The sequence below is a fragment of the Rosa chinensis genome, chromosome 1 (assembly GCF_002994745.2).
Source record: "Rosa chinensis cultivar Old Blush chromosome 1, RchiOBHm-V2, whole genome shotgun sequence".
Taxonomy (NCBI): domain Eukaryota; kingdom Viridiplantae; phylum Streptophyta; class Magnoliopsida; order Rosales; family Rosaceae; genus Rosa; species Rosa chinensis.
Window position 1 is genome coordinate 49,407,572 of NC_037088.1, and position 71,565 is coordinate 49,479,136.

Below are 71,565 nucleotides of genomic sequence, written 5' to 3' on the forward strand. Positions count from 1 at the left end.
ATACTGGCCATAAAAGCAAGGAAAGAGGATAGGGAAATAGGCTGGTAAGAAGCAGCTCAACCTATTTAAGAAAAACTCTCGAGGACGAATACACTCGGAGTGGACTTGGTAAGGTGGAATCGAGTTCTAGTCAAGAAAGGGCTGAGAGAGAGGCTGCCCAACCTATTTGAGAAATTTCTCGAGGTGGATCTGGGTAAGGTGGAATCACTTAGCTCGACTGAATCCATAGCAAGTGGGAAGCCCTTCCCCACATCCTCTTACGAGTGGAGTTATGGACTCACTAATGCGTGACTGCAGTAAGTTGCACACCACTATGTGCACTAATCAGGATATCCGCTCAGACTCACCTATAAAGATGATAAGATGAACAATCTAGGTAAGTAATAAATCTCTACTCTACTTTTTACAACTTAAACACTTACTGACTCAGGCATCATAGAACCTTTTGTAGGTAACAACCCCCTCCTCTCCTTCCTATTCTAATTTGACTTGCCAACACTGATCTAAATCCCGAGGGCATAGGATCCAACCTCTTCAGCAAGAAGCCCTTACTCTTACCCCAATCAGCAAAATAAGTGAGGAGATCTACAAATTTTTTCCCCACGAACACACTGACACACACAGTTTGATTAGTTAAAAAAGCTAATTCACTTTGTGTTACTGTGGATTAAGTTGTTGACCTAATTTTATTGCTTGTTTTATGCGGTGAGATTTCAAATGATGACATTTATTGATTGATGGTCGATGTTGCTCTTATATTTTGTTTTTGAGTCAAATAGTGAATTATGTGCAAGAGAACTCTATCAGTCCACTTATAGACTAGACATGGTAGGCTGAATATTCAGTTCTAATATTAATTAGTTTAAAGAAATAACTTGAGTTCACTTTTTACACTAGACATGATACCTAGTTATATTGTCTCCACTAAACCACCTTGATATCAAGAATTGAGATTTTATCTCAAAAGACTTCAATACTATTATGAATAATCTAATCACTTATATTACTCATGTTGGTGTGTCTCATTTTTAATGTAAAATTTTTTTTATCTACATCCTAATTTGTATCGAACCACACAACCACCAACTTTACACCGTAATAACTACAGTGGAGCTGAATCTACAGGATAAGGTCTCCAAATAACATATATATGATATACCAACAGCCCTTAGCTCAATGCAATTAATACCTAAGAAGAGTCGAGAGGAGTATCTCTCAAGCTTGAAATCAAATATAAAAGCAATTATGCGTCCAAACTAGTAACATTCCTGATTCCCAACTTTCCATGTTTATAACTAAGTGGTGTCTTTAAACGATAATATTTAATTAATTAATGCGTATGAAAATTGTTTACGTACAGCAAGCTTAGCTAGGCTGCTAGGATACATGAAACAAGCATGAAAACCAAAACAAAAAGAAACATAAAAGAAATGGCTACTCCTAAGATGATACAGTATATATTACATGCTGAACAGCTTGAACTAGCTCACAAAGAGAGAAAGAGGACGTAATATGCAGTAGTTAGAAGCACTGCAATGTGTGGGAAGCCATGTGAGGGTCAGTAAACTCAGTACATTACAGTACAGTCCGACACTTCGGCCGGTCCATTCCGGCCTGTCTGGGTCTCCAAAAAAAGAAACCGATGATGAAATATATTCCACAGCTAGCTAACTAGCGAGCTGCCACGTACAGTTTCATACCTGTCTAAGTCTTGTAGGCTTGTAGCGAATTAGTCACAAATTGAAAAACAGTCCTGCTGTGATAGTCCCGCATTCAGCTGTCTATATATATAAGCAGGCTTGTCCCTTAGTCCTTACCTATTATGATGCATGAATCGAATTGAACTCCCCGCAAAGAATCCTAGATTCACAGAGTGAACTCAAAAGATTTCTCGACCAGTCAGAGCAGCCAAATGTTTCTTATGTACAAGTATAACCCTAAAGTCATGATCTGTAAATGTAATTCTCATCGAATTTGAGTTCCACTTCTTATCCGCTATATACTTTGGTTGTAATTACGGACATTACAGTATTGATATATGCAGTTTGAATTGGTCTAGCTCTTTAAATTAAGGTTTAGGGTTACCTAAACTCAAATCATGTCCTCTACATCTGTACTACTGCACTTATCAGTTTAGTGTTGGAGAGGAAAGATCCCACATTGGAAAAGTGACAAATAAAATATAACTTATAAGTGGGTGGATCTCACTCAATTGTACCGAGGCTTTTTGTGATTAAAACCCAACACCTAATGGGTGGTTAAGTTGGGATAGTATCGGTACAATGGTGGGCCACGGGCCATGCTTGTCGCTGTTCAACATGGTATCAAAGCGGGTTCTTCTCCAATTGCGTCTCCACGTAGGCACGTATCATGAGCCCAAATTGGGGTTCCCTGTATTGCCATCGAAATTACCAAGTGTCCAATGTGGGCCTTGGATTGTATTGACCAAGTCTCTGATATGAGGCTTGTGTCCCAATTTCCAATGTGAAATTGTGTCCAATGTGGGCCTTGGATTGTATTGACCAAGTCTCTGATATGAGGCTTGTGTCCCAATTTCCAATGTGAAATTGGATTAATTAATTTCACGTACAGACCTAGAATTAGGTTGCACGTGAGGGGGCGTGTTGGAGAGGAAAAATCCCACATTGGAAAAGTGACAAATAAAATATAACTTATAAGTGGGTGGATCTCACTCAATTGTACCGAGGCCTTTTATGATTAAAACCCAACACCTAACGGGTGGTTAAGTTGGGATAGTATCGGTACAATGGTGGGCCACTGGCCATGCTTGTCGCTGTTTAACATTTAGAAACCACGAGAACAAGATATGTTAGAAAGGTTTTGATAATCTCACTGCGTCTAATTTTTTTTTAATTAGAATCTTTTTTGTGGCAGAAATAGCTAATGAACAGGAAGGTGCTTGGATAGAATTTACTAATTGGAAGATGGGCTAAATCCCCCAAAATCCTTGAAGTAAATTAGATTACTCGATATTTTTTTTTTTCTCAAATATATAATTAAGGTGAAGATGGACTGCTGCGGGTACTCCTAAACAGGATTTGGATATCTGGCTAATTACCAATCTCAATTAGCAAAAGAAAATTATTTCTACATATATCTGTATCTACTTTACTGTTGATGAAATCTCTTACAGACTTGGATCAAACTAATTGCATACATCACTAATGTATGTAAACTTCACTTCATCTAATTTTTACGAGCAATGCGATCAACAATGCATATGTTATAAGAAAATGAGATATAAATTATTCATGGATCACCATCTTCATTTTATTTTCTTTACCTTCTGTGATTATTGCGATACCAGTGCCCTTACAGCATATCTCCAAAACATGATTAGTTTTGTTTTGATTCTATCGGGAGTTCCAAACAAATTAGTACGTCTTTGATGCTTTTGTGACTTTGTCCCGAGTCAGATTTATGAATAGCGATATCTATCTTATCTACTAACTTTACCCAACAACATTTCCGCCCCACCCATAATTACCGCACTGTAAAAAGGAAAATGCTAGTATCAGATGCTACGCCACCTCATCATTTGGCCATATCGCAGCCGTATTTGCTGACTCAAATCTCAGACCCCACTAGGTCGTACACTCATCAAAACACTTTTCGGTTACTGTGGGGCCAAAAGTGTGTTTTCCACTTGCTCTAACGGCGTGCGTTTTACCCTAGTCAATTTGACGCACCACCTCTTCTTCATCTTAGCTCAACGACGTGGTGATTTTTAACCGTAAGTAAATGGCCATTGTCAAATTATCATATTACTATTACATAACCTAGCTTATGCTCGTTAACATTGTCCAAGGAGAAAACACTCATTCTTAAAGAATTCTCTACCCTCCCTACACTCCTATACAATAATTTTGCAAGTTTTAACCCTAAGATATCAACATGAGAGTATAGAAATTATACCTACCAATTTATAACACGGTTAGAAAAAAAAGTGCATTTCTAACTAAGTATGACCCACTAGATTTTATGATATAAACTTGATGTGTTATTTCTTTAACTGTATCAACTTTATGTATTATTATTTTCTTATTTTACCTTTCATGTCGGTAGGAAAAAAAACACATTTTATTTGTGCATCTTAAATTTTCACACATTTTTAACAACTATTTATTTATCAAAAATAGCAATTACAATCAAACAAGGCTAATTAGCCGCTTCTACAAATTATCTTAATAGCAATTAAACACGTTAACGCAAACCACGAACGATGCTCAGCTCGTTACTAACGACGACAATGAAATATTGAAAATTTCGTATTTGACATTTTTTTTTTTCGTGATTGTTCTAAAATACCTGAAATGACTGAACTAGCCTGAAACTTTTCTGTACTGTACTTTCCCACTTTGTTTTTAATCTTGGGGCGTGCGCGCATTAAATACTATTATTCCGGTTTGGACAACTATCATTTGAGGCAGCTAATCAGCTATCTCTCCGGGACACCAAACCCCACGTGAATAAACCAAACTCGCGAGGCCAAAATCGTCCAAAAAATCACAAAATCGAAAATATATACGAAGGGCCGAGAAAGCAACAGAAAAGTAAATAAATTTAAAAAATAAAAAAAACACCTTGATTATATATCTATCGAGTTCTGCGAGATCTGCAAACCCAACCTCCCCTCCCACCCTCTCCTTTGCCAGACAGCAAAAACCCACGACCAAGCTCCGCCAGAAAACCCCCATAAAACCCAGAATCCCATCGCACCATTTATAGGTCTTTCACTTCCAAACCCAATCGAATCTGTCTGCCCGCAGAGATTGTATTTATCGTTCGAAGACATGGTCAGGATCCGCAAGAACTTGAAGGTGTCGCCGCTCCAGTTCTTCCCCAACGTAGCTCCTGAGGACCTGCAGCCCCACATCTGCAAGCTGAACCAGTCTCCTTGGGATTCGAGCCCCTGCCCTTTCGACCTCCTCCTCGACTCGTCGCCGCTCCAGGTCAGTCTTCTCCCACCTCCCTCTTCTTCTTCTTCTCTCTCTGCAAAATTTCTAATTTCTCCGCAGATCTGCGGGGACCCAGCTCGCCGCTGCTCTCTATTCTTGAATTTTTATTGCTCCATCTGCATTTCCGCCACTAGGGTTTTTCTCTATTTCTTCATTTCTCGACACATTAGGGTTCGTAGTAAACCCTAAAATTTGAGGGCTTCAATCGAGTGTTCAGCTCCCGGTGGTGAATTAGGTTAATGGGTCTGCCTCATTTCTGATGCTGCTTGCTGGGTTTCTGTTTTATGGTTCATTGTAGTTCGAAGCTGGGGAGGGTTTTATCGGAAATGGGAGCTTGGGGGATTCTATTGCAGCTGTCGAGAGGTAACCCAGCTTCTCTATTCTTCGATTCAAATTTCTTTCTCCAATTTCACTGCTGTATTTCAAGTACTAGGGTTTTCAGTTTCTGTCGTTGTTTTTTTTTTTCTTTTCTTTATCGTCTATAATATTATTCGAAATTATCGCGGTCGACTGTGGGCTATCGCTTGAAACGTTGTGGACTTGTGGTTAATATAAAACGCAGCGTTGCGTCGCCGATGGATATCGACAAGGCAGAAATGGCGACCGGCGATGTGTTGGATAACGTCGACAGAGCAATTGTGAGGTGTCAGAAGAACGACGGCAGGAGCTGGCAATGCAAGAAGGAAGCGAAAGAAGGCTTCTTATTTTGTGACCATCATATCCGAAGGTCGTCCTATGGTAACAACAACGTTACTAGCAATGGCAATATTCTTCCCTCCAACTTTGTGGCTTCGAAGAAGGACACGGCGGCGGCCCCGGCCAAGACTCTAGCCGGAACCCGTCGTGCCAGACCCAAGGCAGTGAAGAAGGGGGCGTCGTCGGCGAACCCGTATGAGTTCTACTACTATTCGGGGTTCGGCCCAAAATGGGGCCGAAAGAGAGGCAAGAAAGGCGAGGTGGTGGTGGAGGAGGAGGAGGCCAATAATATTGAGTCAGCAGCTGGAAATGTTGCAACTTCTTGTAGTACTAGTAGTGCCAACACCGATCCCCAACCTTCTTCACCTCACAACGTTGGTAATGGGGATCAATTGGACTACATGGAAGACGACTTCGACGACGAGGATGGGAGCGACGAAGAAGGCGGCCCGAGGAGGATGAGGAGGCCGGTGAAGGCTCGATCCTTGATGTCCATAATTAATGTAAAAGCTCAAGAATAACAATGTGTCAAGATTGCTATTGTTCTTTTATCTGTTGGGTGTTAGGGTTAACATCTCGGGTGAAATTTTGTTGTACACATAGTCGTGTTTTGTGGAGGGTGAGGATAGTGGCTCCCCTCCTGAAGGACGACAGAGTTAGAGAGCTTTGTTAGCGTGTGAGTGTGAGTCGGATAGTGTTTGTGTGGGTTCAAGTTTAATTAATGCAAGGGCAATGTTGTAATTTCGAGCTTTAGATAGGTTCGGGTTCGGCGATGTGGTTGAATGAGATTTTTGTTTAGGAATATAAAGCTTTTTTTAAAATCCGGACTTTATTTTTTCCTTTTCGAAACTATCTCCATGCAAAGAGAATTTATTGGGCCCACACGTGTGCGCCACGTGGCGTTAGATAAAGAGCGGTCCATGTTCTGCGTCATGTTTTTCACATTTCGAAGAAAAATAATTTCTTTTACTAATTTGTAGGGATTTAAAATGAGGATAATGTTCGTTTCAAAAGAAAAGAAAAATAAGGATAATTTTTGTTTCAGAGTGAAACACACACTTTTCATTTTATAATCTACACTATATCTTTCATATTTTCGTACCTTAACATACATCACATGTTTACAATCAATACTACAAAAAGACAAAATTTAAGGTATTAAAGAAAAAAATATGGAGTATGGATTGTAAAATGGGAAGTGCGGATATCACTCCTCTTTTTGTTATTGGTTATGTTAGGCGGACAAGCTTCGAAGCAAAATCCTAGTTTCTAACATAAATTCACCAAAACAAACGTCTTATTTTCAATTTCAAAACATGGTAACTGTCAGATTGTTCGGCAAAACTTTAATTCATTCTCGATTCATAAGAAAGACGTTGATTAAGTGTATTATTTTTATTTTATTTTTTTCTTAGAAGAGAAACTTCATTCATGATGAATTCAGGATGAAATATTACAATGGGTAGGGTGTAAAAGTTATTCTGTCAAGAGTCAACATAAATGTGATAGAACAAAACTTTGCCCACACTATTTCAAACTGAAAGTCCATAGTCCATACTAACACAGTGTTGGAACCAAGAAGGCCCGAGTCTAAGCAACGTAAAGATTGACTAACAAATCTTCTTTTACAAGACGATGGGAAATTTTATTACCCTCCCGTCTTACAAATCGCAAATTACAAACTTGAAAAGTTTAACTAACAATTTTACTTCAACTAAACATAATAAGAAGCCAACACAGTTGTGGTAAATTCAACTAAACATAATTTCAATTTATAACCCATGCGCAGAAACAGCGGAACCATTACATCTCAACCCGTGTCCAGCTAAGAAGACTAACGAATCATACAACCTCACTTGTGCCAATACTAACTTGCCATCGCCGAGGGTCCACCCGACTAGTCCTTTGGTAGACCTAGTCCTCTAGTCCACCTGACTAGTCCTTTGATCGACCTAGTGAACACTCCAAGCAAGAATCACTCTACCCATCACTAACTTCAAGGGAATTTTGACTACGACCTCACTTCTATGTGGGTCCAACCCAACCGAATTGGATTGCTGGACACTTAGACTTGGGACTACAGTAAAACCAGCACTGCAACCACCCTACTATCGATACCATGCCATCACATTCGTCTCTTCACCGTCATCTCCTTAGCCGTCACTTCCCCTCGCTTGTACCATCTCAGGTATACTAAAACAAGATTTGGAATTATCAGATATAAACCCTCTCCATTCGCTGCCACAGTAACACACTCGCACAAATCCCTACCATCCACCTACTTGCAGATTGGATCGATCCTATCCCTGACGATACCAACCCATCCCTAAGATGCTTGCGAGAAGAAGATAACCTCAAGCACCAACCATTGCTCCTTTTCGTCATTGCTTCTGACCCAAAATCAGACTGAATCGACCATCCTGAAGGGCAGTTCGATGATTGCCTCTGCCTTAAACTCGATGTGCACCATAACCAACCGCTTACACCTCACAACAAACCCAGACAACCAGACAAAGAAAATTACAACTAGTCCAACGACAACGCCTGTAGCGCAAGCCGCCGGATGGAGAGGGGAAGAAAAAAGTGACGGCGCTCAAAGGTTTTTTCTTTAAAAATATGGCTCTAGATGAAAAAAGCAAGTATTAATATGAATTTCAGAATATTAATTTGTAGTTGGAATTCCGGTTTTGGTTCACGTGATTATAACAAATACATGTAACATACATGGCAGAAAAATATTTTCTTGTACGGTGATTTAATTTTTTTGTGTGTTTTTTTTTTTTTTTTGAAATATCTTTTTGTGTGCTTTTTGATAGTTAAAGAAAGTACCAAAAAAACGTTATTACTATCATGCCGTTAACCAAAGTGTACCGCATCCAGTTTTCTTTAACAAATGGTCTTGTATGGTAAAAGTATATATGAGTATATGACACCAGTAACGTCGCAATAAGTATACAGTTTAAATGGTATATGTTTAGGGATGTTCAAACCATTACACTTCAGTAAATATAGATTTCATCTTACGCAAATGTGTGTACGTGTGTATACACATCAATGTAATCCTATCTAAGAGTTTCATTCAACATATTGATATTTCGATCTAATTGACATAGTATTAGATTAAATGGTTGGTTTTCAATAAAAGAATAAAGTTTTGAACATCAAACTATATTTTCACAAAAAAGAAAATTGAGATCAAAGGTGAGACAAACAATGTATTATTTATACTATTATTAGGAAAGTTCTGCCATGACGTAAGGTATCAGTACCTTAAAATTGTTACTGCATCTGGGCCCTCTATTTTACACGGCTAAAATTGCTGCATGTAATCGCATGGTAACCTGCTATAGCAGGTTTCAACAATGCGATTTCAAAATTTTAAAATCAAACCTTGAAACCTTTCCAAGCTGAGAAGCTGCAAATGATTTACAGGCCAATAGTGGATAACGAATAAATGCAATCTCTTGATCTAAGGGCTTCATGTGGACTCAGGATTCAATCTTGGTTCCTTGGCAGCAGATGGAGGCAGATCGTAGAGACCGAGGGGCTGAAAGAGCCCCAGGAGTAACGCACAGAGTAGCCCATCGGAAAAATTTGAGGAAGAAATGGAAGTTATAGAACTTTCTAGCTCAGAAGCACCGGCCTAAACCCTATACCAAGCCTTTCAACAGCAGGTCGTATTGGATGTATACTCCTTGGAATACCAGGTCGTTGTTTTAAGAATTGTCTGGTACTAGTCGAAGCAACAACATGAGATATTATATTGTGGAGTCAAAGCTAGATCAGCATGGGGCAGATGTTAATTTGAGTGTTAATCATGACTTGCGACCTCCGGAGCAGATATTATATTGTGATTGTAATAATTTTTTTGGTGCTATGTGATGATCGTTTGTTGAGATTGTTGTTCGTGAATTGATTGAATGACTTATGTTGTTGGAGACACTAGAAGAGAGGGGATGGACTAGTGCTCTCGATCAGTGGCACCAGAAGAGAGGGGATTGTGTGCTTGTACGTGGATGATCTTATAATAACCGGCAGCAACTCAAACGAGGTAGCTAAATTCAGGGAGGCCTTGATTTCTCAATTTATTTCTCAACTCTCACTCTTCTTCGATCAAGAAAGAACAAAGTTGGTTCTAGGCTCTGTCTTCCCGTTGGGCCATTGTGGGCTTTGCAACCTTAAACCTTCCCAATGGCATGTTTATGTCCTAGAAACCAGTAATGTATTGTGTCATCTGATTTTAGCTTCTTAGGATTTGCGTGAAAATGGCACGTCAAACTGCCGCAACTAGAATTACGTAATGTATGGGGGTAAGTACATCTGTTAAATTCGAATGACTAAGAGCCTAGATTTTAAGAAGCAATAGAATTAATCCCTTCCATTTTGCTCTCTGTACATATCAATCACCTCTCAGCATTGCGATTGTAAGGTCTTGTATGTAGACGACACAGAATATGGGAGATGTATCAGTACTTTAAAATTGTTACTGCATCTAGGCCCTCTATTTTATACTGCTAAAATGGGCCCTCTACAAAAGCATGATTGGCAACCTACTCTATCTCACTGCCAGTAGGCCCGATATCTCCTACAGTGTGGGAGTTTGTGCTCGGTTTCAAGCAAATCCTAAGGAATCTCACATAGAAGCTGTCAAAAGGATCATCCAATATGTTGCTGGTACAGTTAACTGTGGTATTTTCTATACCTTTGACACTAATGTGGAAATTGCAGGATACTCTGATGCTGACTGGGGAGGGAACTTGAAGGACAGAAAAAGCACCTCTGTGAATTGTCCGATTTCAAGAAAACCTTCTGAATTGCTACTATGGCTTTGGGAACGATCAATGAATTACTGTATATTTTTCCACATGGATGAAAAGAGTTTGAATTAGCAATTGGTTGGTGCATATCTAACGATCCGACATGATGCAGTAGTAGTAGTACGAAGGGTTTTGGAGTTTGGCTTTTAGGGTTTGGGGTTTGGGGTTTGGGGTTTGGGGGTTAGGGATTAACATTCTCTTGACGAAAATGGAGGAGGTGGACCATTTTCGGTTGGGGTTGACGTCCTTGGAATTTATGTAGACATCGTACCGTATATTTTTCCACATGGATGAAAAGAAATACATGAGATCTACGGCTTGTCTAACCTGGACTACCACTGTGGATGATGTCTATGTAATGTCATTGGAGTACTTGCAATTGCAGCATAGAAAAACGTATTGCACATCCTCTTTTGGCTTTGCACTGTATATAATGAGAGATCTGAGTCTTAACCTTGGTCTGGGCCTACAATTTCATCTGGGCTTTTAGTTTCATCGGCCCACTCTGCTCTCATCACTGGAGACATTGTTTTGATACTTGGTCACTTTTCTTACCCCTTAAGAATGCTTAACAAATCTACCAACAAATCTACTTGGTCCTCAAGTAGTCCCCATTTTTGTTCTGAAGATACAATGGCAAATCAAAAGGTATTGGATATAGTCCCTGATTACTCAGTCCCTTGTACAATACCTTTCCCAGCACCTTGTCCTGTATGACACTCATAAACTCATCAAACCGATCGAACAGAACAATTGTTCTGTTTGCATAATTGATATATAGAAAGTAAATGTGCATCAAGTTCAGGAATAAAAAGCACATTGTTCAGTTTCAACCTTCCAAGACACGAGTTACCAATATGTGTGATATTTAAAAATTTACCACAGTATTGTGTTTATAAGGATTAAAGTTCCTCAAACCATATACACTTCTTGATAATGGAATCCGTGGACAACCAATGCCTTTCTGGTAACAAACAGAGATAGAATCAGACCGATTCCCAAAATGCCTTTCTTGATATTCCTCAACCTTCCAAGACTCGAGTTACCAATATGTGTGATATTTAAAAATTTACCACAGTATTGACAGCCAGTGATGCTTGAATTGCCTTGTTGAGAATTCTGAAAATTTGGTAAAGTCCTGCAAGTTTTGGCACCTTCAGGAAATATTGGAAATTTTCGCAAAACTCCTAATATTCTCCCAAAATTTCCAAGATTATCTTCACATCTCGCGATATGTGGCTCGTGAAAACTAGTCCCAATCCGACTAAACTGAATAACATCTAAAGAGGAAAATTTGAGGCATTCTGAAAATTTGGTAAAGTCCTGCAAGTTTTGGCACCTTCGTGGTTCGCTATTCATGCCATTGTTAAAATTGTTGTTCCCCCTATAGCCACCAGAATTGTTGTTGAATTTTGCATTGTTGTTGCCAAGCTGACCATTTTGCCTGCCAGGATAGAAACCACCCATAGATGGACTTGAATCGGTCACAGTAAATGGGTTGAACTGAGAAATGCCATCATCAAATCCACACTACTGAAACCCACAATCAAATCCGACTATTTCTCATCAGAGAACGTAAATTTACAACTGAACCATCGCCAAAAACCCAGCTTAGAACGATTTCAAGGTTTGATTTCAAAATTTTGAAATCGCATTGTTGAAACTTGATATAGCAGGTCACCATGCGATTACATGCGGTGGATGCGCATCTGCACCCGCAAATGCTCGTCCGTCCATTTTAGCAGCGTAAAATAGACGGCCCAGATGCAATTACAGATTTTTAAGGTACTGATACCTTAAGGCACTCAAGGGGAACCCCTATTATTAAGAGAAAAGACTTTGTTAGCCAAAATCTAAAATTTTGACATAATTGACCCTAGAAGATTAATAAACTTTGAGAATTAATTAAATCACAAGGATAATTAAGCTCCTATATTGGAAACCCTGGGTATCTCAAATTTATCTCATTTTAGCAATCTTCAGGTGACAGATTTTATTTCACATCATTCATGGCAACTTCCTCCTTTCTTTTGTCACACTTTTCCGAGATTGGCTAGACAGATTTCAGATATTGTTCTCCCTCTTACTGATATTTGGGAGCCTTCTTCCTCTGGTGAGCTATCTTTCTCAGCCGGTTATGAATTTTTGAGGCATCATCTTTGGAGAATCCTATTTGATCAGTTACCTACTAATGATCGAGTGAAAATAGGTGGGATTCCTATTGTGTCTATTTGTCAGTTATGTTATTCTTCTACGGAATCATCATTACATCTATTTTTACACTGCCCTTTTGCCCAACGGGTTTGGAGATGGTTGGCTGCTCAATTCGGTACTTCTTTTTCTTCTGTTGACTCTCTATTGGACTTTTGGGTGAGCTATTGTTGAAAGCCTTTCTCTTCTCAGCCCTTTAATTTGTGGCTAGCAGCTGGCATGTTTACTTTTATGGCAATATGGAAGGCTCAGAATAGGCTCAGGTTTGATAATCGTCCCCCTATCTTTTCTACTATGTGTTGTTCAATTTTGGCATGGATTCGTCAAATTAGTCTGTTTGCTCATGGTCACTGTAAGGGTGTTTTGGATGCCCAATTATTGTCTTCTCTTGGAATTGCTCCTAAACGTGGTAAGGCTCCCAAAGTTCACCATGTTTTTTGGAAATGGTCAATTTTTCCTTGGGTCATAGTAAACACTGATGGTTTGGCAAAAGGAAATCCAGGCCCTGAAGGTTGTGGGGGTGTGTTTTGAGATACCTCAGGTGGTTTTTTAGGGAGTTTTTGTCAGTCGCTTGGCTGTAATTCTTCCTTCTATTTTGAACTTTACGCTGTTATCTTAGCTATCAAAATTGCCTATGCTAGAGGGTGGTTCTATTTATGGTCGGAAAGTGATTCTATTAGTGTGGTAGCTTGCTTCTCTCCTAGATCATTTTCTCCTCCATGGAATTTAAGAGTTCGTTGGCGCAATTGTCTATCTAAAGTACATCAAATGAATTTTCGATGTAGTCATATTTTTAGAGAAGATAATGCTGCAACTGACAAGATGGCAAATCTAGGAATCACAAATGCAACGTTTACTTGGTATGATAATCCTCCTAGTGAGCTCTACAAGTTTCTACCATCAGATTATTTGGATTTGCCAAATTATCGTTTTTTATAGTGGAAGGGTTGCCTTATTTTTATGGGTGGAAAAAGCATGAAAGATAAGGAGTGCCTCTTTTTCTTGTCTATTAGTACTATGTTTGTTTTGGAAGCGGTCTTGACCTAGTCCCCAGCTTCTCAAAGGATCTTAGTTATCTTCTGTACTTTGCATTTTTGTATTTTCTCTTATTGGCAAGGTTTGGTTTAGCCCCCCTTGCTATGTATCTTGTTTTTCTTGATTTTTAATAAATTTGGATAAGGGTGCTGAGTTAGCTCTTATACCGCTTCCTTAAAAAAAAATAAAAAAATAATTAAGACAATTACAAAATGTATTTTTATTAAAAAAGACCCACAACCTACTTTTCTCTCTCCCATTTTCTTTTCTCTGCAATAACCAACTCTTTTCTTTTTTATTTTCTGAAAAAAAATAATAATAATAACTTGCATATGCAGAGCATGTGTGAAGAAATGTTAGTTTTATAAATTATAATGTAAGCTAGAAGTGGTGCTTCGACCAAAGGGGCTATATTATCATATACAATTTCAAATACTTTTCTCAGAAATACATCAGTTATTTTTTTTTTTAATGAATCAATTAGATTACACGTATGGGTGCACCTCAACAAGGTGGTAAGAAAGAGTTACTACCTCGGAAAATCCACAATCTTTTACCATTGAGTTTGGTTCACAAATCCCATGAAATCATGGTCTTAAGCTGCAACATGCATCTTCCTTCTATAATGGGAGAAATCTCAAGCTTTTCATCCATCGCAACATAGAATAATATAAATATAACAAAATACAATCAAGATTAAAGGAAAGCACAAAGCCCAAGCTCAACAACAGAAAACCACAAGGCTTTGTCAGCCTCAGACAATCTACCGCCGCCACTTCCAGGGTTTTATATGTGCTAGAATTTCAACTACTTGTGAGCCCTTTAATACACATATACACCCGCAGACTTAGAGCATCAACAATGGAGACTTACTTTTTTGACTCAAATTTGAGTTCAAATTGGTTGGAATAGAGATTTGAGTCTATCTCAATAATGTACAAAAAAACTACTTTGCTTTGCTTAACAGGTCTAAAGCCCAACTCCAAGAGTCAAAGTTCAACTCCAAGTCTCTAAGAGGGCAAAACCTAGACATTGAACTGATCGAAGTCCCTTGGACTATTCAACTCTACATGACCATAGCCTTCTTTCTCTCAGAACTCTCTATTCCTTCACTAACTCCAATGAACCATACTCCTCCGCCGCTGCCGCCACCTTCTATTCCCAATTAGAATCGCAGTCTCTGGTCACCACATATGTTCAATGGTATACAAATCCTCGTGGCAGTCAAGGACTTAACAGAATTCCTTGGGGTGGAGAATATTGATGTCGACGTAGATGTGAGCTTTGGACATGGTTGCAAGATTGGGAGGTGAGATCTGAGTGGGTTGGGGTTGTGGCTCTATAAGGGGAGGAGTGTGCAGGTTAGAGAGGTGCACAACATGCATATTCGATTTCTTAATTTCTTAATTTGCCTTTTCGAGTTAACTGGATGCATCCCTCAACTCTTCCTTTAGTAAGTTGTTTTCTTCTTTGTCTCGTCTTACTGCATGGTTAATTTATTAATTTCTTCATTTGCCTTTTGCAAGTGTATACGCAATTCTCAAATTGTATTAGATGCATTTTGCAACTTTTCCTTCAAGTGGTTTGTGTTTGAATAGGTTTCGGGTTTGTGTTTGAATAGGTCTCGTGGGTTTGTGTTTGAAATTGAATCAAAGGTTGAATTTTTGGTCTCTTTGTGGTTGGGTTGAAAGAAAGAGAAGGAAGAAGAAGACTTGGAAAATTTTCTTTTCCAGTGTTTATTACTTTATTTGAGTTAAACAAAGTAAGACCTGACCTGGCCCTATTTGGAAGGGCTGGTCCAGCCTGACCCTTTTAACCCTTGCATAATGGGTCTTAAGCGCGGGTAAGGGGTTTCATATTGAAACCTCGACCCTACTCGGTCAGGCTTTAAGTTTTGTTGACTTTGATCAGGCCCGGCCCTATCCTAAGTCCTAAAATTTAAGGTAGGGCTGGGCTAGATGATCCCTACATGCAAGAACATAGTTTTTGCCACATGGTAGGGCCCAAGAAATTTGGGTCATTCATTAGACCCAATTTGATCCAACAAATAGGTCTCAGGTAGATTTGAGTGCATTTTTTTCCGCCCACTACAATCTATGTCCTTTGTGTTTGGACCCAAATTTGGGTCCCCACTGTTGATGTTAATATGAAACAAACTAAATAGAATGAATTTGTCCTTATAGAACTCTCATGAGAAATATTCATTTGATCTAATAATGTAGGTTAGAGATCAAAACCCAAATTGCCAAGGTCACCAAAACATTTTAACACTTGTTGATTTAGTCAGGTTGATTCAAATTTGAAACGTTCCTAATCTATCATGCTAGGATTTTGTTTTAGGAGGATTTCAAATATTGTTCTTTAAAAAAGTACATCTAATTCGATCAAAAATGCAAATTATTCTAGTATCCAAGTTATTGATCGACAGTTTTTTGGCATTTCTACCATTGTCTACTAATCTAGTGTAAGACATGCTCACCTAAGGAATAGTTTTTAAGAGACTATAAGGGACAAGTGAATCTGACGGCTAAAAACAAATGCATAGTTTTAAATTGTTATAATTTCAACTTTTAAATTTAATACATGTGGTTGTGATACATTTAAGCCTCATTTGTTTCGCGGATTTGAGGGCTTGGGAAAGCAAAGTTAGTTCTTTCCTTTGTTTGGTAACCATAAAGCCCGGAAATGCTTTCCTGACATAGGGGAAAGTTGGGGGTAAACTCATTCCACTCAAACTCTATGAGATTGATTTTCCCATCCCATTTCCCAGCATTAATTACAAAAATTTTAGACAATAATACCCCTGTCCAAATCGCTATTGCCAAATTTACCTATTGGAATGTCTTCGACTTCTGAGCTTCTTTCACGCTCACGCATTCACGCCTCTATTTTGCGCCTCTTTCATCACTTACACACTCACGCATTCCAAAAAGTTCTTTATCAGAGGAGACGAACTGAATTATCTTCACTCTCTCATCAGTCTCGCACAACAACTTGCATTCAGGTATGTATGATATATAAATCCATTACCTATGTTTTTTTGTGATTGGGTATATGATTTGTTTCTTCGTCTTCTTCAGCTTTCATTAAGCTCACTCTTCCTCTGCAATCAGCTTTCTCTCTCCCAAGTAATCAAAGGTCAGGCCCCAATTCTCTAATCTTATTCATAATACGATTGGGTTCTCTTAGTTTACTTTGGTGTGTTTCTATTTGTGTATGAACTAAGAATTGTTTGGTTGATGAGGACTAGAAAAGGGTATTTTTGATTCTGTTGTTCGTGTGTTGTGGTGGGATTTGTTAAGTAATGGAGAAGGTAAAGTGAACCCAAATCAGAGGATTGGTTTTCTGGAATACCCAATTGATGGAAATAGAATAGAATAGAATAGATTCTTTTCTCTTTTTGATATCGTGCAAACCATGAAAAAGAGGATAGAGAGAAAGCTGAGAAGGCGAAGAACACTATTGCTGCTGCATCTGCATCTGCATCTGCCCCAAGTGGCAAAACAACTAAGAGTTCTGAGGCTTCGGCTTCTGCCCCTACAACCAAGAAGAAAAGGCAGAAAAAATGATGCAATTCATCAACAATCAAAGATGCATAAAGGTCTGCACATTTTTGCTTCATTTGAAGTTCAAATTTTTTTTTAAATTATCCTAATATCATTGATTGCAAATTTGTTATTTTGTATGCAGATTTGGTATTGAATCTATTGATGGAAGGCTGGAAGCCTTGTTGCATTGATGAAGAGGAAGCCATGTTGGAAATATGTTTGATTGTTTGCAATTGTGCACTTTGATGAAATATTGAATCATTGATGAACTATTTCAATTTTAGTTTGTGTGTTTCAGTTTGAGACTTTGAATTTCTCAGTTTCAGACTTTTAGTAATTTAGTTTGTGGCAAATTGATGCAGTTTCAATATTTGGTGTGTTTGATGGTTTAATGCTTTCATCAGTTTCATGCTTTGAGAGTTTGGGAGTTTGCTGGAAATTTCTAATTTGTTATGTTGATGTTGATTGTTGAATATGTAGATTATAGATAATGTTGAGTTTTATGAGTGAATATGTAGACTGTTGATGTTGATTGTTGAATATGGAGTTTGCTGGAACATTTTTGCTTCATTTGAATGTATGTATGGAAATTAGGAAAATTGGAAGCTAGAGACTAGAAAAGGCTGAAAAACAGTTTTTCTATATGGAAAAACCGAGGAACCGTTACTGGAACCGAACTAATCTTGAAATCGAAAACCGAAAAACCTTTATTGGAACAGAACTGATTTTGGAACCGAGAAACCGACCCGAATATGGTTGGTTCAGTTCTATATCGGTTCTTGAAATAAAAAACATCATACCCGAACCGATTATCTCTTCTCGGTTTCGGTTCCGGGTTCTGGACTTGAAACTGTAGAACCGACTCCAGGCTAGCCCTAGTTTATTTTGTCTGTACTTGATTTTGGTAATGTATGATGGATGTTGTAAGTTGGAATTATGAATTTTGGGTTATTTCAACTGTTCTGCTCCATTGTAATTTTCCCCTAATTTGTTCTTAATTTTCCCCAAATGGTATTTCCTGGATGCTTTCCCTACTTTACCAAACACAGGAAATGAAACCTAATAGGAACTTTAGTTTCTCTTCCCCACGGGAAAGAAAAGGGAATTGATTTCCCTTCCGTGAACCAAACAAGGCCTTATTTCTCACAATCCCTTAAAATTGTTCCTTAGTGAGTAAAACCTTATCTAGTGCAATGTAGATAGTTATAGTTTTATTTAAAGATGAAGAGAAGGAATTAGTGGCTTTTCTTTTTTGAATAAGTGAAACCTTCTTTGTAAGAGCCTAAACGCCATGTGAGAAGAAATCTCCATAAGGAAGGGAGATTTTTAATCTATAAATAAGTCGTCAATTCAATATATATGCTAGGACGAAGATTTGGAAAGTTCAGAATGATTAGTTTAAGTTACAAAAGATTAATAGAATACCTGTAAAAACACTTTTACTTTTAAGTTCTAACACATAAGGTATACCACATTCATCCGGTCATTCTCTTTTTCACACCAACTATATTCTCTAAAGTCTTAACACATATTTGTGAACAATTGATGTAAGGTAAAAACTATTTTTCTTCTTAAAAAAGACAAGTAAAAGTGAAAAACTATGATAGCTATTTTGCCTTTCAAAATTGCAAATAGCTAGCTAGAAAGGCTTTTTGCGAGTATGTACTTTACCACACTTTGACCACTTCATCTTCATGGCATACTCCTACTTCAATGACCAAGGTGCCTTTCTTCTTGCTATCTGGTCGGAATACCCTGCAACAATTTCTCCTCGGGGCCTGTCAAATTACAAGTGAATACTCTGTTAGTAATAGGTGCGTGCGTCATCCTGAATGATACACACCCACACCAATGAACGATTGTGAATAACTCATGTAAAAGTCAATAATTTGTGCTAGTATTTCTCTTTTACATTAGTACCTTGTCCCATAAATGCGCGTCGGAGGATTTATGGACTTGCACTTTGTGAATCCGGGAGGGATTTGCCATCTTCCAATTGCATTCTGGCATCCGTGTTTGATGTTGAACATACTCGGTGGTTGTTTGATTTGTAGTTCTATTGTAGAAAGCATTAGATAAGTAATATACAAACGGTACTTGACATGCGTGCCTATTGACCGAGGCCGTATTGAATGTGTAGGCAGTATGATCAGCTCTCTTGTACCAATTGAGGAAGGTCCTGAGTGGCAGTTCCATTTCTCGAGCCGAGGAAATACCCTGAAATATTTGAACTGCGTAGCCCCAGGAAACAGATATGGTCCAGGACCGATTGATATCGTAGCAAATGGATTGTTGCGCAAGCCCCGCTGAGTCGAGCTTCGTTGGAGCCTCGAGCCGTTGTAAGGCATGGATCCGATCCATATCCGGGAATATGGGTTCAACCACATCTAGGTGGTGTAGTGACACTAGGGGTGCGATTGGATGAGCTGCTAGGAGGCCGAACAAGCTCCCATATACATCAAACTGATTAAGTCCACAATTGAAAAGAAAAAAATGTCATGGACATGAGAAAATTAAACCATGTACCTAACTTTTATCAAACTTTTGTATAAGCATAAGCACTAAGCAAGACTACAAGTGTCCCAATATTAGTAGGGAGTGAGTGTCACCCACCACATTGACAATGACTCCATTGCACTATGGTCAATTCTTGTGATTCCTTATACTACACATTGGTGATGGATTTCACGAGAAACTTGACTAGAAGATGAAATGAAATTCAAGGATATTGGAAATAAAGTGTAGAATGACCATAGTGTTTCAACTTTTAAAGGCTTAGGTTAAGGAGTCAATGTGTTGGTTGAAATCATTTAAAGACAACACAAAAGATATTGAAGATTGTCAATCATACATAGATTGACGGAGGTAATCAGGCTACTAGGTCACCAACACCACCATAAAATCTAACTAATTCTATTAGAAAAAATTGCATAGTGGTGTAGAGTCATTTCACTTATTATTTTAATAAGATACTTACAATGTTCTAGATTATCTCCTAAATGTTAATAAGATGCCACTAATAAACAACCCACAAATGATCTCTTTCTTAGATTAAATGCAACTTCTTAATTAGCACGAAAAGAAGTACACTAGTTGGTTGAAGTTTATTGACATAATCGATTAATTAGGATTAGACAGACTCTAGGATAATATGGAAAGTGTATTAGGAAGATAATCTAAAGAGAAATTAACAACGAATTCAAATAATATCCGGAATTATATTTGTTCTACGAGTTTGTTTTGTTTTTAATTTTATTATATAAAAAGAATTAATTAGCCTCCCAAATGGAAGGGAAAAAAAAAAAAAAACGGGAAACTTTATTTTTCATGTGAGTCTGTAAAATCTGTACTAAGAAAAGTGCTATTGAATAAAGCAGATGAACATGGCGGCACATGGAGACGAACCTGATGAAACCCTTTTTCTCTGGTCAGAGGGACACCAATCTCAGCCATACAAGCCTGAAGCCGATCATCGGAGCCGTACAAATCAGGATACCTCTGAATACAACTGTCCTGCATTTTCTCAAGGGCTTTTGCTAAAGAGTAACTTATAGCAATCCCACCTCCACCATAAGCCATATTATACGAAAACTTTATGTTCTGCAAGTGACTCTCCGACGATCCTCCGATATAGTAAAACTGGTTATGATCATACTTCTGCAAAACCCTGACCAGATTCTCGGTCACGAAAACGGTGTCGTCGTCCCCCAGCACAAACCACCTCACATTCTTCATCCCCAGCCTGAAACTCTCGGAAACAATCCGGGAGATTCTTATAGCCGAGTGGTGGCCTTTTGGGTTTGTATAGTTGAAGCCGGAAGTGTCGCCTGAGATTTTGAACGGCGGTAAAAGGGTGTGATTGGATTTGGGGTCTGTTTTTACTGGTTGGTCTAGCCAAACATGGCCTCTCATTTGGTCTGGTCTCCACCACAGCTTGATGTAGTTCTTTCTGTGATGCCAGAGATCGGCTGAAGCTGCAATGCCAAAAACGATGTGGGAGATGTTTGTTTTGTGTTCTTGGGACGTTGGTGGGTTTGGATCAGCTGATTGGGGTGTGGAAAAATGGGATTGGAAATTAAGTGATTGAGATTGTTGGGTACATAAATATGGGTGGAGAAATTTCATAGAGTAAGAGATGTAGCTGAAAGAGATCAAGAGGAGGAAGCATATTGTTACCTTTGGGAAGGTCCATGTTGAGTAGAGGTTTTCTGGGTCTTTTGGGTTGTCTTTCATGGAGCTTTGTTTGGTTGCCAAGATAGTGTGTAGAGAAATGAGAGAGAGAGAGAGAGAGAGAGAGAGAGAGTTTGAGACCCCAAAAACCCAAAGAGGCTTTGCTGAGAAAGTTGGACGGTCTTGCTCTAGAGAGGAAGTATATATCCTTGAAGAAATCACAGAGCGAGACTCGTTAATGATTTGGCCACTTAGCCTGCGGAGCTTTTTATATATACTTTAATAAATTACTAATTTATAAAGGTTTAATCAGTGTCATGGTTTTCTAGTTGGCTTCTCTGTTTCTATGAAAAGGTAATAAAATTTATGGATTTATGGCCATCTTGTAACGGAAAAATAAGAATATATATTATTAATTAGTTGTGACGCTTATATTACTTTATTAATTTTTATATATTCATAATATTAAAATATTATAGATAAAATTTGAATAAGTTTTGGCAATTTGAATCAACTCAAATGTGAATAAAGGGGGTCAAATATCATTTGATCTAGTGGCATATTCTGCCATTCGTAAGTTGGAAGTTGTGAGTTCGATTCACGAAAAATTAGTTGTAGCATTTGAGTTATATACCTGTTAAAAAAAATGTGAATAAAGGGAGAGAGAGGGGAAGGGTGAGGAGTTGAGAATTATGAAAACCAATATATATTCCGTTGAATCATAAAATTCAGTGAGTAGTCACTTACTCTGGCATTCAATGAGAACCAATTGAACTTTAATATTAATTTCACTGGCTTTCGAACAACGAATATCAAACAATTTCGTAACTTAATAGTAGCTTCCAACTAAATGGTCGATTCGCCAGAGTTGGCCGGATCGCATCCCCGGAGCCGACGAGTGACGTGTCAAGAAGTGGGATAAGGTCATACTAAAGAGGTCCACATAGACCCTCTCCCTTCTAGCCCCCACCTACCCACCGTCCGATGATAATACTAAAATAGCAAGTCCTGATCATCATGGACCTATCAAGACTTGGTCTCCCAATTGCGTCCCTCTCATACCAAACCCAGGTGGAGAAGTCAGAATCCCCAAAGACTCTGAGCTCTGTCTTCTTCCCCAAGCAAAGTAATCAAGCTCGCTCTTCTACTTCTGGGTCTCTCTGAATCTTCATGTAGACCCCCTCGACCAACCATCGCAGGTCAGTCACACTCTCAATTCGCTCTACTTTGATCACCCAGAAAAATCAACTAAAAGAACCAGACCCAGAAACTAAATCACGAATTTTCATGGCTAATTCTAGCTTGTATATGCTTTATTCCGGTGCCAAGTTTGAATCTTGGAGACGAATTTGAAAGAAAACTTATGATTTTGCTTAGCTAATTTGTTCAGTATCCTAACAGGGTTTAGGGTTTATGTAGTGTTTGCATTGTTATAGCTGATTTGTGTTATTGATCCTGTACATATTGGGTTGTGGTATTTTGTATTCATAATGATTTTTCTTTCGCAAATTTGCAGAATAAGATAGCATGAACAAGTTTTTGGTTTCACCCAGGTCCTGTTAAGCTTGTAGGAACACTATCTTTATCTAATGGCTGGACGTAGGCTTTCCATGTTGAAGTCACTTTGCAAGTCTACCAATTGCTCTCCCAACCCAATGTCGTTTCAGTTGTCTAGTTCTTATGGGAAATTTGTGAGCTATGCTGATTCAGTTCTTGTAAGACCATCGTATGCTTTTGTGAATCGCGGTTACCATACAAAGGAAACAGAATCCCATAAAACTTTTGTAAATACTCAGATTAAAGCACTGGGTTCTGGATCACTTGTTAATACACGATGTTACGGAACCAAACCTAGTACAGCATTTTCACCCACATTGTCAAGTTCACTTAGTAGGTGTGCTTTTCCTCCTGTTTCGATAAGCCCAATTCTGGGTTGCCGTTCATACTCATCATTTTTCGGTAGCAATGCTGATAAAGACGGGCAACCTGGAGTTCCGGCTGCTTCCAGTGGCAGGGAAGTGGATGTTGGTAATAGTGGCGTTGGTGGAAGTGATTTGGTTGATAAGGTTAAGGAATTCGTGCAGGGTGCTGCGGATGCGGTAACTCATACTGGGCAGAAGGCTAAAGAAGCATCTAGTGAAATTTCCCCTTATGTTCAGCAATTGTTGGATGCATATCCACATCTTAGAAATGTGGTTACTCCAGTTGGTTGTACTTTGGCAGGTACTATATTTGCTTGGCTAGTGATGCCTAGGCTTTTCAGGAGGTTTCACAAGTACGCAAGTCTAGGCCGCACTGCTTTACTATCTGGAAGCCTTGAGGAGCAAGTTCCATATGAGAAAAGTTTTTGGGGTGCTTTGGAGGATCCAGTGCGATACCTATTTACTTTTATGGCATTTTCACAGATGTTAGTGGTTTTAAGTTTTCAATGCTCCTTAATCATATTTTTGTTAACTTATATGCTTCGTTTTGTTTTTCACTGCATTAAGACAACTAGGAACTTTGATTTGCAGTGGCACAATGGTTGCACCAACCGCTATAGCTGCTCAATATCTTGCACCAGCTTGGAGAGGTGCAGCTATCATTTCATTTGTTTGGTTTCTATATCGGTGGAAGACAAATGTGTATACTCGTGCATTAGCAACTAAAAGTTTGCCCAGCAGTCTTGATCGGGAGAAGTTGTTAGCTCTAGACAAAATTTCATCTGTTGGTCTTTTTATGATTGGGATAATGGCTCTAGCTGAGGCATGTGGGGTGGCTGTGCAATCTATTATGACTGTTGGTGGCATAGGAGGTAAGGATTGGCTAAATATTCATTTTTTTACCTTTTTCATTCATAATGTTTAGAGTGTTTGCAAATTAACTTTTGAATTTTTTGCTGTGCTATTACATATTGTTGGTTTATTTAGATTACACCTGAATGTTCTATATCTTGATTAAGTTACACCTAAAATTTCTTTGTTCGGTTGATTTTCTTGGTATTCATCCTTTAGCCAATCAATACCTTCAAATGATATCCAGAACCTGATCTTATTAAGATCTGACATTTCCTGCTCTGCATGTTTTATGCAGGAGTTGCTACTGCTTTTGCTGCTAGAGATGTCCTTGGCAATGTGCTGAGTGGTTTATCTATGCAATTTACAAAGCCCTTTTCGCTAGGTGATACAATAAAGGTATGTTGCTATGCATTCATACAGTGTGTTTGTTGGTGCATTTTAGTTAATCCCATTCATTCTATCAGATTGGCAAAATGTTTCTTAAGAATAGGTTTCTTGTGATTCTAGTTAGAGAATATGCCGTGAGTGATATTTTTTTATTGCAGTACCACAGTGAGATAAGAGAAACATTCAAGGTTTGTACTGTATCTTGATGTCTGCTTAAGTCACATCCATCCCCAAATACCCAAAGTAGAATTCCACAGTTCAATTTTCTTTATTTGTTGACTGTTTTTCAATTATCTTAATAGATCAATCCAAGTATTGTGCATCTGTCAGGCAGCCCTATTTAGTGACGTTGTGCAATGATCTCAACCTAAGATTGAATAGATTTACACTTGTTTCTTAATGATCAGCCATTCAAGAAATGAAGTTCTCATATATATGTCAATTTGATATTCAACCAAATAGTGTTACCGTTAATGTTTATAACTTCCTATGAAGATGTGAAATTATTATTCAAGCATGATCGTGTCTTATTTATAATAAGATCTGTCATTTATTGGGCATAAGTTATTCTTTGTGTATTTGTTCAAAATCTACTTACTGGTTATTGTACATATTTTCTTCAAGATGTTAAAAGTCATTGCTTATTGTGCAGGCTGGATCCATAGAAGGTCAAGTGGTGGATATGGGACTTACAACCACTTCATTACTGAATGCCGAGAAGTTCCCAGTGATAGTTCCCAATTCACTCTTTTCTAGTCAGGTGAGTACTTTCCTCTTTTTCACTTCTTTCTTTTGTTCCTTCTGGCTTCTGATACTCATCATGTGCTTTAGTAGGCAACACTTGCAAATGGCACTCAAAAACCAACAATCATGCTTAAATCGCCAAAGATATTCTACACGTAGGACCTGGGCATGGCTTAATTAAGACAGTGGCTTGATTGTTTTAGCTACTTTATACTTTGGAATGTTTACTGCAATATATCTGAGAATATTTTCTGTAAAATTTGTAGGTGATTGTGAACAAGTCACGTGCTCAATGGCGTGGCATCGTCACCAGAATTCCGCTGCAAATCAATGATGATTTGGATAAGGTTCCCCAGATATCAGATGATATAAAAAGCATGCTTAGATCGCACCCGAAGGTTTTCTTGGGAAAGGAGGTGCCTTATTGTTTCCTTTCTCGTCTAGAGAGCTCATTTGGAGAATTGACTCTTGGATGTAACCTCAAACAGATGGTAATCCCTGCGTCCCTGCTACTTCCAGTATTCTTGTTATAGCTACTACTTTAGCATCTGCTTTAATGTTCATTTTGTAATTACAGAGCAAGGATGAGTTATTCTCTACAGAAGAAGATATCCTTTTGCGGTCGGTCAAGATAATTAAGGGGCATGGCGCCAAGTTGGGCAGCACCTATGGTGATATGATCACTACATAGTCACGCAACTTACAAGTTGGAACTCTGCATTTTGGTGTCTCTTTGAAGATATATTTTCCTGACTGCTAACCATACAGAGAAGAGTTTTTGGTGAATGTGAGTTGCTGCATACTTGACCAGTTTGTCATGGTTTTGTTTGTCTTAGCAAATAGCAAGGGAGCTAAATAGGATCATGGGTGGAAAGTGATGCTGGCTCTTTTTGTTACAGAAAACTTAGGTGGCATTTATTTTTGCTATGTGGTAACTGGTAATATGTTTAAAAATTTGCAATTTTTCCTGAAGAATTCCATTTTGTTCCCACACTGCAAAACCAATATGTGCAGACAATTAATTGTCCAGGGCTAACAATTTTACCTTACCTTTTCACCCAATTATTCAGATATCCCACCTAATTTACAATTAATCTTTCATAAGAGAACGTAGAATATCGCTGATATCATTTCTTTTTTAGTCATTGGTTTGAATCCAATATTGATATTGAACAATATCGAACAGACTGATGTGTTCTGTCGAAGAACCAATTAGTTACCCAACCTACAGGATTGTCTACTCGATTATTTTCCGGCACTTACTATTTGCCAACATTACTTTCATACTTTCATGTCCTCTATCATTGATGTCATCATACCTGTGTTTCTTTGAACGCATATTTGACCAGGTAAACAGACCAGGTAGTGAGGAAAAGTACTTCCTAAGTCGTAAAGAGAGTGAACCTTTAGAACGTGCCCTACGCGTGGAGAGAAAAAGGAAATTTAGACTGAACCTCTCCCGGCCGAGTGCCGCCGGCACTCCTGCTGCTGCGTTCCGGTCCGGGAGAGGATGGTGGTTCAGGCTAGCAACATGGTCCATTGGCAGAGTTACGGTCCAGGAATAGGGAAAGGGTGTTCGAGCTTGGGGAGGGCAGGTCGTTCTAGATATGTTCCTGTTTCGGGGACGAAAACAGGCAAGGAGAAGCGCTGGGGTGCAGGCCGGCGGTGGGCTCAGGCGTCGCCTCTGCTGTCGGGTTCTGGGCATGGGTTGGAGCTGGGTTCTCATGGTGGAGACGAGCCCAGAGGGGTTATGCTTCGCTCGGGGATCGATCTCGGACTTTGGAGCAGGCTTCGACATGGCGCCACGATGCGGCGGCTTAGGGATGCGGCGCCGCGGTTCTGGGCGGAGGAGTGGTGATGCCGGAGAGCGCTGGCGGCGAGGCTGGCTGACGGCGGTGGATCCTTGGATGCAGTGGTGGTTGGGCCGGGCTTTAGCTTTTAGGCCCTGTTGGTGGTTGTTGGTAGCTGTTTATTGCTTTTTTGTTTGTCTTTTTTCTGTTGTTGCTTTGTCGGTAATAACCTCCAACCGTGTTCCGGTAGGAGGTAGTGGCCTGTGTGCCAGTCTATGCACCTTGTGTGCCTGTTTTGCTCTAGGTAGGCGGCGAGTTCCTTGCACTTGCAAATGGTTGCAACCTTCTAGTAGCAGTAAATGGTCTGCTCTAGGTAGGCGGCGATTTCCGTGCTTGGTCAAATGGTCGCTGCCTTCTAGTAGCAGAGTGAAACTAAGTGTCACTGGATGTTGTTTCCAGTGGCATCACGATGGGAAAGTTGTGCGTATGATAGTTATGCTTTGCTGTAATCGAGTTGCAGACCAAGTTATCTTTCCGTTGTGTCACCGCTGCGTTAATGCAGTTAAAGCAAATAGAGTCGCCAGTAGAGCGCTCTTTGCTAGTTGGTGCTTTGTTGAGTACAAGCTGTTAGTAGAGACTCAGGATAGTATTTCAGGATGTTTTCTAGTTACTTATTGTAATCAGGAGTTTAGGCTCAATGTCCCCTTCTTGTATTCGATAGTTTCTTTAATCAAGGCTATCAAGGCTTGAGGGCTGCCGCACCGCCCTTTTTCTAAAAAAAAAAAAAAAAAACAGACCAGGTAAACGCTATTCTACAGTGACTTCAAGATTTTTATTTACAATTCGATGCTCCGTTGGGTGCCCGGCAGCATAATTGACCAAATTAAGAGCATGTTGTCATCAATCAACTTCACAAGAGGCTGACTTCCACTTGATGGTATCGGCAAGAAGGATCAACTTATATAGAGTCCTTATATATCGTCACATTGCCTAAACAAACTGTTATTGCATGTCTAATTCCAGCACAAACGTTTTGGAAGGTTTTGCTGATGTTGGGTATCTCTCTGACCCACACAAAAGTCTTCCCAAACTGGTTAAGTGTTCATCATGAGAAAAGACCGTGATATCTTGGAGGTCTACAGAATAGACCCTAGTTGCTATATCTTCGGACAATGCAGAGATTATTGCTCTTCACGAAGTGATTCATGAATGTATATGGATTGGATCCATAATTACGCATGTTCGAACAATTGTGGTTTGAAGTCTACCACAGATGAGCCTACGAGCGTATAGGAAAATGCTGCTTGTTTTGAACAAATGAAGCAAGGCTACATCAAAAGCGACAACACCAAGGATAATCAACAACAACAGACTCTCCTCAAGATCAAAGTGAACTAGGTTCGATATGAGGACAGTGTGGTAGACTTGCTCACTAAGTCATTGCCTAAATTCCACTTTCGAGAAACGTGTTGGTAGCATCGTTTGCGGACGTTATCCGAACTCCCATGACCGTTGTCATCAGGGGGAGATGCAGACATTAGGGGGTGGTGTCTACATGTATGGTCTCGAAACGTGAAGGGTGTGTTGTGCTCTTTTTCCCCTTTGACCGAGGTTATTTTTGTCCCACTGGGTTTTTGTTACTCGGCAAGGTTTTTAACGAGGCAACGAGAGAAGCACCACATTTGGGCGACACAAGGGGGAGTGTTTAAGTAAATCCGAATTGTGTCTAGCCCAAACTCTAGGTTACTTCACCTAGTGGTAATAGGGTTTGAATTAGAGATAATCTCGGAGAATATCTTAGAGATATCCATTCATTGTATGATTACCTTTCCTTGTACGATTCAGATTCTATGCATTGTAATCCTCTATATAAAGAGGCCCCTATGATCAATGAGACAAGCAGCAATTCTCTCTCAACGTTTCCCTAAAACATACATATGTTTTGTAAAATAATTGTTGTTTTCGGTGTTGTTGAAAAATAGGATCCATCCTTTCTTTCAATGACTTCACTAAACTCAATCCATTGTGAACTTGCCCTTTCCTATAGCCCTCGGAAAATGGCTACCTCTTCTTCTTCCCCCAGCCACTGGCTTGCTCCCAGATGCACCGTAAATGGCGGATCGAACTGCGGAAAACGTGGCGGCGCCAACCCAGTTCTACCTTTGTTTTTCGATGGCGGCTGGACCTGAAATTGGTTAGGTTTTGAAGCTCTCTTCCTCCTCCTTCCATCCATACCAGCCTTGAAGATCGATTTGAAGTATGGAGCGAGAAATCAAGGTTTGAAGTTTAACGATCGAGATCTTTCGAGCTTGATCTAGCTCGATCTAGGCTAAATAGGCCTTGGGTCCAGTTATGAAAGTTGCTCCGCGTGTTGTGATCTATAAGATGGGCGGAGCTGATCAATCTGATGGTGAAGTTGACTGGCTGGGCGTCCGGCCGTGCTTGGAGCTAATTCTTGCTTTGTTATCATCCTTCGTTGATACAAACATGTGGTATGTTTAGTTTTGTGTTTGCTCGATCGTTTGGACGAGTTGGGTTATTTTCGGTTTTGGTTCGTACGATGTGCGATCCGTGAGGATCCGACCATTAGATCGTCCATTTTCTTAGGGGATCTGATCCTAGAAGTGATCCGGAGACCTTGAGAGGTCTCGGATGATGTTCGTCTCTATTGACGTATCTTTCGGTTCATATATAGTTCACGTGTTTCGAACTTTAATCGCTTTGTGTTATGGTACTGAGTTGTGACCTTGTTACTTAGGTGCGTGACAAAATTATTTTGAGTAGAGTTGTGCTTATCTCGGTTTGTGCGTGAAGACGCAATGAGATTTTGAGGTGATTAGATCTCACAATGTTCATTTACGAACAAAGTTACCATATTGTCTTGGAGCTATTTATTTAACTGTGACTATAATGGCATTCCTGAGCAAATGACTACATGTGTGTGTGTGTGTGTGTGTGGATTGATGGGTGTTTAAAGCAGTATGTATGATGGTATTCATTTTACTGTTTTGAGATATGACTTTTCGGGAAACAATATATTGTGGAAATGTTGATTCTTATTGTTTTGAAAAGTATTGAGATTTGGGTAACATTTTTAGGTCTTGGGCGACCTATTTAGATGTTTTGATCTAAGGACTGGGGTTCTGGGAATTGGGGTCACAGGGAGTGGCATCTTTGATTTGGATTTATGAAACATTTTGGGTCTTGTGCGATTTATTAAAATGTTTTGATCTGAAGACCGGGGATCTGAGGATTGGGGGTCACAGGGTGTTGTGACATCCTTTGTTAAGATTGTGTAGCATTTTCGGGTCCTGCGTGACCTCTTTAAATGTTTTGGTCCAGAGTGACCATGGGAGTGAGAGGCGAAAACAATACTTTGAAATTGAGTTTCATATTGTTTTGAGAATGGTGAAATTGTGTATGGAGTTGTGATTGCAGAATTTCATTTGTTAAGATACCATAGGTTTAGTAGGACGATCTTAATTGTGTGATTTAAGATATGATAAAATGTGTAGGAATATCTGCGTGGTGACTGGTGAAATCAGTGTGATGACCTTTGTGATGATTGTTGTGTAAAGGATGTGGAAATATCTGTGTGATGATTGGTGAAATATGTGTGATGGTCAGTGTGATGATTTCTCTGTAAAGGAGGTTGGTATGTTATTAAGTTAACAACGATCGAGAGAGTTGCTGTGATGATTCATCTGTGAAAAAGGTAGGTTTGTTATTAAGTTAACAATGATTGAGTTGGTTGCTGTGAAGATTAGAGCTACCTACAGATGCGAGAGTATGGAGTTTGTGATTATTACTATGATTTTGATTGATTGATTTTAATGTAATTTTCTGAACTAAACTGTATGCAGGGATTACTATGATTTGAATTGATTCTTTTAATGTAACTTCCTGAACTAATTATACGCTGGGGTTACTATGAATTGTTTTACCTTGTTTTAAATTGTGATTGTCTATGCTAATAACATGAAGGACTGGATTTTGGGTGTTATTGAGAAGCTAAGCAAACAACATGTGGATGTTTTCTTCATGCAACTCTGGGCTATTTGGACTGAGAGAAACAAGCTAGTCTAGAATGGTGGGGTATTTAATCCCATGCATGCAGTTACGTGGCCTCTTAAATTGCTTCATGATTACCAAAGTTGTCATCCTTTGAAGGCACATAACAGGAGAGGTAAGGTACAGTGGCTAAATGGGAGTTTCCCAAAGAGGTAGACTTAAAGTTAATGTGGACGGTGCTTTTAAGAGTGATACTGGAAGTGGTGGAGTTGGTGTAATTGTGAGGGATGATTCTGGGCACTTTAAGGAGGCTTGGTCTAGATTCTGGCCGCATTTGTGTTCAGCATTTCATAGTGAAGTGGAAGCTTGCAGGGCGGGGCTCTTGTTGGCCATTCATCAAGGATGGAAACAGATTAGTTGGAAAGCGATTTGTCTTTGTTGATGGCAGCACTTAACCATTCAGTAGAAGATAACTCTGAGGTAAGTCAGATTCTTGATGATTGTAAAGATTATATGCAAGAGTTTGAAGCGAATAGTGCAGCAGATAGAATTGCTCATTTTGCTAGGTTAGATAATACTATTTATCTTACTTTGGATGAGGCTTTGAGCTTTTTGCAGGATGTCCTTTACGAAGATAATTGTAATGTTATTAAGCATGCTCGAGGTCAAGGTATTACGGCCCCCTCGATGCGGCAAATAATAAATAATAATATAGGCGTGGGGATGAACCTCCCAACTTAACTGGGTTCCAAACCCCATTATTCAAAAAAAAAAAAAAAGTGATTGTCTTGCTTCCTTCTTGAAATTATTGTTAAGGGTTCAAATGATTTGAAGGGTTACAATGGTGGCGATTGTTCTCTGTTGAGAGAAATGGAAAGTGATTATATAATTTTGTCACGGTGTGACTTGTGCTGTTCCCTTTTGAGAAAAGACGTGGAGTTTTGATGAAATCAAGGTGTGAGTTATTTTCCTTGATTCTTGGAATGGTCGGGGAGACTAAATGATTTGAAAACGTCACTGAGGTGACAAGTACCTTTTGGTTGAAACAAATGAAGAGTGTTTTGTAGTTCGCCGATGTGCGATAAAATGATTTTCAAACATTACTTGAGGTGGTTTTGTTTGACTGTGATTTGTGTAATTGAATGCTGGGTTGAGAATCAAAGCATGTGGGTTCTTATCACGAGTTGACTTACTTATGTATGTTATTGAAGGATGAGAAATTGATGGTTGTTACTGTGATATATGCTTGTTGTTTGCCTAGGTTGGGATGACTTAAGCATGTGTTTCTGTATTGGTTGTTTGAGTTTACTCACCCGAGCTTCATAAGCTTACCGAGTTTGTTGTTGTAACCTGGTGTTCTATTCAATAGTGTAGGGGTTTATCCTGCAGGTTAGGGTGAACGTGGTTGAAGCTTCTTGTTATTGTTGCTGAATGTTGGGGATCTGATTGTGCGGTTTCGCACGTAGTAGTCTTTCACTGTGTAGTGAGTGTGGTGGCTGGGTTTATTTATGAATTGTTATTCAGTTTAATTTATAAACTTAGTATAATGTAATATGCGACTCTAAATAATGAGTCTGTATTGACATTGTGGGTTCAAGGTATCTTCGTTTACTTGTTTTAAAAGAAAATTTTTACAGGTATTTAGTGTTGATGTCTGAACTATCACGACGGTAGCATTTGTGTTGATTTAATTGTATTATTATTTGTGATTGGAAATCAGGACGTGACATTTTCCTTGATGCGGAATGACGGGGCATAGAGACAAGTTGTGGCAGTGGGGTTTCACGGCGAGTTGTGGTAGCAGTGTCCATCCATGGTATGCGTGCAACATTTTGCACAGGAAGAGGAGACTGGAATGAGGTTGGGCCGCTAATGAACCTAGGGTTCTAGCTGTCCTTTGGGCTGCTAATTTGTTTGTTTTTTTTTTTTTTTTCTATTAGTTCAATTTTCAATAAATCCCTAATTTTTTCGGAAGCTAAGCACTTTTTTTGTACACTTTATGTGTTTCTAGCGAATAACCTTATGTAATAAACTAAAGAATGGTTCAATCTATTGTGATCAGTGAGCATTGGATGTTCAGTGAGTTGACCTATTTCTATGTACCACTGTGAGTATTATCATCATCTTTTTGTTCTGTCTATGGATAGCTACGGAAGGGTATGTAACGGTCATTCTAGTTTGAGATGAATGAAAATATGAGACATTTTGTCTCTTAATTAGAAAAAAAAAATGGTCCATACGTATTGCTATCTTATTTGTTAACTGTATAACTTCTAATTAGGATGTGAAATTAATAGTCAAGCACGATCATTGTCCTCTTCATAATAGTGTCATACGATCATTGGCTATTATTTATTTTTCTGTTTACATGCTCTTTTCAGTGATCTCAGGTAGTTTCTGTGATTTGATGTCTATCTGCTGTTTATTGTACTTCCTTTCTTCACGAGGTTATAAGTCTTACTTATTGTAGGCTGGATCTATAGGAGGTCAAGTGGTGGATTTGGGACATACCACTACTCATTACTGTAGGTCTACATTACTGAATGGCGAGAAATTCCCAGTGAATCAGTGATAGCTCCCAATTTACTCTCTTCTAGTTAGGTGTGTACTTTTTTCTTTTTGACTTCTTTCTCATTGCTTCAATGGCTTCTGACACTCATCAAGTGCTTTAGTAAGTAACAGTTGCACATGGTCACCCAGTACACTCGACAACCAGCAATCATGCTCAAGTAGGAAACTGGGAATGATGCTTAAGTAGGAAACTGGGCATGGCTTAACATTAAGACAACGGCTTGATTGTTTTAACTTCTCTATACTTCAAAATGTCTCATTACAATAAACTTAAGAAAATTTTCTGTAATATTTGTTGGTGATTGTGAACAAGCCAGCTAGTCATGTGCTCAATGACATGGCATCAATACCAAAAGTCCCCTGCAAATGAACGATTTGGATAAGATTCCCTGGATATCAAATGATAGAATGCATGCGATCACACTCGAATGTGTTTGCGGGAAAAGAGGTTCCTCACTGTTTTTTGTCTCATTTAGAAAGCTCTTTTGGAGAATTAACTCTTGTATGTAATCTCAGACATCCCAAAGTCTCAAAAGAAAAATTGAAGAACAAAAAGGATTCACGAGATCCTTATCCTGTCCGTAATCGGACGCCCCATTGTGCCTTTTGAGCTTTGATGCAATCGGCTATAATTATTCTTACTCATGTTTTGGTTGCCTTTTGGCTTTGTTGTCTCTTCTAAGATATTTTGGTTTCATATCTCCCCTCTTAGGTACTATCTTTTGCTCATGTTTTGATTGCCTTTTGATTTTGTTGTCTCTTTTAAGATGTTTTGGTTTCATGTCTCCCTCTTAGGGACTGTCTTTTTTATTTAATAAATTTTTTTATGGCCAAATATATATATATACGAAAATGTTCTGAAAAGGACGTCCGCAACCCAGAAAAAGTGCGGACGTCCCTCCTTTCTCCCCGATCAAGCTCCGACGGCGGCGCGCCTCTTGCCGGACGGAGGCTACATGCATCCCAGACCAGTTTGCAGTGAAGACGAAGGCCAAAGAGATCGAGGTCGGAGGTCTGGGCAGCGTGGTCGACTGCAAAGTGGTAGTCCGATCAAGGTCGACTGGAAAGTGATTACCAGCGAGTCCACCCGACTGGAAAGTGGTCCGGGATGTCCAGAGGGTTCGTCCAGCAACCGCAGTGCAGCCATCGCCGCCTTCTCGACGCCGGAGGAGGGACGTCCGCACTTTTTCTGGATTGCGGACATCCTCTTCACACTACTAGAGAAAACCCATTTGGAGACAAATTTTTTCGGGACAGACCAATTTTTCGTCCCCAAAACACATGATTAGAGACAAAAAAAATATTTTGTCCCTAAAAGTTTTGTTTTCAAAACTCTCCATTCGACGCCATTTAGAGACAAATAAGTTTCAATTAGAGACAAAAAATATTTGTCCCAAAAATTAATTGGGGATGAAATTTAATTTAGTCTCCTATGCGTTTTAGATTTTGCAAAAAAAAAAAGGTAAAATTTAAGCGGTTAGTTGCACCAAATTTTAAATTTTGGACGAAAAGAATTAGGGACGAAAAATTTTGTCCCTAATTTTGTTGGATATAATATATATATATATATATGAACTTTTCATATGGACGGGGTTTGGCAAAAATAAATAACATGTAGCAACTGATTGGATTGAAACGATGTAGTTCCGACCTCACATATAAATAGCCTCTCCATTTATCTCAGTTCTTCAAACTATTCGAGGATCATTGCTCTATACGAACCTCCAAACACCAATACCTCCCCACAGTAGTGTCTCTATCATGCAATCCCTCTCATCTATCTTGCCTCTTTTAGTTTCTCTTCTCCTCATTTAGTGCCCTAAATCTTTTTTCTTTTTTTTTTGAGAAAGACAATAACCATTAATCAACAAAGCTTACAGGGGGGGGGGGGACATGAACCAAAACCCCAATAAACCATGGTTATGACTAAATTGCAGAATGTCAGTCTTTTTTTAGTTTTGTTACTGCTAATTTTTGTTTGTTGATGTCGTAGTAAGGTTAGAAGCTTGACTAAAAGGCAATTGCATTGCTGACTACTAGTAAAAATCTAATAGAACTTTCTTGAAATTTGGATTCTAGATCATCTTTTATATGAAAAGAGTTTAGTATATTAGGATTCATTTATTTTAATTATTTTATATGTTAAAAATTAAGTGTTTGTCAGTTAAAATATTACTTTTACGTAAATACCCCTTATAGAGATACTATGAAAACCACAGAAATGAACAAGGATAAACAAGTAAAATTACAAGTTAAAAAAAAAAGGGGAAAATATTTGATATTTTATTAAAGGTAACTAGCATCCTCGTCCTTAGGGAGATCGTTTGTTTTCTTTGGTTGTTCTCTTCGCGGTGCCCAAGACGGATAAACCCTAACTAGATCTTCGCTGTTCCCGGGCCGGATGGCTGGCTCCTCCTCCGGTAGTGGCTCCGCCCTCCAGTTCCCTGACAAGCCTTTTTTTCTTCTCTGGTCGCCCCGGCGCGGCCTCCACCCCTCGGCTTCAACATTAACGAACTTCCATCGCCGTTCATGGATAATGGTGTGGTTTCATCGGATTTGGATCATATTTGGTAATACATCCTTTTCATATGGCTTGATTAATTGGATTTTGATTCATTTATAAATTTGCGGTTTCTAGAATTGAAGTACATATAAATTTGGGTCGTATATATAATTTTGTATCCTCTGTCAGCAAACAAGAATTGATCTTGGCTTATATACATAATTTAGAAATAATTGTACACACTATTCTGTAAGCTATCTTGTTGTTGTGCATACAAGTCTGCAGTAATTGAGAACTGGCATGGGTTGCGTTTAGGGCGGTCTTCTTTTTCCTAGCACCACCTGTTCGATGAAATGCCTCATAGAACGCTTCAATTTTAATTGGGAGAAGCAGTATCTCTTAGTTTCCTAATTAATTGGGTGCTGGAGATTGAGCATTTTGGGTGTGAAAGTTGCAATCTTTGCATCAGCTTTTGGGTGGTGATGATATCAAGGGTAACTGTTTCTCACCAAAAAATCTATATAATTTGTTAAAGCAGTCAAGCATTACGCCTTTGCTTTTTACACCAGGTTTATTGTACTTGGTATTTCCTTGCAGGAGAGAAGCTGACTCTAACATACATAGATAGATATTCCAAAGGCCTCCAATAGTATACTCTCCTTTGTGGGATCCATATCCGAAAGGTGATCTACTCATTCTTTCATTCTCTAGCTTGTATGTTTAGAAAATGGGAAATAACCTGTTTTCATTTTGCTTTACTTCTTAGGTGCTTACTCAGTATCATTGATTTCAAGCCGCCTCAATTATCAGCTGCAAGATTATATAATTTTGGCTTCAAGGTTTGATTACCTCTTGTCAGTTCCTTTATATTCCTTTTCTCTGTACATTAATGTGAAGGTGTACTACAAATATGCATTTTGAATATGGAAAAGACTTGTCTCATTTCCTTTTATTTTGCTGCAAAGCTGAATGTCAAGTTAGAAAATATATATAACATGTTACTCAGTTATATTATCAATGTAAAAAGTAAAAAGACATTGGTACTTGTCAAGAATTTAAGTTAGAAAGAATAGGTATCCTTTGTTAGCATACTAGAATTGATCTTCGCTTATATCAATTATATGCATAATTTAGAAATAATTGCACTCTTGCCTATTGGTTTACGGTTTATGGAAAGATTGAAACTTTGGCTAGTTGTGATTGAGATAAGGTTATGCAGTTAAAAAGCACCGTTCATCTTTGTGTTCTCACATCTTACGATTTACGGAAAGACTAAAACTTTGGCTAGTTGAAAAGCACACTGTTCAGCTTTGTGTTCCCACATCTTTTTCAATGCTATGTAGTTGTTGGTTACCAATCTGACAAAGTACTATGTTGAATGATTGCTCTAAGTGAGGTTTGAATTGGAATTTGTAATGAGGGCGAGAAACAAGTCATCTGCACTTAATATCCCAACTATCTTACCATCTTCTACAGGGAGTGCTAGTGTCTTTGATGCAGTTACTGCAAAAAAGCTGGGAATCTTTATAAGCTTCAATAATCTTAATATCATAAACAATTTTCATATGTGTACTGTACGGTCTGTACCCAGTCATTTTTGCACTTAACCTAATCAGTTATGCCCTTACTTAATCACTTGTGTACTGTACTCAGTCATTTATGTACTTAACCTAATATGTTCTGCCCTTACTTGATAGGTTTGTGAACTTTTTACTGTGGCTACTGCAACTGTTGCTGATAAGGCCGTTGATGTAAAGAATGCTGTTGAGGTTAATGGAAAAGGTCATTGATGTATAGAATAGTGGCCACAACTATCCTCCAGCTGCTGCAGATTTTGTTTCTAGTTGAAAACTTATGAAGCTCAATTTTTTCAATGTTAGTTAGAGTTGAAAAATAGTTTGTGTTATGGCTTTGTTTATCACTAAAATTAATTTTGGAAATAATTTAAAATTTGATAATATATGGAGACGGAGTGAGTTTGTTCCCCTATTTATATGATTGGTGCCATAAATTTGAAAGAAAAAAAATTAAAACTAGAAAATAAAAGGAGACAAACCAAGTTTCGTTTCTTATTCCTATGATTGGCGGCATTTATAGTTAATTTTCCCGCTAATCTCTTAATGCTCGATGAGAATTAGGGATGAAATTTTAGATGAAATTTTATTGGATAGGGAGACAATTTTAATTTCTTCTCCAAATGCATTAGGAGACGGAATTTATTGTTTGTTGCCTTAAACAATTAGGGACGAGGATTAGGAGACGACATTAGCCACAAAACGATTCCGTCCCAAATTTTTTTTAGGGACGAATTCTCATCTTTAGGAGACAAAATGATTTCGTCCCTAAATGGGTTTTCTCTAGTAGTGTCAGAACGGTCCTCTCTATATATATATATGTATATATATATATATATATATATATATATATATATTCTCAGACACAGCACATATGGTAGTACCTCGGTACCTGCTACGTACTTTCTGGTATTCTTGTTATGGCTACTACTTTGGTATCTGCTTTAATGATCATTGTGTGATCACAGAGCAAATATGAGCTATTCTCTACGGAAGAAGATTCCTTTGCAGTTGGTCAAAGCAATGAAGGAGAATGGTGTGATGTTGGGCGGCACCTACGGTGATATGACCCTTCAGTATTCTTGCACATTACATGTTGGAACTCTGCATTATGGTCTCTTTGAAGATATTTTCCTGTCGATAAACCATAGGGAGGAGAGTTTTAGTGAATGAGAGTTACTGCATACTAGAGTATATTTTGTCATGGTTTTGTTTGTCTTAGCAAATAGCAAGGGAGCATATATAGGATCAAGGGTGACATCTATTTTTTGCTACGTGGTAACTGGTAAAATTTGTAAGAATTCTGTGTTGACTATAGTCAGTAGTCCAATCATCAGTGACTGATTGCAGAGGTAGGGCTTCTGGTACCAATATGTGCCGACAATTAATTGCTCTAGGCTAAAACTTTGCCACTGCTTTATCACCCTTATCTCTAGTTCAAGCTTATCTACCTGAACTGAACAACTCCCAATTCAGTAGATTCTGCAAGCTAGAAATGGCAAAAGAGCTTCATGTTGTGATTCTTCCATGGTCTGCCTTTGGCCATATCATCCCTTTGATTCAACTCTCCATAGCCTTAGCAAAAGCCCAGATTCATGTCTCCTTCATATCAACCCCAAAAAACATCCAAAGGCTCCCTAAAATCCCACCTGAGTTGCAATCTCTCATAACAATAGTGCCTTTTCCTTTGCCAACTTTGGATGCTGCAGATCGGCTGTTGCCTGAAGGCGCCGAGGCCACGGTGGACATACCTTTCGAGAAAATGGACGACTTGAAGTTTGCATTTGATCTTCTACGACAACCCTTTAAGCAGTTCATTGCTGATCAAGTGCCGGATTGGATCATCACCGATTTTGCCGCTCACTGGGCGGTTGACGTTGCCAGAGAGTATGGTGTTCCTGTTGCCTACTTCTCTCCTTTCTCTGCTGCTACGCATGTGTTCTGTGGTTCACTGGAATATCGCTCTCATGTTCCACCATCACCGGAAGTATTCACCTCCCCACCGGAGTGGGTTCCTTTTCCGTCTTTGTTAGCACTCAAGGAGTTTGAGGCAGTTCATTTTCTTGCTGGCTTTTTTAATGTGAATCGTTCAGGGATAAGTGATGCTGAAAGGGTTGCCAAGATTGTATTAGCGAGTCAAGTACTAGCCTTTCGTAGTTGCAATGAAATTGAAGGAGAGTACTTGGATTTGTACGCGAAACTCACCGGAAAACCTGTGATTCCCACCGGTTTGCTACCTCCAAAGGAATCAAAAAGGGAGTCGGGGAACGATGTGATTTTTGAGTGGCTTGATAAGCAGAAACCCAGGTCAGTTGTGTTTGTAGGGTTTGGGAGTGAGTGTAAGGTGAGCAAAGAACAAGTGTATGAGATAGCTCATTCAGAGTTGCCATTTCTCTGGGCACTCAGAAAACCCAGTTGGGCTAGTACTGATGCTGAGGCTCTACCTCTAGGTTTTGTGGACAGAACATCAAAGAAAGGCCTTGTTTGCATGGGATGGGTGCCACAAATCGAAATTCTGGGGCACCCATCAGTCGGGGGTTCTCTGTTTCACTCTGGATGGGGTTCTGTGATTGAAACTCTGCAATTTGGGCATTGCTTTGTTGTGTTACCCTTAATTGTTGATCAGCCTCTGAATGCAAGGCTTCTGGTGGAGAAAGGTCTGGCTGCCGAAGTGAAACGCAACAATGATGGGTCGTTTACTGCAGACGACATAGCCAAAACACTGAGGCTAGCAATGGTGGAAGAGGAAGGAGAGCACCTGAGAATCAATGCAAGGAAAGCTGCAGCTGTTTTTGGAGATGAGAAGCTGCACCAAGACCACTATCTTGGTGCATTTGTTGATTATCTCAAGAATAATGGTAGAAAAGGTCTTCTAGACAAGAATGATCGATGACCCTATTTGATCATCCAGTAGCAAATAAAGAAATGCATGTTACCCAGATTACATTCCCAGCATTATATATCGAAGTCCTTAGACGTGCTGGAATTTGGGTTATCAGCACCACTCTACGATCTATGCTATGCTAATTATCGAGGTGATCTGTGAAAGAAAATGGTGAATCCGGTGATCCAAAGCCGGAAAAAAAAAAGCGCCGAATTATGATTTTGGTTCCTATATTTTCGCATATGTTTTGCTTAATCCCATGTCCACTTCGAATTACTGTAAACTTTGCATGATATGACTGGTGATATATAATTTCGAAAACGACTACTCAACAATATGCCATGGGAGTTGTTAAATCCCTAAACTGGGAGTTTTTCCATCTCTAGTAAGCTTGGTCAACCCCTTGCACGAAAGTGACACGAAGTATGTAGCCTTCAATTTAATTTCTATCGACAGGTGGGATGAATTACTAGTTGAACTCCAATTAATAGAGTCGGAAAATCCAGGCATCAAGTTCAACAATCCACATAATCTGCGTTGCTCAATATGATTCAGCTACGTATTTGGTTCTGTTTAACAAAACATGAACGATAAGAATTGACAGGCATGTAGAGTTTGAACTAATCCAAGAATGCAATATGGGTCTAGTTTCGGATATCTGAAATTCAATAATATATAGTTGTAGCATTTTGCTCGGAGCTCGTCTCCGTTTCTGGCCCTGTGGGTTCCTCTTGTTCCCATTTTTTTCTTTTTCCGGTTGTTTCTTTCTTCATCCTCTTCCCCTAGTAGTTCTTTCTTCTGCCATGATCGGTTACTTCGCTCCTCGGAACTTTTTAAGTGGGGTTTACTCACTATTGCACTGCGTGATGCTACAAGAGGCTGTGTACCTTTCAGTGCCTGTTTCTTTGGTCCCTTACCGGATCTCACCTAATCCTTTCATCCGGTTTATACCGGTTGTTGTTGTTCTGACTACTTTGTTCTTGGCAGATTTGGTTCGATGTGGTGAAGGTGATGTTTGCAAATACCTCTGGAAATCTGGTGGTTGGGACATTGAATTCGATATGGGTCCTTCCTCTGCGCTTTCGATTTTGTCGGATTTGGTTGATCGGCTACTTTGCGGTGGTGCGGTGGTCTCCTCCTTCTTGTCGGCTGTTGCAGATCATAAGTGTTTTTTTGTTTGGGGCTCTTCGGTCCTTGTTGTTGGTTTTCTTGGGAGGTTTTGGGCCTCTCTGTAATGGCTTGTTTTAATTAATATATCTTCTTGTTTTTGGTCAAGAAAAAAAACACTTGAGTAATGCCCCTATAGCCTGCTCTATTCATAGTTTATTTCCTTTTTGAGATTGAACACATTATTGACATTGAAACCCATAAGAGAACAAAATGCTGAGAAATATCTTTCCGAGTGCATGTACAGGCAAATCTCCATTGTTTTCTAGAAGTTAATATTACAAAAAAGAAAAAGAAAGATACGTACACGCAAATCTCCATTATTTTCTAGCAGTTAATAATTGCCAATATTAAAAAAAGAAAAAGAAAAGCCACCATCAATTGAATTTATGTCCCCATCCCATGGTTCCTTATCTAAAGTTTACCAAAAGTTCAACCCAGAAACAAAGAATTGTTGTTGTTGTTTTTTCTATGACATGAAAGAACAACAGTGGGGAGGAGATGGTGCCTCATACCTGGGTTGAGTTTTACCATTTCTAAATTCGTGAGAGAATCAGAAGTTCCTACTTTGTAAAAGTTGAAGGATTACCAAATTCAAGAGTAAAAACTCAGAAGATCTCTCTTGCACTTCATTACAAAGGTGCAGGCTTTCTAACAAAAGAAAAAACTGTACCGTAACGAACCCGTAGCTTGTGACTCTTGTGATTTTGGAACAGAGTCGGATAGGCCCCTTATGGTTCTCAGTACGCTACCGTAAATATGGGAAAGCAACAAATGCAGCGACGTTTCAAGCGCACAAGCTTTCCTTCGTGGTGATTTTGGTGGGCCCCCACCCTATTTACATAATTGTGTTTGTTATTATTATTTTAATAAAAGCTACGTTTGGCAATTTGTCTGTGTCTTCAATAACTATAAAATAAAATAAACTTTTTTTATCAAGACAAATTTTTTTTCTAGTTTCTTACATGAAAAGAAAAGAACAGTAAATCAACTTCCTATACTAACTGCAACTGCTCTGCATCAATAGTCCCAATTAAAGGGAAAATTATCATTTACTCAATTTTAGCTTAAAAATTACTCACTTACTCTACTAACAGTTTTTTAACCCCATTTACCCAAAACACTCTAAGAGATTATTTCCCTAATACCTAATTAATTCTTTTTATTTATTTTTGGGACTTTTTTGCCCTCTCCTTCTTTCTCACTTAGAGAGAGATATCTGTGCTCCGGTGACCAGTGGCCGGCCGTGGGCTCCGATGATGGGACTCCGGCGACTGGTGACCGGATTCCAGCGTCTGATTTTATTGCCCCCTAATAATGCTCAGTAATCATATTATTGCCCCTCAATCATCACATTATTGTCTCCTAATAATCATATTATTGCCCCCAATAATCATATTATTGCCCCAATAATCATATTATTACCCTCCAATAATGTGGGTTGAGAATAGATACTGTGTCACTAATCAGACTACAACGTAAATAATGTCAAACAGTCTAACCAAACGTGGAATCATGATGGCTCGATTTCTTCCCGATAGTGGGCCTTTCTTCTTTGATCGAACTAAAACAAAATTATCAATATGCATGACTTGGGCTTGGCCGATATGAACTAGACATACCCATAAGGTCAGCCCTGACCCATCCACCTCTTTCTTGTTTCTTCTTCTTCCTCTACTTCTTCTTCTGTTTGAGTTTGATATGCAATTCTATACCAGAGGCTGAGCCCATGGAACCAGAGACTCCAGGTAAAACCAATGCCTACACTACTTACTATATTCTCTGAATGCTAAAGCAATCCACCGCTCAAATACGTTTTCCTTTCTGCTAAGATGAAATTCGCCGAGCTTCGCTGGACTTAGGCTGCTCGTGGGAGGCCTTGACGGCGGCGATCGTACAGTCGAGAACCACCGACGGTATGCCGTGGTTGGTGATGTGGAAGAAACCGAAGTTGCTGCACGCGCCGCTGACTTGGTCGACGATGGCAGAGCGGCGATCAGAGTGGAGGTCGGAGAGGTCGATGGTGGGGATTGGTTGGGCGTTGGGTTGGGTCGTGGGCTACAACTGCTGTAAGGTTTCAGGTGGCTAGATAAAGATTCTGGGGATGGAGGAGAGACCCGAGTCGACGGGGACAGAGAAATAGGTGAGAGAGAGAGAGAGAGAGAGAGAGAGAGAGAGAGAGAGAGAGAGAGAGAGTCTGAAAGGAGGTGAGAGAGAGAAGTTTGTAATTTATTAATTAGATTGGGGGTAAAAATGTCACTTGTATTTAAATTGGATAAATGGGAGTAAAAAACTCTTAGTGGAGCAAGTGGGCAATTTTTTTGTTAAAATTGGGTAAGTGGTCACGGCCCCTAAACCAAATTCCTTCTTCTTGTCCCTGCAATAAAGAATCTCATCAATTTACAAGCCCAATAAGAGATCCATAGGTGAATCTCAGATTTTGATTAATATTGAACTTTCCTATTTTAATGGATAACATTAATGATAATTAGCATGTGATTATTTGATCGGTGGAGATATGAACATCTTGAGTGCATAAGCCAGTCAAACAGTTTTGCCAGAAGCTTACCTAAGATTGTTCATTCCCCGAATTCTGAAAGTACCTTGGCTCAATTTGTGACCAAGAATCAAACATGTTCTTTTTTTATTGGGCAAAAAGGAACTTGGGAACTTGCTATTGGAATTATAGATAAAGAGAATAAGTTACAGAGATTACAATAGGATGTGCAAGTACCTTGGCTCAATTTGTGACCAAGAATCAAACATGTTCTTTTTTTATAGGGCAAAAAGGAACTTGGGAACCTGCTATTGGAATTATAGATAAAGAGAATAAGTTACAGAGATTACAATAGGATGTGCTTGTATTGTCAATACAACCACTGAGAACTAAACTTATAACTTAACAATCAACAACAGATTAGGGAAGGAGCCAAAGGACTTAAAAATATCTATTCTACGGATCAGTGTTGCTCAACCAAGTATGAAGATAACATCAACATTCATCATATGTGGTCAGATTATGTGACAGAAAAATTTTAAGAGCTTTTTACCAATAACTACAAAATAATGGGCCAAACACTGAGATTCCCCTTATACTACTATACTAGCAGGCCCGGCCTTACTGCTGGGCAGTCTTGGCAACAGGTAAGGGCCTCAAAGCATAAGGGGCACCAAATATAAAAACTCATTATATATTAGTAATATGTATGTATTTGCTATGAGTCCATTTTTATAATGATAAAGACAAAATGTTAACCAAGAGAAACCGTGATTCTCTTGGGAGCGGATTGGGAGCGGACGCCTCGTCCTCCTTCTCCAACTTGTTGTTACCGTGAACATCTGCATCGAAACTTTCAGGGAGTGATTCTTTTCCTTCCTTTATCTAGATTTTTTCTCTTTTGTACGCTTAATGATTGCTATTTTCTGCTTTTAATTGGTTTTGCGTTTGCCTTGTTTACGTTCCGTCGTTTGAGTGTTCGAGTGTTTATCGAGCTGCTTCGTTTTGATTACTTGCGTGTTTTCCTACTTGGGTTTTTTTCTTCCCCAGATGTTTTTCCTAGTTCCCGAGTCACTCTGCCTTGCTTGCGCTCCCAGGACTGTTACGGCTTTGAGTATCCCCCAAGACGTGTTAGCAGTATAAATTGGTTTAACCCCATACTGGGGTTCTTCACCTTTCCTATTTTGTTCCAGTCTCTTTCTCTCCTGTTTAATATGGCCTTCCCTTCAAATGCCCAAGCTAATCTGGCTTCTGCAAGTAGGCGACCTACCCCAGTTCGTCAATATTTCCCTTTCCCTAGAGCCCAAAACAATTCTGACTCCATTCCTGTGGTTATTGGTGATCATACCATCAATATTGACAGGTTTGCTGTTCAGATTGAGTTACCACCTCCACCCCCAGAATTCGACAACCACTATTCTAAGTTCTGTCTTGTTGGGAAGATTTTTGGCCCCTTGCTTGCCCCTGAGGTGATCTTAAGTAAGTGTGATGAACTTTGGTGCAACCTTAAAGGGGTTATGAGTTCGAGCAGACTGGCTAATAACTGGTTCTGCTTTGAGTTCAACAATGAGGAGGATGTCCTTTCTATACTTGACAACCGACCCTGGTATATTAGGAGCCGTCTTTTCCGTGTGCAACGTTGGACTCCTGATTTTGATGCTACTACTGAAGTTATTGATCAGCTTGTGGTGTGGGTTAGGCTGCCAAACCTCCCACTCCCTCACTGGAATGATTCATCCCTGAAGCAGTTGGGTCACTACCTTGGGTCGTTTGTCAATGCTGATGAGCATACGCTTTCTGGTAAAAAGACTCTGTTCGCTAGGATCAAGATCGAGTTGGATCTTCGTTACCCTCTCCGTCGAGCGATCATTGTCAATAACCCTAATGGTAAACCTCCTAGCTTCGTTTTAGTTTCTTATGAGGTTATCTTTGGGGTTTGCTTCAGATGTGGCCTTTATAGGCAGAAAAACCATATCTGTCCTAGAAAGAATATCAAGGATAGCTTTTTCATGGTGGAAAGATTCGAAAACGAGCAAGCTGTCTACCCTGTAGATATGGTTAGCAGTGAGTTCATTCAACCACTGCTCTCAAATGACATCTCAATCATCTTTCCACAACCTATGTTTAGCTACTTTGAGTCTGGAGGTTATCATGAGAACCCTGCACCCTCTGATGCTAACAAGGGTTCTGAAGATAGAGAGACCCACAGTAGCTCCTAGAGGATTGTGTCAAGGAAGGGAAAAGGGAAAAGCCAGTTTTTTCCTAAATATGGCAATCTCTCCCGTGGACCTAATTCTGAGCGAGTGAAGGGTGCCAATGTGGTTCTACCCGGAGTATCCTTCAAAGAGGTAACCGCAACTGGTCTAGAATCTGGACAAGCTCGTGTTGCTGCCAAGAAGCACAAAGAGGTTGTCGTCATTTCCTCGGATTCTTCCCAGGAGGTTGATCAGTTCCTAGATGCGATTGACCCAAAATTTGGCGATATCGACATGCTTTTGAAGGATGAAGCTAATTTCCCGGTTATTGGTTCTGGTGGTGCTGGTCCTGTGGCCCCCAGTCCAAAAAAGAGAAATAGGCAGATGCTTGAACTTATGGAAACTAGTGAGAACCAGAACCTAGGATCATCTTCTAATCATTCTGTAGTCCCATAAGGTTGCTTAGCTGGAACAGCCGGGGTAGTTCCTGGCCAAGCTTTCTAGCGCAGGTCCGGTACTATATTGTTCCCCTGCAGCTAGACGTTTTGTTTATCCTAGATACTAGGATACCTGACGTTAGTCAGGTTAATAAAACTTTCTCTCGTTTTGCTTTTTACTTTGACCAGTTTGATTATGTGCTCTCTGATGGACAATCTGGTGGCATGATTTTAATGTGGAATTCCAACACTGTTAAGCTCTCAATAATTGATTATCATAATAGGTTCCTACATTGCAGTATTGTTGATAATTTTACAAACACTCCCTGGTTTATTTCTTTTGTCTATGCTTTCCCTCAAAAATAGCTGCAGAGACAGCTTTGGAATGACATTCAATCTCTTCGACCTAATCCCGGAGACCCTTGGATTCTAGTTGGTGATTTTAATAACATCACTAGTACTGCTGAGAAAAGTGGTGGTTTACCACCTTTTAATATTTTTATGCAGAATTTTATTGATTTTTTAAATGATATTGATATGATCTCCCTCAGTGCTGAGGGTTTGCCTTTCACGTGGACTAACAATCATAAAGACCATACTGTTATCTTTGAAAGATTGGATCGGGTAACTGCCAACCCTGATTGGCTCCAACTTTTCCCAAATTATAAGTTAGAGAACCTCCCTATTGTTGGTTCGGATCATGGTCCAATCCTTTTGACTACTAGTGGAAAGAATCCCGCCAAGACAAGATCATTTAAGTTGGAGGCCATTTGGTTTGATCATCCCCATTTCATTGATATTGTTAAATATTGTTGGTTAAAGGATTATGAGTCTGACCTTATTAAGAATATTTCCACAATTTCGGGTGCCTTTGCGCATAAACTTTCTGTTTGGAGCAAAGAGCAATATGGTAATTTATTTAGAAATCTCAACAATATTTAGAGGGAGCTGGAGTTTTACCAAAATCAACTGATGTTATTTCCTACTTCTACTTTTCTTCGTGATAAAGTTTTTTCCCTTAATAATGATTTTCTGCATTTGGAAAAGGCGGAAGAGCTGTATTGGGCCCAGCGGGCAAAGGCCTGTTGGCTCTCTTTAGGAGATAAAAATACCAGGTTTTTTCAGACCCAAGCAAACCTCAGAAAGAGAACAAACAGGATTACTCGTATTAAGAATAATTTGGGTTTGTGGCTGGACAATCAGGAGGACATTAGTAAACTTTTTATCCACGATTTCCAAAATAGATTTAAAGTTTCTGATAACCTTAACTTACAAGATGCTTATGATTTTACTGAAATTCTTGATTCTGTTGTGGACGATGTTGATAACAAATTTCTTATGCAGGTTGTTACTCAAGAGGAAGTTTGGGCTGCTGTCAAGGCCATTGGTGGTCTTAAGGCTCCAGGGCCGGATGGAATTCATGCAGTTTTCTACCAAAAACATTGGAACCTGGTCAGAGACAAAATCTGTAAGATGGTTACAGATGTTTTTCAAAATAATACCCCTCTCCACTTAATCAATCATACTAACATTGCATTAATTCCTAAAGTTGATTCTCCTGAAGTGGTCGGACATTTTAGACCGATAAGCCTTTGTAATGTTACTTATAAGATTATTGCCAAAATCATAACTGCTCGTTTGAAACCTTTGCTTACTAAGTGCATCTCTAGGAACCAGGGGGCTTTTGCTCCGGGGAAATCGATTACAGACAATATTTTGATTGCTCATGAGGTTTTCACTTCGTTTAACCGGAAAAAAGCCTCCTCTGCCTCTATGGCTATCAAGATTGATTTAGAAAAAGCTTATGACCTCTTAGATTGGAATTATATTAGAATTTGTCTGCAGCGTTTTGGTTTCTGCACAAATTGGATTGATTTAATTTTGAATTGTATCACCTCCACTACTTTTTCAGTACTTGTTAATGGTAGGCAGGAAGGCCATTTTGCTCCCACTAGAGGTATCAGACAAGGAGACCCCCTTTCTCCCTATATTTTTATTCTTTATATGGAACCTTTCATTAGAAGGCTTAATGCGGCTACTCTTCGCTCAAAGAATCATATGGGTTTACTTTCTTCTCCAAATGGTTACAGAATTTCGAATTTGGTTTTCGCTGATGATTGTCTTATTTTTGCAAGGGCCACAAACAGAGCGGCGTCTTTTATGGCTAATTTTCTTCGTTCTTTTGCTTCTGCTTCAGGGCAAAAGATTAATTATGACAAGTCTTCCATCTTCTTCTCTAATGGTATTTCCAATAGAGTTAAATCTGATATTACAAACAGACTGAACATTCAACAGAGGAACACGGTGGGTAAGTATTTAGGAATTCATAATATAGTGTTTTGGAAGGACCCTTTGAATGCCAAAGAACTACTGCAAAAGATCTCAAACAGGTTAAATGGCTGGAAGAAGGCCATGCTTTCTAGGGCTGGAAAATTGACTCTAATCAAGTCCATTTCTGGTATGCCTAACCATGTATTCTCATGTTTCAAGTGTCCTCCTAAGGTATCAAAAGCTATTGACAAGGAATCTAGAAAGTTCTTCTGGGGAAGGGATTCCTGTTCCCCTCCAGTTGCTTGGAAAGATATCTGCCGTCCGAAAACCCTTGGGGGCTTGGGTGTTAGGCCTGCCTCTTTCTTCAACAAGGCCGCCCTGGCCAAGTTGGGATGGAAAATCATATCAGAAAGAAATAACTGGTGGGTTGATATTATTCGCAGGAAATATCTCAGGAAGCATTCTTTCTTTGAGGCTAAGCCTAGATCTTTTCACTCCATGGCTTGGCGTGGGATTCTGGAACATAGAGACATCATCACTCAAGGTATGCGTTGGATTATTGGTAATGGTCACCAAGTTAAATTCTGGACGTTTAATTGGGCTTATCAATTTCCCCTTCTTAATCTGATTCCACTAAATGCTAGAAGTAATTTAAATATGGATGAGAATGTGAGTGATTATATTATCAACGGATGTTGGAATGTGGCTAAGTTATCTTTGATTCTACCTTCTGATATTGTGAAATTTATTATTGGTATTCCCCTTCCTGCAATTAATATGAAGGATGAGTTTATTTGGGGTCCGTCCCCCTCTGGAGATTTTACTATTAAATCAGCAACCTGGTTGCAATGTGATCATGAGCCCCCCCAGGCCAGAACTAGAATTTTGAATGAAATCTGGAAATTGAACATCCCGCCAAAAGCAAAACTCTTTGCTTGGCTCTTGACAAGGAAAAGATTACGAACTAGAGAACGAATAGCTAGATTTAATGCTAATTTTGATACTGCTTGTCCGTTCTGCAGTGTAGGGGTTGAGGATCTAAACCACCTCTTTTCTCTCTTGCCCCTATGCTTCAGATGTTTGGAGGACAGCTGGGATCTCTTCTCTTGGTTTTAATACATTTGATGATTGGTTTTCTTCTTGGTTCGACATTGGATACGAAAATATTTCTACTGAAAATTGTGTTCTGATTTGCCGGAAAATTTGGGAGGCAAGAAACAACCTCGTCTTTCGGCAGACAGTCTCCTCACCTGCCTCAGTTGTCTTCTCCTCTGCGGCAATTGCTAAAGATTTCAGATGCGCCAACTCGGTGTCCATTTCAACTGCTTCTTCAGAGTCGGCCTCCCCTCCGGTTCTTCGGCCAAGACGTTCAGACATTAAATGGAAACCTCCTTCTCCTGGTTTCTGGAAGCTAAACTTTGATGGTTCCGTCGTTGGAAACAAAAGTGCTGCTGCGGGTTTTGTCCTTCGAGATGAGCATGGTAACCCTATTTTTGCGGGGTCCAGAAATATTGGCATCTCCTCAGTTCCTGTTGCGGAAGGAAATGCTCTTCGTGATGGACTCTATCATGCCCTTCTCCTCGGATGTAGGAAGATTTTAGCTGAAGGTGATTCCAAGCTTCTGATTGACGTTGTCAATAACAAGTGTGCCACTCCGTGGAGGCTTCGTACTCTTGTCAGAGATATCGATAACCTTTCTACCAATTTTGAGCACATTGTCTTTGCTTTCATCCCTCGGGAGGCAAATTTTTTGGCTGATGCGATCGCGAATCAAGGTCACCTTTTGAAGACTCCTACTACTTGGAAGGGAAGACTCCCCCTTTCAGCCCTTTCTGCTTTCAACTTTGATTCTTTTAGTTTCGGTTGTCCTAGGGGCTTCCGGTTGTAATTTTTGTTTTTGCTCCTCAAAAAAAAAAAAAAAAAAAAAAAAAAAAAAAAAAAAAAAACCTGAAAAGTCAAGATAGTTGTATTTAATTAGAATTAATGTTAGGATCTCTCTCTTCCAACCATTTTTCTCTTTCTTTGCAACGTCTCACTCTCTCTTCTTCCATAAATCAAGAAGAAACTTTTTCTTTTCTCAACTTTTCCCTCCATATCTCTCTCAATCCCTCTTCCCTCACAAACTCGTTTGAGTCATTGCCTCAACTGATAATTTCTTCCTATTGTTTTATCTTCTGACTCTTTTTCTGCAATTTCTAAAAATTGGGGTTTTTGAAATAATAATAAGAGGTGTGTTTTCTGCTTTTCTAGACTCCAATCGAGAATGAGAAAAAGATTATGCTGTTTTTTTTTTTAAGTAGTTTGGTTAACCTCAATATTGATGCAAGTTTTGTTTATAATTTTGCTTGTGCAGTAGAGGTTTTTCATTGGTTGCATGAATTTTGCAGTAGAGTTTGACAGTTCATAATATATATATATTTTTTTTTTCAATTAAGAGAGAAATTTCGTTTTGTTTATGTATAAATGTGTTAATCCTCGATAAATTTTGAAACATGGATTTATATAGACTCTTTAACAATTTAGAGATTTTATTTATTTATTTATTTATTATTATTTTTTAAAGAATATTCTTTAATAATTTAGAGATAAGGGACGTAACGATAATTCTCGCCCGGGGCCTTAACAGACTCAGGACCGGCCATGTATACTAGAGATTAGGACACAAAGCATATAAGCAGTGAAAATCATGACGAAAATAGTATGGATCCCACATGTGTTTGCCAATTGCATATAATCGGTGGCGGATCCAGGATTTTTTCTTAGGTAAGGCAAGATTCACATTAAGTTAGTAAGATTATCCAAAATTGCTTCAAGTTCATTTTTCTTTGAGCTTTCACTATCAACATTGTTCTTCGTAGAAGATGAAGTCTCTTCTGGTCTCGATACTTTTTAAAAATATCTCTTCATAACTATTGTCATTGAATTTTACGCATAAAAGATATTGCCAATTTGACATAAAATAATCAAATGCATACAAATGGATAAACTAATTCTAATTTGATGAAGTTCACTAGTTCAGTAGCATAAATGGATTGTGTTAAAGTTCAGTAGCATAATTTGATGAAATCCAATAGCATAAATATGGTCAGTACTCAGTAGCTATGTAATTATAGGAATCAAAGCATCATCATCAAAGCATAATGGGTCAAGCTTTCAATGTCAAGGAGGCAATAAGCCCTGGACTTTGAGACATTGAAACGTTTCAAAGCATCATCATCAAACGTCATGATCCAAAATAAAAAAATAAAAAAAGAAGAAGAAAACTTACTTGATTGTCAATGGATCAATTGCAATCTTCAATTGCCAAACGAATCCAAACAATAGGGCTAAAGAGAGATATGGAAGCTCTCCAAAATTGGGAATTTGGGAGAACGATGTAAGTAGCAGACAAATCGACGTCTGCAAACCCAATTTCTATTTGAACTGCGCGTTAGGCTTTTTTTGTATTTTTTTTTTTTTTGTATTTAGTTTTAAAACGACATCGTTTTGGCCTATCATTAATATTAAATGAAGAGCTCAAAACGACGTCGTTTTGAGTTACTATCAAAGAAAAAAAAGAATTGACCGCCTTGTAGTCGTCTTCTTCCCCAAATTCATCTGGTTTTGCTCTTTTCTGCCATTTTTACATAACTTGCCTACAGCCAACCTATATAATCAAAGGTAAACAAAAAAAACTAGCCCAGGCAAGTGCCTAAGCTCGCCTATATGTGAATCCGCCCCTGCATATAATGGATCAGAATAGATCTAAAGATAGTTCGATTCTTGCATAAACTTGCATCGGCAGGTTCTTTTAAGGTAAGTTTTAAGGCAGCCCTTTTCCTTGCGCTTGGTTGACTATAAGAAACTAAAGGTGAAGCTATCACCATTGATGCAATAGTAAAAATTATGTAGGTTCATAATTTGAACAAAATGGTGATGTACCTCCCCATTTTAGGCTTCATAGAGGGTGTATTGTAGATCCATAACTCATTTTAAGTCTGTAGCTGTAATTATATTTATTTCTTTTAAATAGTAGACATGCATGAGTTAATTTGTTTTTGATAACCGGACCTATCAATTTTCATTAATCTGAAATTAGATACGTAATGTGTAAAATCTAAAAATGAAATGTCGTCCAAGGCCCAGTTTGGCCCCGAGGTCTAAGCTGCTTATTCAATAATTTAAGTTGGATGAGGTGTTTGGTAAAACAAGAGATTATGGATTATAATTCAATCTTCCACTTCCCAATGTTATAATCCACAAGTTGCAAAAGTGATGCTTCTAGATTAACAGATTTTAGAAGTTGAGATCATTTACCTATATTTCCCTCATCTATATTCCAGCCCCGAACTCAGTTTCCCAACACTGCCGAAACTGGTTTGAAGATGGTCTGAGGATTCGATGCCTACAACCCAGCAAGTTCGTGACTTCCAACTCCAATCTTGGTCAGCTTTCTTCTACAGATGCAACGAAGCCAGGATTAAGTCGAGAAGAGCCGGAAAAGTCGCCGGTGTCTAGGAACCGCGACGGAGCTGAGAATTCCCAAAAACGAAAATTATAAGAACCTAATCGAATTCAGAAACTAATCACACATGCATGTAGACCATGACGAGAAGATGAGGTTTCATACCACATGCAAGCCAATCGGTGGCCGGAGTCGCCGGAATTCGGTGAAACTCGTCGGAGCAGTCGGACCTTCTCACCGTCGATTCTTCTTCGTCGTCCGGTGCATGGACAATCAAAGGCCACAGGCGTGACGGGTACGAGGAGACGAAGAGGATGGTGCCCGTGCGCCGTCGTGGGGTGGCCGGAGGTGAAAGTTTCAGTCAGGCTTCTCTTCCGGGTTGATGGCCTTCTAACTCCAAGCTCCCTCTCTCGAGCTTCTAGGCCAATCTGGTCTGTTACGTTTCCTTTCCTTTTAAAGCCAAATCAACGGACCAGATTGGATGGTGGAGGAAATTGACGGCTCAGATCGCGCCACTTGATTTCTATTTCTTTAAATAAATTTTCAAAACCCCAGAACTTCGAAAAGTCATGATAAATGATTTGGGTATCCGAAAAATTCTCAGAACTTCAGAAAGTCACGATAAATGAATGAGTAGAGTATAACTTATAAAGATAATAAATGTTATTATTTCTAAAAATATATATAAGTAACATCATTTTAACATCATGTCTTTTTTTGTCATTTTCTAAACTCACAGCACTTTTATACTAAAGTTTACCAAACACTTAAACACTGCTTTTGTACTCACAGCACTTTTAAAAACACAGTTTACCAAACACCTAGTTACTTAATTTCACAGCTGATTATTCTCACAACATAACTAAAGCTGATTTTAAATTAATCACCTCGGAGCCAAACTCGCCGTAAAAGCATTTCAATTTAAGTTTAAAAAAAAGGAATTGTATATGCTACAAAATATCCATCTTCTCATAATCCCATGTTCCCATCCCACATGCCTGTAAAAATGGAACAGGTACATCTCATCATTTCATCAAATTTTTAATTAATACCTGAACAAAATGAAAATCCAATTGTATAATATATTGGATCTTCATGCAGCCAATGTTGTGAGGACTCCATGGTCTGTGCCTCTGTGCCTTTATTTCAACTTTCCTAATGTCCCTAGTCCGTACTCCCAAGCCTTAGCCCAAGCCCAACTTCATGTCTTGTCCATCCCCATGTTGGTGGGCAGGGCTGGATAGTCGAGTAAGATTAGATTAGAGTCGAGCTAATTTAAATTTTTTATTACACAATAGCTGAAGTTAATTGTCCGTAAGTTAAACTGATGACCTCGTATTACCGGTGGCTTATAGTACCAAATCAAACTGTCACAGGTGACTCGATGCAATTGGATTGAGATTATCACCTCTATCAAAAAAGAAGAAGGAAAAAAAAAAAAAAAAAACCCACATCTCCGATTATATTAGAAACCAACCTAGCCACTTAATGAAGGCTAGTTTGCCGTTGCAAAGAGCTAGTCCACACTTACAATGGTGCACTCCATGTATGATTAATGTAGCGGTTATTCTTGCGAGTTGCGAGTGTTTTGACAGCAAACAAAAACTGTATTGTTGTATTTTGGCCAGCCATGTTTAGAATTGATGATACCCAAGAATAATATCTAATGCGCTAAACTCCATTTGAATCATACTAATTAAACAGTGAATTAATTTGGCATACAGACCTGCGGCCAGTCTTTAATCTTTGTATTAATGATCGAGTTCTCCCCTTCAAGTAAGGCAACACTCCGCACCAGGTAATTTTTGTGGTTCAATTTGATCCCGCAGGCACAAAACGGTCTCCACAAAATTAATGACAACAGTATCTCTCTGCACCACTGCACAGTCCTAGCTTTACCTCTTTACTTAACAACTAAGAAGACGCATTCATGGCCGTGCATGCAAATGACTCCTTGCAATAACTTGTTTGGTTGGAACTGCCCCACAGCATGGCTCATCGATATTCTTGTAGAAAAATTCTTAGGTGGGGGTTTCCCCACCACGTAACTTTAGGGCCATTTAATCGGGAGAAATAAATTTTTTTCTCTTTCTCGAAATTGCCCTTGCTCCTAAATATATAATACTCAAAAGACTCCCTACTGAACAGTGATTGGTCTGCCACACCACGTGACGATGCGGGTAACCTACGCAAGTCTTTTTCATTCTTGTAAGATGAGATCCACATTCCATACTCCTCATTCTCTCTATTGCTCTATGTAGCAAACTAGTTATTACTTATTAGTTCAAAACATCCATGTACAATGTTGGCCGGATTATCCCCAAAGTTGAAAATTCAAAATTCGAATCCCAGGCCACTCATAGGAAATCAAAATATCACTGACAAGAACCTACCTACCTACTCTGTTCATATTTATAAGACTGTCGCGCGTTAGTCGCATGTTCATTGTGGTAGCCAGATGTAATATATAAGGTGTTGGCAAGTTTAGAGAGATGAATCATTTGCTTAAGTACTTGATTTTCTCGGATTAATCACCAAAATTAAATTCGATATGTGTTCTTGTAGCTATGGTGGTAAGCGCGCATATTTTATACAATGTAGGCTTCAGTGTTTGCAAAATGAAGTTCAAGGCCTTGAGTTGGGAGGTGTTGAGGTAACCGAATCGTTTTCAAAGCTTGTTGAAAACTTGAAATTCAATTATTTTAACACGACCACATTTGTTTACAGCATTTACAAGAGAGAAAAGATGGACCAAAAAGATAGAATGATGGAAAGGCATTCGACTAAAATGTTATAACTTCTGAGTGTCTCAAATGATAATTGTAACACAAAATTAGGCTAGTGTTGATGATAACCCCCATATTAACAATGGTTCACATTTCAGATTCTAAAAATATTTAACACAATTCCAGCAAGTTATGAGGATATTTGGCACCAAATTAAACCCACATTTGATAACAATGGTCCATCTTTAAGATCCTAGAAATATTTAACACAATTCCAATACGTTATGAGGATATTTGGCACCAAATTAAACCATCATTTGATAACATATATAGTACATAGTGGTCTTGGTGATCCATGAGTCTAGGACTCTAGGATGATCGATCGATCACCTCTTTGCGACGTTATTTTTAAGATAATCAACAAACGCACCAATGTAGTGGTCTTGGTGCAACTTGTGATCTCCAAAAACTGCAGCAGCTTTCCTCGCATTGCTTCTCAGGTGCTCTCCTTCATCTTCCAACATTGCTAGCCTCAGTGTTTTAGCTATTTCATCTCTACTAAGCGACCCGTCTTCGTTGCGCTTCACTTCGGCAGCCAGACCCTTCTCCACCAAAAGCCTTGCATTCAAAGGCTGATCAACAATGATGGGCAACAACACAAGGCAATGCCCAAATTGCAGAGTTTCAATCACAGAACCCCATCCAGAGTGAAACAAAGATCCCCCAACTGATGGGTTCCCCAAAATTTCCATTTGAGGCACCCATCCAAAGCAAACAAGCCCTTTCTCTGATGTTCTGTCAACAAAACCTAAAGGCAGAAAATCATCAACTTCATCATCGTTAGCTGCATTGGGTTTTCTGACTCCCCAAACAAATGGCAATTCTGATAGCTCCAGCCCATGAGCTATCTCATGAACTTGTTCTTTGCTCAGCTTACACTCACTCCCAAATCCCACAAACACAACTGACCTGGGGCTTTGTTTATAGAGCCAATCAAACATAAACCCATCAGGGCTCATTTCCGTATTTTCCCTTTTCCCAGGTTTCTCCGGAGGAAGCACACCAATGGGAATCACTGGCTTTCTAGTAATTTTCTTGTACACTTCCAAGTAGTCTCCTTCAATCTCATTACATGTACGAATTGCCAAAGCTTGACTTGCTGATATAACCTTGGCAAGCCTTGAAGCACCACTAATCCCAGTATTATTTTTACCCCAAAACCCTTGAGGCACATAAATTGCTTCATACTCCTTGAATGCCACCAAAGAAGGAAAAGTGATCCATTCTGGTGGAGATGTCAAGCTTTGGGGTGACGGAAGAGCGTAGTTTCTGTTCACACCGGAGAGATTTTCCAAGGGCCCAAAGAATACACTGCTAGCTGCAGAGAAAGCAGAGAAGTAGACTAGTGGAACACCATACTCTTTGGCAATGTCCACCACCCAATAAGCAGCGAAATCGGGTACTATACAGTCAGGCATTTGATCTGCAATGAATTGCTTGATGGGTTTCTGGAGAAGATCATACGCGATCTGTAAATTGTCGATTTTTTCGAAGGGCACATCGACAGTGGCCTCGGCTCCTTCAGGCAAGAAGTCAGGTTCCAAAGGAGGAAATGAAATGGGGACTAGGTGTATGAAAGGTTGTAAATCAGGTGAGATTTTGGGGAGCCTTTGAATGTTTCTTGGGGTGGCTATGTAGGAGACATGAACTTTGGCTTTGGCCAAGGCTATGGAGAGTTGAAAGAAGGGCATCATATGGCCAAAGGCAGACCACGGGAGCATTACAACATGAAGCTCTTTTGCCATTATTGTTATGTTTTGCTGGAATGAGCTTGCTCATACAATAAGACAATCTGTGTAGAGCGGGGTTTGTGGCTGAGCCTTATAGGATAGAAGGCAACTGTTTTTGCTGTGCGTTATAGCATTATTTATTGAGTCCGTTCTTCAAGAGGTAGATGTGGTCTTCTAGGTATGAACTTCAATTAATGGATCGAGTCCAAGCTAATAAATTGAATGCGGTGCTTAATGAATGTACGTACAATGTTTTTAGAAATTTGGGAAGCGATGTAGTGCACCGATACCGATGTACATTTGTACTAACAGGAGTAACGTCTTCGGTGCTCCGAGCTCTCCATGCTCGGTTTATTTGGGCCCAGACACGTGACATGCACGTATAAATTTATTGAGAAGAATTAGATACGGGAAAGGCTTAGCCTGTTCCCGGTTGATGTAAGTTGAATCTCGAGCGGTCGGGTTAATTCGGTGAAGTTAGATTTACCCAGCCTCCCTTTTGTCATGTAGCACAGATGAGAATCCCACTGATGGGGTTAATTGACTTTTATCCAGATCGGAGTCACCATCACAGCCCATTCTATCTGTTCTTGAAAACTCATTTTGCCGTTTCAACCCGAGATTTGATCGTTTGAATCATTCAGATCTTGAATTTCCACATGAAATTGAATTCCAATACTGGGCCTGCAAATCGAATCTGGAACAAGCAGAATTAGAGAACCAAAGACGAAATAGCCAATCCTAACTATGAATTTTGGTGGAAAACGCTTTTGACAGAAACAAAATCAGGAAGACGAACGTATTGGGCTTCTTCATCAACTACATGCAATACCGAAATTCTGCAAACTCTCATGAATCATTTTCAAATTCTCAATACCCGAATTCGTACCCTTTTCACCCAAAATTGAAGGACAGATTACATTATTTTAGACTTCCATTCTAAAATTGATCAAATTTCATCTATGTTTCGACCCCGATCCCTTAGGTCAACTGACTTGGTCTTTATAACTCCATTTTTATTAACTACACCTCCAAAGGGCAAGACCGTCAACGGAAACAAGGCTTGGGACACCGACTGTTGGATGTGAGATTTATATTATTTTAGACTTCCAGTCCAAAATTGATCAAATTTCATCTACGTTTAGACGCCGATCCCCTAGGTCAACTGACTTAGTATTTATAACCCCATTTTTATTAACTGCACCCTCCAAAGGGCAAGACCGTCAACGGAAACAAGGCTTGGGACACCGACCGTTAGATGTGAGAATTACATTATTTTAGACTTCCATTCCAAAATTGATCAAATTTCATCTATGTTTCGACCCCGATCCCCTAGGTCAACCGACTTGGTCTTTATAACCCCATTTTTATTAACTACACCCTCCAAAGGGCAAGACCGTCAAAGGAAACAAGGCTTGGGACACCGACTGTTAGATGTGAGAATTACATTATTTTAGACTTCCATTCTAAAATTGATCAAATTTCATCTATGTTTCGACCCCGATCCCTTAGGTCAACTGACTTGGTCTTTATAACTCCATTTTTATTAACTACACCTCCAAAGGGCAAGACCGTCAACGGAAACAAGGCTTGGGACACCGACTGTTGGATGTGAGATTTATATTATTTTAGACTTCCAGTCCAAAATTGATCAAATTTCATCTACGTTTAGACGCCGATCCCCTAGGTCAACTGACTTAGTATTTATAACCCCATTTTTATTAACTGCACCCTCCAAAGGGCAAGACCGTCAACGGAAACAAGGCTTGGGACACCGACCTTTAGATGTGAGAATTACATTATTTTAGACTTCCATTCCAAAATTGATCAAATTTCATCTATGTTTCGACCCCGATCCCCTAGGTCAACCGACTTGGTCTTTATAACCCCATTTTTATTAACTACACCCTCCAAAGGGCAAGACCGTCAAAGGAAACAAGGCTTGGGACACCGACTGTTAGATGTGAGAATTACATTATTTTAGACTTCCATTCTAAAATTGATCAAATTTCATCTATGTTTCGACCCCGATCCCTTAGGTCAACTGACTTGGTCTTTATAACTCCATTTTTATTAACTACACCTCCAAAGGGCAAGACCGTCAACGGAAACAAGGCTTGGGACACCGACTGTTGGATGTGAGATTTATATTATTTTAGACTTCCAGTCCAAAATTGATCAAATTTCATCTACGTTTAGACGCCGATCCCCTAGGTCAACTGACTTAGTATTTATAACCCCATTTTTATTAACTGCACCCTCCAAAGGGCAAGACCGTCAACGGAAACAAGGCTTGGGACACCGACCGTTAGATGTGAGAATTACATTATTTTAGACTTCCATTCCAAAATTGATCAAATTTCATCTATGTTTCGACCCCGATCCCCTAGGTCAACCGACTTGGTCTTTATAACCCCATTTTTATTAACTACACCCTCCAAAGGGCAAGACCGTCAACGGAAACAAGGCTTGGGACACCGACTGTTAGATGTGAGAATTACATTATTTTAGACTTCCATTCTAAAATTGATCAAATTTCATCTATGTTTCGACCCCGATCCCTTAGGTCAACTGACTTGGTCTTTATAACTCCATTTTTATTAACTACACCTCCAAAGGGCAAGACCGTCAACGGAAACAAGGCTTGGGACACCGACCGTTAGATGTGAGATTTACATTATTTTAGACTTCCAGTCCAAAATTGATCAAATTTCATCTACGTTTAGACGCCGATCCCCTAGGTCAACTGACTTAGTATTTATAACCCCATTTTTATTAACTGCACCCTCCAAAGGGCAAGACCGTCAACGGAAACAAGGTTTGGGACACTGACCGTTAGATGTGAGAATTACATTATTTTAGACTTCCATTCCAAAATTGATCAAATTTCATCTATGTTTCGACCCCGATCCCCTAGGTCAACCGACTTGGTCTTTATAACCCCATTTTTATTAACTACACCCTCCAAAGGGCAAGACCGTCAAAGGAAACAAGGCTTGGGACACCGACTGTTAGATGTGAGAATTACATTATTTTAGACTTCCATTCTAAAATTGATCAAATTTCATCTATGTTTCGACCCCGATCCCTTAGGTCAACTGACTTGGTCTTTATAACTCCATTTTTATTAACTACACCTCCAAAGGGCAAGACCGTCAACGGAAACAAGGTTTGGGACACCGACTGTTGGATGTGAGATTTATATTATTTTAGACTTCCAGTCCAAAATTGATCAAATTTCATCTACGTTTAGACGCCGATCCCCTAGGTCAACTGACTTAGTATTTATAACCCCATTTTTATTAACTGCACCCTCCAAAGGGCAAGACCGTCAACGGAAACAAGGCTTGGGACACCGACTGTTGGATGTGAGATTTATATTATTTTAGACTTCCAGTCCAAAATTGATCAAATTTCATCTACGTTTAGACGCCGATCTCCTAGGTCAACTGACTTAGTATTTATAACCCCATTTTTATTAACTGCACCCTCCAAAGGGCAAGACCGTCAACGGAAACAAGGCTTGGGACACCGACCGTTAGATGTGAGAATTACATTATTTTAGACTTCCATTCCAAAATTGATCAAATTTCATCTATGTTTCGACCCCGATCCCCTAGGTCAACCGACTTGGTCTTTATAACCCCATTTTTATTAACTACACCCTCCAAAGGGCAAGACCGTCAACGGAAACAAGGCTTGGGACACCGACTGTTAGATGTGAGAATTACATTATTTTAGACTTCCATTCTAAAATTGATCAAATTTCATCTATGTTTCGACCCCGATCCCTTAGGTCAACTGACTTGGTCTTTATAACTCCATTTTTATTAACTACACCTCCAAAGGGCAAGACCGTCAACGGAAACAAGGCTTGGGACACCGACTGTTGGATGTGAGATTTACATTATTTTAGACTTCCAGTCCAAAATTGATCAAATTTCATCTACATTTAGACGCCGATCCCCTAGGTCAACTGACTTAGTATTTATAACCCCATTTTTATTAACTGCACCCTCCAAAGGGCAAGACCGTCAACGGAAACAAGGCTTGGGACACCGACCGTTAGATGTGAGAATTACATTATTTTAGACTTCCATTCCAAAATTGATCAAATTTCATCTATGTTTCGACCCCGATCCCCTAGGTCAACCGACTTGGTCTTTATAACCCCATTTTTATTAACTACACCCTCCAAAGGGCAAGACCGTCAACGGAAACAAGGCTTGGGACACCGACTGTTAGATGTGAGAATTACATTATTTTAGACTTCCATTCTAAAATTGATCAAATTTCATCTATGTTTCGACCCCGATCCCTTAGGTCAACTGACTAGGTCTTTATAACTCCATTTTTATTAACTACACCTCCAAAGGGCAAGACCGTCAACGGAAACAAGGCTTGGGACACCGACTGTTGGATGTGAGATATATATTATTTTAGACTTCCAGTCCAAAATTGATCAAATTTCATCTACGTTTAGACGCCGATCCCCTAGGTCAACTGACTTAGTATTTATAACCCCATTTTTATTAACTGCACCCTCCAAAGGGCAAGACCGTCAACGGAAACAAGGCTTGGGACACCGACCGTTAGATGTGAGAATTACATTATTTTAGACTTCCATTCTAAAATTGATCAAATTTCATCTATGTTTCGATCCCGATCCCTTAGGTCAACTGACTTGGTCTTTATAACTCCATTTTTATTAACTACACCTCCAAAGGGCAAGACCGTCAACGGAAACAAGGCTTGGGACACCGACTGTTGGATGTGAGATTTACATTATTTTAGACTTCCAGTCCAAAATTGATCAAATTTCATCTACATTTAGACGCCGATCCCCTAGGTCAACTGACTTAGTATTTATAACCCCATTTTTATTAACTGCACCCTCCAAAGGGCAAGACCGTCAACGGGAACAAGGCTTGGGACACCGACCGTTAGATGTGAGAATTACATTATTTTAGACTTCCATTCCAAAATTGATCAAATTTCATCTATGTTTCGACCCCGATCCACTAGGTCAACCGACTTGGTCTTTATAACCCCATTTTTATTAACTACACCCTCCAAAGGGCAAGACCGTCAACGGAAACAAAGATCGGGACACCAGCCGTTGGATGTGAGAATTATATTATTTTAGACTTCCATTTCAAAATTGATCTAATTTGGCCTATATTTCGACCTCGATCCTCTAGATCAATTGAATAAAGCCTTTATAACCATATTTTTATTAACTATATCATTCAAATGGCAAGACCATCAACGAAAACAAAGCTTGAGATACTTGGACCATATAATAGTAGGCATATAAAGATTTTGCCAAATGTTGAATTTAATAGTCATTTTAGGTAAATTTTTTAAATTTTGTAGCCATTTTTACCCTTTTACTCTATAGAATTAACATATATTATTATTTTTTTGGTTATATCGGAGAAGAATTGAACCCTGATCTACTAGTGTTAACCCAATTCTCAATCTACCCTCTCCACTTGGGCTAACCCAACAGCAGATCTTATTTATTTTGAGTATTAGATTAATATTCTTTACTCTTTAATCTACGACTTGCAAATATTTACTTTATTCTAAAACTTAATGAAAATAAAATGTCCTTGACTAAATTAGTAAATTAGCAAACAGCAAGTTAATAAAAGGTCCTTGACTAAATTTATAAAATGTGTGTTAAAGATTTTCTTATGTTTAATGACTTTAATCAAGTTTTGAAAGTAGTAACTAAAATGAAAACAAAATTTAAGTGAATTGTTTATCCGAAAAGAAAATATGACTAATAAAAAGTAGAGCACTTTTTTTTTTCTTCCCGAAATTAAAGATGAGTCGATGTAGGACTCTGCAGTCCCAGCTAACTGAGTTTCAGAATGATCGGAGTTCGCGCAATCAGTTTTCTTCTTTGAAGAAGACGAAGTTTCAAAGGTTGAGTAGCATGGATTTGGCGATCCGGTTTGCGGGTCGCCAGCAAACCGAGTGATCCGATAATAGCCCAGAGAATCACGGGAGACCATGGACAGCAGATCATTCAAACACATGTTGATTAAAAAAAGCTTGGGAGCATCGATCTTTATGAATACTCTCTCTCCCTTTTGCAGTTCTCTCTTTTTGCTTGTTGCAGATTCGATTTGCTGGTCAAATATTGAAGAGAGAATTGAATTTAGTGTGGAAATTCAAGATCAGAATGATTCAGTCCGTCAAATCCCAGCTAAATTCTGCAGCTGACGGTGAAAAAGAGTTTTCTGGGCTGAGGAGCATGGTGAATGATGAACACCCGGGGTTCCTCCTACACAACTAGATCCAAGATCCACTTCTATAAAGTGATAAACAATCCACCCAAGACGGGTAGAACTCAATTCACTCAGTTTGGGTAAAACATAATCATCCCAGTCTGGAGTCTGGACGAGTGATTAAGTTTTTTTTATTTTTTTTACTAAGAGATTTTACTCTTTTGATCAAGGTGATTTCTTGTCAACAGAAACCATGCTAGCAGGTCAGTAGGTTAATATAAATGAGTGGTTAGGATTATGAGAACACATCTGACGGTTAGAAAGAGTGGTGATGTGCCCGAGCACTTCATGCTCGGAGCATGGAAGAATTTTCGGTAAATAGACGGTCTAATAACAAGTGTTCTTTTTTTGTTATTAAAAAAATGTTGACTGCAAATATTAAGGACTGAATCACCTAATAGGTGCGGGGTCATTTACACTGGCGATGCATAAAAGAATTTTGAGTAAAATTTACACTTTATTTTTACAATCAACACTTTTTTTTTTCTCTTTTAAAATGAAATTACAAAAAAAAAAAATAAAGTTTAAGATACTAAATAAAAAATAGCTTGTAATATAAAATAAGGAGTGTGAATTGCAACCCCTTTTAATTTAATTTAATTTAATTAATTAATTTATTTATTTTTAAACAAAGGATGAGCAGAACTTGCCCATACCCCATTGAAATTTATCAAGGATGTGAACAAAAAAGAGAATATATTCAATGAGGAGGCCGGATACATGAAACCTGACTCTTTTAGAGAGAAGAATTGGAGTAACAAAACTGATACGCCTGGTGAGATTGTGAGAATGACATTTGATTTGGTCTTAATTACTAGTCAATGAGTAATAATAAATGAACAAATAACCAACTCTACCAGAAAGAACCAGCTCTACCAAAATTCGATTTAAGAGTCCCGTTCCCTTGTCAGCTGCTGATTAGGGATTATTTAGTCACTTATCGTCCGATTTCAATCGGACGATTGACAGATCTCATCCCACATTTCATCACTTATCTATTAATCGTCCGATTTCAATCGGACGGTAAGTGACCAAATAATCCCTGATCAGCTGCTGACCAGGTGAACGGGGCCGTTCAATTAAATACAATAGGTGAGGAAACTTGTATCTGACTCAAGGGAGGCGAGGAAAGCACAAGATCCGAACTATTTCCAAAGACAAGTACACTACTCTACTCCCTAATCATCACTTGAAATGATAAGAGAAATACTCATTAGAATATATATTTAGACAATTTAAGATCTTGATAAGTAATTTTGAAGAACGCTAGTGAGGTGCGCACGAGGATGATTCTAGAGCGTTGATTACACTAGTAGTGGATCGACCAGTATGGAATGATTGCTGGCTCTTAGTATTCAACCGCTGGTCTTGTTACTTGATCCCTGCTAGGCTAACGTCAATGTTATGGATCACACGATTTTGGATGTTATCGCTGCCAACCGGCCAATCCATCTTCTTTATCAAATAGACAACTTCTTCTGATCATTGCATGTGAAGTGATAGGGGATGGCAGGATCTATTCCAATATGATGCAAATTTATCTTAGCCTCTTCTCGACGGTTATAAGTTATAACATTAGAAGACATAGCAAGTTTTATATCATAGGGTGGGTAGGAGTGAAATTCTTTTTTTTTTTTTTTTTTTTTTTTAAGTTTTGGGATTATGTCCCTCCAATTTGCATTAGTGTTGCAAATCTATATTATCGTTTTGATGCACATTAGTGTATGACTAATTGGAATCAGCCTATTATGACTAGTTTTGAGAAGTAGTAAATAAGTTCAAGATTGATACGTCTATGGAGAAGGGTTCCCTCACTACTGGAGTTCAACACTTTAACCCAAGGGCCATTCCTAGGTACTTTTCAAAATTTCTATTATTTTTACTTTTGAAACGATTTCTCAATACTTTAATATTTTAATATATTTATACCATTTAACTAAATTTTAACCCAGTTTTTCACGCTCCCTCACTACTTGACCAACTCCAAGAGCTTTTCAAATTCTAATATGGCTTTTCAACTTCTAGTTTGCTACTTAGCCTTTCATGCATTCCATCATTATTTGTTCATCCAGCTATATTCTATTGAAAGTAATATGGATAACAAAATTTTTGGCTGTTGTCGCTAACCGGTCAACAGTCCATCTTCTTTCCGCTTCTTTCCAAACAAAGAAGTTCCTTGACCTCTTTGATCCATGTATAATGAGGATGTCATGGTCCATTTCGATATGATGCAAATTTTATGTTTGGGAAAATATCACAAATGGTGTATGAACTTTAGGCATTTCTACACTTTGGTGTACCAATTTTCATAACTATCAGAATGGTGTATCAAGTTTGCTCTAATATTTCATTTTGGTGTACGCCGTTAAATTTTCCGTTATCTTTCAAAAAAAAAAAAAAAATTTGACAAAGCTAAAGGAAAGATAACGGATTTTTTTTTTTTTTTTTGCAAAGATAACGGAAAATTTAACTGCGTACACCAAAATGAAAGATTAGAGCAAACTTGATACACCATTCTGATAGTTATGAAAGTTGGTACACCAAAGTGTAGAGATGCCTAAAGTTCATACACCATTTGTGAAGATATCCCTTTATGTTTCTACATGTAATAGTTTTGAGATTCTTGCTCAAGTGTAGCAAAAGGAGAGCATTGTTGCGGATGAATAAGAGATATTTGAAGAGCATTGACACTTTGGTTGGCACTGATAGTATATATGGATTCTGTTTTGGTAGAATGTTCATCAAGCTGAGTTTTGTTGGGGTGACTTAGAAAATGAAAAACCCCTTGATCATCATATCTATGCATGCTTAGGTTGAGATAAGTTTATGAGTTGCTAATTTGATAAGGATGAAATAACTCTGGAAGATGATAATCTTCTTAAGTCTCTCCTAGAGTCTCAAAATAAAAAATTAAAGATCAAATGGTGTTCATAAGACTCTTACCCTACACGCAATCGGACGCCCATTAATTGTGCATCTTGATCTTTAATTCAATTGGCTATGCTTAATTTTGTTTATGTTTTAGTTGCCTTTTGGTTTTGTTGTTTCTTCTAAGAGTCTTGGATTCATGTCCTCCCCTAGTGTTATCTTTTCTAATATATTACTCTTGTTTGCCAAAAAAAAAACAAAAACAAAAAACAAAAGAAATCAAACATAAGAAGTCCTATGATAAATCATGTTTGATTTACTTTTGCATTCTCCACTCGATTCCTTTCAATAATTTACACAACTGAATAATTGCAACCACCAACTAGTCACGAATGTTAGTAGTTTTAAACGAAGTAAATATGCACAGGATTCTTGGCCAAAAAAAGAAAAGGGAAAATCGCTCCAACAGTGTCCCACCTTTCAGCCATTCTAAACTTTCGTACCTTAATTTCAAAAAATATCAAATTGGTATCTGCGGTTCTCACTCCGACCCAATTTTGGTATCTGGAGCCGTTAGCTCCGTTAAAGTGCCATCCAAAATTCAAATGTGCAAGGGCAATCTCGTCTATTTAGCCTTATGTTTGCAATCTCTCTCTCCCCAATTCGTCTCTACGTCCTCTCTCTCTCTCTCTCTCTCTCTCTCTCTCTCTCTCTCTCTCCCCCTCCTCCTCCTTGTTCATCATATACAGCTGCAAGAACTCTATCTCTCTCTCATTGTTCATCATATACAGATGCAAGAACAAAGAAATCTCATATTTACTCCAACATTAAAGGGAAAAAAAATAGTTCCAATTTTCATATTCCCCAATTCTCTCTGTTTCAATACCAAAACAAACAAAGATCAATTTCAATCTTCATCATTATATCAGTCATCAGATTATAAGAAAATAAGAACACAAAGATTTCCTCATAATGTCGATCAAAATTGAAATCCAGGTATTGAATACAGATCAAAATTGTTATCGTCTCCACAGAAGAACTTGAACTCAAAGCTCCCCCTTTACAAAGCTGATACACAAGTTACATGCACCATCTTCAACCCGCATATTGATATCCACATTCCCATTCTTGCTGGCAAAATTCTAAACAAAAATCTTCTCATGGGTACAACTCAAGCCCCCCATTTAACCATTGTTCCATATTCATCAATTGGAACTTGCACATTCAAATCAATCTATCTGAGTCTCTTCATTGTCTGTGATGTCCATTTACTTTGTAAATCAACAAATTGTGCATCATCCAAGCTCAAGTCAGGCATAAGACACCAAAGGCTTCAAATTTCTTCAATTGGGTCTGTGAGAAAATTGGGTTTAACCTCTGAAATTGAATCCTAGGAATTGAATTTAACGATTCAGTACTCAGTTCAGCCTTGGGGAGCTTCTCCAACTTGGCTTCGACCAAACGCCGGTGATCGACGCCGCCAGCTTTGAGCTTGTAAGTCACTTGAGAATCCAACCAGAGCTGAATAAAGGAACAAAAAGAAGAGGAAGATAGATGCGTGGCGATGTTCCAAATTCCAAACAGAGACGTGATCGAAGGCATCGGCGGTGACGAGGCATAGATGCGCGGGATGCAACTGAATCTTGACGATCTAGTCGTTCGTTGGCCTGAAAGCTCTTAATCGCAACATTGATTGGAATGGATCGGAATCGATTTCCCAATGGGTTCAGATCAGCAACGCATTATGCCATAAACGGAGAGATGGGCGGAGAGAGAATAGACAAGCTTGCAAGGAGTGTTTTGTACCCTAAAAATCGATCCAAAGCTCAAAAGGAACAGAATAGAGAGAGTAGATGAAGAACAGTAGGGAAAAAGAAAATAAAAATAAAAATAAAAGAAATAAAGGGTAAATTGGTCATTTTATGGTCAAAACATGCCAGCTGGCAGTCTCTATAACGGAGCTAACGGCTCCAGATACCAAAATTGGGTAGGGGTGAGAACCAGTGGCGGAGCCAGAGTTTCATATCAACTGAGGCACTCAGAAATTTTAGAAAAAAAAAAAATTAGAATTTAAAATATATCCTAAAATTTTAATAAAAAATAATAAATTTGATAAAATTATAGTAAGATTAATATTTTTAAAATGACATATTTTATTAGTAAAATTTATTACTTTTAGTTATTAGACAATTTTTATATTGTGGAATAACTTTAAAATTATAAGAAAAAATTGTGCTAATGTTCATAAAAGAAAAGGAAAATTGAGAAAACTAATATTTCTAGATAACAGGTGTGATTCAAACCTGGGACCTAGCACAATTCATGCAAGCCAACAGCCTTGCCACTGCGCCAAGTTGGCTTGTAGTGAAACTAACAGACTCTCAGTTACTTATATTTATTTTCATATACAGAAATTAAAAAAAAAATATAAAACTCAGTGGGGCACGGGACCCACTGGGTCCTCATGTGGCTCCGCCCCAAGTGAGAACCTCATATACCAATCTGATATTTTTGAAAATTGAGGTACGAAAATTTAGAATGGCTCAAAGGTGGGACACTGTTGGGGCCATTTTCCCAAAAGAGAAAGATGCTCAAGATTGATAGCTCGTTGGACTTTGACTCTGGTTGGAGATTCATTTGAGGACAATACAATATAATATTGTTTCAATCCTCAAACAACAGCTACGCTGAAGCTAACACAGCAGCTTAGTAGCAACTAGCAAGTGTGTTACTGATAATTAGTTAATTGGTGGATTCAAACAATGTTGACCACGTTTAATTCGCTCAAGTTTTGCTCTTTTAGGTCGACGTAAAATAAGAGAGTTTAATATAGGAGTACAAAGATGAGCCAGCATCTTACATATTTTGTGATCCCACAATTAAGTATAGAAATATCTAATGTAAGGCACGTTCTAAATCCATGCATTTCAATATAAACAAAAAATTCCATATCTTGCAGGTCAGGTTCAACTTTATTGTTTCTTTATAATGGTGGTTACTGGCCGGCCTTTGGAAACCTTCACTGGTATTAAGGACTTTCTTTGGAAAGAACATAGTTAGGGTCATAGACGGTAGACTTATACTTAATTTGGAAAGCAAATGCCACACATGTTTGGTACACACAAACACACACATCAATTAAAAATTAAGGCTGATTATATGCCATTTTCTTTGAAACTATGAGGCCGACCTATAGGAGCAGAGATGAACCAGCTGCAGGGAATAGAACACAAGCAAATCTGGTGTTTAATTAGTTGGTCGAGTTTGCTGTCAGCTAGCTATGGCTCAATTTTAAATGGATGTACTAGGAATTTGGACACGTACATCAAATAGTATGTATTTTCTCTTGGAAAACTATAATTTACTAGAAAATGTGAATTCATATAATGCACAACATACACTAAAGATCATAGCTAATTATACTTCTATACACTACTACAAAAATTGAATCAGACGACGCCTTTCAGACAACACATTATAGTTTTCCGTCGTCTGATTGATTTTTATTTTTTTGGACCTTGTTTTTAAAATATCCGTCGTTTGATATGGAATTATGAATTAGATCAGAAGACGTATAAGGATAGAACTGTTGTATGACTCTAAAAAAATTGAGCGCCAAGTTTTCCACCATGTCATGTGGTGCCAAACCGCATCTCAAACCCCAAATTTTCCCCAATATGTATTAATCATACAACGATAAACAATAAAACTGTGGTCTAATTAAAATTTTCGACAGAAAGGAGGGAGATTTCCCTCCACAATTTTTCTCCAACTCCCCATGGAGGGAAGTCCAATTAATAGGAGACAACCCCTAAATTTAAATGGCTACATTCAGACCGCGTTCTTACACAAATCTGTTGTGTGAGTCCTTGTCCAAATTGATAGGGCCTCACAAATCTGGCTGAAACCCTAACACTAGGAGCAAAAAACATAACAGAAACAACAAAATCTCTCGACAGCTAGCGCCTCGCTCTATTTTGACTCGTCTCACTATCGATAGATCCCCAGAAACAAAACCCTCTCTTGGTCGCCTCACTCTCGAACGACCCAAACCAAAACCAGAATCCTCACTTTCCCAAACCCTCATTCTTCTCTCTATCTCGACAGACCCAAACCAAAATGAAAATCCTCACTCTCTAGCCAAAACCTCACTCTCCCAAACCCTCGTTCTTCT

The 71,565-nt window shown here is 38.8% G+C and overlaps 5 protein-coding genes and 1 long non-coding RNA gene across 7 annotated transcripts; 4 read left to right on the forward strand and 2 right to left on the reverse strand.

Annotated features, from left to right (window-relative positions):
* The first annotated feature begins 4,601 nt into the window (after positions 1-4,601).
* LOC112197587 lies at positions 4,602-6,496 on the forward strand. The gene is made up of 3 exons (XM_024338324.2): positions 4,602-4,973; positions 5,278-5,342; positions 5,542-6,496. The coding sequence occupies exons 1-3, from the start codon at positions 4,815-4,817 to the stop codon at positions 6,194-6,196; spliced, it is 879 nt and encodes a 292-aa protein (XP_024194092.1). The 5' UTR covers positions 4,602-4,814; the 3' UTR covers positions 6,197-6,496.
* Positions 6,497-18,714: 12,218 nt separating this feature from the next.
* Positions 18,715-21,681, reverse strand: LOC112187387. Its single transcript, XM_024326153.2, has 3 exons — positions 20,692-21,681; positions 19,207-19,749; positions 18,715-19,064 (listed from the first exon to the last, which is right to left on the reverse strand). The coding sequence occupies exons 1-3, from the start codon at positions 21,517-21,519 to the stop codon at positions 18,954-18,956; spliced, it is 1,482 nt and encodes a 493-aa protein (XP_024181921.1). The 5' UTR covers positions 21,520-21,681; the 3' UTR covers positions 18,715-18,953.
* Positions 21,682-22,479: 798 nt separating this feature from the next.
* Positions 22,480-26,447, forward strand: LOC112182144 (mechanosensitive ion channel protein 1, mitochondrial). The gene is made up of 7 exons (XM_024320589.2): positions 22,480-22,655; positions 22,973-23,863; positions 23,970-24,250; positions 24,529-24,629; positions 25,273-25,380; positions 25,631-25,855; positions 25,942-26,447. The coding sequence occupies exons 2-7, from the start codon at positions 23,046-23,048 to the stop codon at positions 26,053-26,055; spliced, it is 1,647 nt and encodes a 548-aa protein (XP_024176357.1). The 5' UTR covers positions 22,480-22,655; positions 22,973-23,045; the 3' UTR covers positions 26,056-26,447.
* A 9,667-nt stretch (positions 26,448-36,114) lies between these two features.
* On the forward strand, positions 36,115-38,128 carry LOC121051341. 2 transcript variants are annotated; one of them, XR_005805493.1, is made up of 5 exons: positions 36,115-36,306; positions 36,518-36,733; positions 36,837-36,922; positions 37,006-37,078; positions 37,937-38,128. It is a non-coding gene; the product is annotated as an uncharacterized LOC121051341 (long non-coding RNA). The 2 variants fall into 2 exon arrangements; XR_005805494.1 differs by having other exon boundaries at positions 36,555-36,733.
* Positions 38,129-39,081: 953 nt separating this feature from the next.
* Positions 39,082-41,034, forward strand: LOC112177310 (putative UDP-rhamnose:rhamnosyltransferase 1). Its single transcript, XM_024315611.2, has one exon. It carries the CDS (start codon positions 39,309-39,311, stop codon positions 40,704-40,706), a length of 1,398 nt encoding a protein of 465 aa, XP_024171379.1. The 5' UTR covers positions 39,082-39,308; the 3' UTR covers positions 40,707-41,034.
* Positions 41,035-56,587: 15,553 nt separating this feature from the next.
* Positions 56,588-58,335, reverse strand: LOC112181634 (putative UDP-rhamnose:rhamnosyltransferase 1). Its single transcript, XM_024320014.2, has one exon. It carries the CDS (start codon positions 58,237-58,239, stop codon positions 56,821-56,823), a length of 1,419 nt encoding a protein of 472 aa, XP_024175782.1. The 5' UTR covers positions 58,240-58,335; the 3' UTR covers positions 56,588-56,820.
* Positions 58,336-71,565: the final 13,230 nt, after the last annotated feature.

Excerpts from the sequence above, each read along its gene's own strand:
- LOC112197587 (XM_024338324.2), top strand. The coding sequence starts at position 4,815 with ATGGTCAGGATCCGCAAGAACTTGAAGGTGTCGCCGCTCCAGTTCTTC. Across the intron at positions 4,974-5,277 it reads TCGACTCGTCGCCGCTCCAG|TTCGAAGCTGGGGAGGGTTT; the intron begins GTCAGTCTTCTC and ends GGTTCATTGTAG. Across the intron at positions 5,343-5,541 it reads TCTATTGCAGCTGTCGAGAG|CGTTGCGTCGCCGATGGATA; the intron begins GTAACCCAGCTT and ends TATAAAACGCAG.
- LOC112187387 (XM_024326153.2), bottom strand. The coding sequence starts at position 21,519 with ATGAAAGACAACCCAAAAGACCCAGAAAACCTCTACTCAACATGGACC. Across the intron at positions 19,750-20,691 it reads GAGAAAAAGGGTTTCATCAG|TTTGATGTATATGGGAGCTT; the intron begins GTTCGTCTCCAT and ends GGACTTAATCAG. Across the intron at positions 19,065-19,206 it reads ACGCGCATTTATGGGACAAG|GCCCCGAGGAGAAATTGTTG; the intron begins GTACTAATGTAA and ends GTAATTTGACAG.
- LOC112182144 (XM_024320589.2), top strand. The coding sequence starts at position 23,046 with ATGGCTGGACGTAGGCTTTCCATGTTGAAGTCACTTTGCAAGTCTACC. Across the intron at positions 24,251-24,528 it reads GACTGTTGGTGGCATAGGAG|GAGTTGCTACTGCTTTTGCT; the intron begins GTAAGGATTGGC and ends TGTTTTATGCAG. Across the intron at positions 25,856-25,941 it reads GATGTAACCTCAAACAGATG|AGCAAGGATGAGTTATTCTC; the intron begins GTAATCCCTGCG and ends TTGTAATTACAG.
- LOC112177310 (XM_024315611.2), top strand. The coding sequence starts at position 39,309 with ATGGCAAAAGAGCTTCATGTTGTGATTCTTCCATGGTCTGCCTTTGGC.
- LOC112181634 (XM_024320014.2), bottom strand. The coding sequence starts at position 58,239 with ATGGCAAAAGAGCTTCATGTTGTAATGCTCCCGTGGTCTGCCTTTGGC.